This window comes from Rutilus rutilus (genome assembly GCF_951802725.1).
Source record: "Rutilus rutilus genome assembly, chromosome: 19".
In the NCBI taxonomy this organism is placed as follows: domain Eukaryota; kingdom Metazoa; phylum Chordata; class Actinopteri; order Cypriniformes; family Leuciscidae; genus Rutilus; species Rutilus rutilus.
Genome location: NC_140232.1, coordinates 21,261,418 through 21,331,399, shown reverse-complemented (window position 1 = coordinate 21,331,399; position 69,982 = coordinate 21,261,418). Strand labels below are relative to the sequence as shown.

The 69,982-nt window shown below is 37.6% G+C and overlaps 1 protein-coding gene across 1 annotated transcript; it reads left to right on the top strand.

Annotated features, from left to right (window-relative positions):
- The first annotated feature begins 37,078 nt into the window (after positions 1-37,078).
- sema3bl (sema domain, immunoglobulin domain (Ig), short basic domain, secreted, (semaphorin) 3bl) lies at positions 37,079-66,816 on the top strand. The gene is made up of 15 exons (XM_084388833.1): positions 37,079-37,313; positions 47,962-48,119; positions 52,676-52,738; positions 54,835-54,954; positions 56,657-56,747; positions 57,560-57,676; positions 58,238-58,386; positions 59,308-59,422; positions 59,530-59,599; positions 59,936-60,312; positions 60,435-60,526; positions 60,919-60,960; positions 62,180-62,405; positions 62,979-63,112; positions 64,069-66,816. The coding sequence occupies exons 1-15, from the start codon at positions 37,220-37,222 to the stop codon at positions 64,534-64,536; spliced, it is 2,316 nt and encodes a 771-aa protein (XP_084244959.1). The 5' UTR covers positions 37,079-37,219; the 3' UTR covers positions 64,537-66,816.
- The last annotated feature ends 3,166 nt before the right edge of the window (positions 66,817-69,982 follow it).

Genomic DNA, 69,982 nt, shown 5'->3' with positions numbered 1-69,982 from the left:
CTGTCACGTCACATTTACAAGCGCCAAACGTATTTTTGTCTGAATTTCGTAATAAAATTGACGGAATCTAAGAGCTGAGAATTAGTTTAATATTAAAAGTACCTCTTTGCTCCGTATTTTTTCTGTGCGTGAGAAAATGGATGTGTGGCGTGAGAGCATGTGAAAAGTGTCAATTGCGTGAGAGTTGGCAGCCCTGACTTTTTCACTTTAACTTCACTACATTTGAAAGACAAATATTGTACTTTTTACTCCACTAAATTTCTGTCAAGGTCCTTGAGTAGAAAGTAGTAACGTCAGTCAGGGGATGATTTTGGTTGCAGACGTTGGATTTTGGTTGGAAATGAAAGTCGGATTGATGTCAGAACCCGACGTTGGGTTGACGTCGTCCGACATTGGATTTTGGTTGGAAAAGAAAGTCGGGTTGACCCGACTGATGTTGGTTTCTGACATCAAACTGATTTTCACTTTCAACCACAATACAACATCTGTCCAACGTTGGAGATTAAAGTCAGTCTGACGTTGGATTCTGACATCAGCCTGATTTTCATTTTCAACATAGCGTTTGGTCTTCTAAATGCGAATTTTGTCATTGTTTTGGGGCACACAAATAGTTATAGATAACAGTAAGGCTAACATATTCATACTAAAAGCCAAAAAAGTTTAAATAGGGCACTATTTGAGGGAACAGCCATTTGGATGTCTGAAACAATTGTGAACGTTATTGCGTGCACTTATTCAACCTCACATTCAATCCCACTACTGGAACTGTGTTCTAGAAATAAGTTTGATATTTATATGAGGGTATAAGTGCGATTTCTGACACAACCAGTATCTGATTAACGTTAATATTATTACTAGTCTTCTTGACTAGATGTCATCCTTTCTTTTTTACTTTGTAGGATGTTACAACGGGGTCCCTGTCATCAGAGGTGGACAGTAACAAAGTACATTTACTTGAGTATACTGTACTTAAGTACACTTTTTGAGTACTTACCTAACCAGACAGTTGATGGACCCATTGACTTACATAGTATAGAAGAAAGAAAAAACTAGGGTCAATGGGGTACATCAACTGTTTGGACATTCTTCAAAATATCTTCTTTTGTGTCCAGCAGAAGAAAGAAATTCACATAGGTTTGAAACAACTTGAGGGTGAGTAAATGATGACAACATTTTCATTTAAGTGAACTCTTCCCTTATTTGCTAACACTTTATTTTGATGTTTCTCATCAGACATTCTACTGAAGTAACTTTGCATCTTATTCTACTAAGCCATAAACTAACCCTAACCTAATGAGATTTAGTTGACACGTAGTTGCAAATTAATGAGAGTTACTGACAAAGTTACTTATAGTTAGTAGAATGTCTAATGTGGACTATCGAAATAAAGTGTAACCTGAGGGGGTGTTTACACTGCATCAGTCTGTTTAATTCTAAGGTTCGGAGAGAGGTTGGAATATGGTTATGAAGTAAATTATGACTTCTTTAGATGCAAGAAACATGACTAACATTAAAATCCCCCCCCAAAAAAAATATGAAAAGTTGATGACCCCTTTAAGACATCACATTATGGTGTCAGCTATGATAAAACTATAAGAAAATACAAAGATCTGGATTTGGCTTGGTGCCTGTTTAGTAGGGTCTCATCTCTCTCGATCATGTCTCACTGCTGTCCCACAAAAACACTTTTCTCTCAGCAGTTCAGATACCCAAACAACGTCTAAACGAGAATGTCAGAGAGAAAGAGAAAGCGAGGGAGGATTAAAACATAATAGAACATAAAGATGGTTGATCATAAAAAGATGCATCCCTTCCTTCACTCTTTCAGAACAGCGTTCCCAGTAACACCCGTCAATTCACTTACCGCCCCGTCAAGCGACCCCTCGCTTTAATAAATCAGTAGGCAGAATGAACAACCACAGCAAAGACAAAACAATGTGTTCTCAATTAGCCGCCTCCTGAGGAGCAAGACGGAGGGAAGGAAAACGGTGATGGGTGAGAAAAGGGACGTCCTGAAAAGAGAGAGGCGGAACGAGGGGATGGAGACATGATGCTTTGCCCCAGATGGTTTATAGTTAATGGTTTAATTATCTGCTTTTGAAGCTTAACAAAGACCGTCTGGAACTAAATGCTCATCCCAGCTAGAGAAAGCGAGACGGGACATCTGACAAGCTGATCTCTCTCTCTCTGTCTCTCGCTGTGCAATTGTCTGCTTGGTTGATCAGTTAAAAACAGGAAGTGGGCCGGTGGCTATATTGTCTGTCACTCTCACCCGCTGTCTTGCCTTTTTCTCTTTCTCTTTCTCACTTTTCTTCTTTCAGCATAATCCACCATTCATCGCTCCATTCAACCCGAAATCCCACACTGCACGGTCATGGACACATAGACACACACTGCGTTCTCATTAAAACATGTGCTAGCACAAACCCAAGCTGCATGCTTGTGAATACATTCACACAAACCCATCATAGGAGACCCCAAAAGCCATTGAGATTATGGCCGGCCCCAAGTGCACACACTGCACACCTCCATGGGATTCAGCTTTGAAAGAGATGCCTCTGCGCTCACATCACCATTCGGTTTGTTTGGTGTGGGGCTCAAAGGGAGTGAAACTCTTTTGTGCGTGTGTGTTCTCTGTCTTTTGAATAAAAGCTGAGGGCAAACATTACTAAGGCATCTATTTGTGGTCTTTAACCTATAGCGGAGATTCACTAGGGGCTGTGGCATTAGAGAAAAGGCTTCGGAATTCATACTGATCTTTTAGTGATAGTTAAAAAAAAAAAAAATCTAATTTTAATGCTTTAAGACTTTAGGAAATGCTCATTTTTACTGGTTTGCCAACTGGCATTAAGAAGAGAAAAAGACACTCAATGCTGCTATCAAATCTCCTGAAGAGTGTGAAGCGATGAGTCGCACACTGGAGGATTTTTCTGTTTAAATTGCTTAAGTATAGACTTTTTTCCCACTAAGTCTATTTGAAGCACTTGGAAAACTGAAGTGTGAGACTCCTGGGTTTTTATTGAGCATTAAATTGAGTCATGATGTTTTGCCATTGTATTGCATTCTTTTTGTATTAAATAGAAAAAAGAAATTCAGCTTTGAAACGACTTGAGGTTGAGTAGATGATAGAAAGTTCATTTTGGGGTTTTGAGTTTGAAGGAATCTAAAGATTTACACATGCTCCGCATCAATCATTCTGTGCTGATAAAGTGTTAGTTTGAGCATGTATTAGTTGTGAAATCAGTTTCAGATATCACAGCATTTCTCAATCATTCCTTTGCGCGCACACATTCCAGTACATACCCATGTCATCCTCATAATTCATGCATCTCTGGTTTGTCTTCCTGTCAGCACAGAAAATGTGGGTGTGTGGTTCGGGTTAATTATGTGTGTGTGTGTAAAGAGACACTTGTTTCATGCTCTACTGTCACACAGAGAATGTGAGGGCTAGAAAGTCTTTAAAATCAGGCAGCAGTTCATGCATTGACTCGGGATGGGGGTCACGACCCTTGACCTTGGAGTTATCCAAGTTTTCGTCTCCTCCCCAGACACAAAATGCAGAGCACAAACCAGCCATATATACAGGGAACAACTCTGCAGAGCTTCTAACAGACAGTGTCACAGAATCTCAATTTTGCAAGCTCTCACATAAACTTTTCAAATATACAGCCTTGAGGTGAAACAACTGACGATAATGCTGGACTGGTAATGGAAAATAAAAGATAACATATTTGGAAATGTGTTTATGCGGGAGAGGAATTCATGGGTGAATGTACACGGTTCTCCATTTTATGCTTGTTAGTTTTAAAGCATTACTCTAGATTAACTTCGAATGTTGCTAATTAGCAGGGTTAGCGTAGCACCCGTTTTGCAGAAATATGAGTTATGTGCTTGTTTTTGTTAGGGTTTTCTCGATAAGCAGTGCATGACCACATCACAGACATGCCGCTTGGCAGCACTCCACAACTCTGCTGCTTCACAACCCATGCGTGCCCTCTGATCTACACGGCAATTTCTAGTGCTAGTCAAAGTCTCAGAGAGAAATAGAGCTCTACTTTTATTATTAACACACGAAAATGTGAATTATGTCATGAGTTACTCACCACTTTGTCACTCTAAACCTGTTTGACTTTCTTCCAGACTAAGCTGGTTGCGGTTTGAATCAATTCAGACGCCGTTTTAGCTGATTCATCAAAAAGATCCCATTCAATGGAATGATTTGCTTACCAATTGGATATTGCTGCTTCTATTTTCTGTGCCCCATAGAAGAAAGTAAATCATACAGGTTTGGAAGAACATGAGGGTTAGAAAATGATGACAGAAGATTCATTTTTAGGTGAACTATTCCTATTAGAACACTTTCTGTGACAGTTTACTGTCATGATACACTACGACACAGATGAAATACGGCCAGATGGAAGGTGTTAGGAAGATGGATGAAGCTGGATTGTATTGCTAGTTTCTAGTTGATGGCATTCCTTCTTGGTTAATATTGCTTTCTCTTACTTCTCTCGTTCAGACTCTTGAAACCACATCCCATGGCTCGCTGCATCACTCAGCACACCTTCCGTCTTTCCTTTCATCTCTCCATCTCTCATCTCCTTATTTCCCTCACCATTATTTTTGGATCTATTCTGTTTTTTCTTGACTTGTCCTTGCTCTCCCTCTCTCTGTTTCTGTTCAGGCGAGCTGTAGGGAGACGCCCAGTTCCTTCATGGAGGTCCGGCTGCCCGTGGCTCTCCTCAGGGTTACTGGGCTCATGAGTTTCTAATGTTGGAGGTCTTTTTTCTCAATGATGATTGCTTTGGGGCCACTGAGTGTTTCAGGGTCCACTGAGCTTTCTAGGGGCCCCCATTCTTGCATGAAGACACACACACACACACACACACACACACACACACACACACACACACACACACACACACACACACACACACACACACACACACACACACACACACACACACACACACACACACACACACACACACACACACACACACACACACACACACACAGTCTTCCTGACTGCTAAACACCTGTTTGTAATAGTTTGTGTTTTAATATTTACATCCAGTGAAGGGGTTTGGGCTTATTGTGGATTTAAAAGTTTGGATTTGGCCTGTTGTCTGTTTTATCCAATTTGTCTTTTTGTGTGTTGTCTTTTTGTCTCTCTCTTTTTCTCTCTCTGTGCGCCACACAAAAGTTGAGACCAGCTTTGTGCATTAGAGAGATTGTGTAAAGTCAATATCCGTTCATTCAATAGAGTTGCTTAGGAGAATGAGATTTGGCCTTTATTTGAAATTAGTCAGCTACAGAAAACACGTGAAAGTGTTTTGAATGCTGATAAAAGTTTCCATTTATTGGTTTTGTTTATAATGAACACATTCTTTCCCTCAGTCTTATCAAATAAGTTATTTCCTTGAAATGCAATCAGAGTGCCGGATCTGTTTGGCACTGGGTTGTTCTTTCTCTTTTGATGTTTTACAGAAGTTTTTCCCCCATTGTGTTTCATTGTGTTTAACTGAAGGTCAAACTTTTTCAAGAAACAGGTGAAATATACCCTAAAACAAACCTCTTCTTTCTATCACTAACACAATTGTTCTTCAGGTAACTGAGGGGCAAATTTACTAAATCGTTTTGTGAGTAGTATTGCATTGTAAAAACCTGCATACTATTCACTAATCACCTGCAATTCAGTGTAACCAGGCAATATGAATGCTTCACTGTATTTAAAATAAAATATTGCTGTTCTTTTCAGTGCAAATATGTACACTACCATTCAAAAAAGTGGCGTCAGTAAGATATTTTAACAATATAGTGAAATAATATTACAATTAAAAATAATTATCTATTTTTTAACCCTTTCATGCATGAATTATGATAACCTCAGTCCGGATTTTTCCCCTGTTTATGTTGCTCTTAGGGCATGAAAAACAAGATTTGTTTTGTTTTTTTTTGTACACATTTTTCAAATAGATTTCCAGATGTCCACTTGAGGATGCGTTTATGGTTTTAACTGAAAATATATTGTATTAAACATAATAACACAGCAATGTTGTGTGTATTTAACAAACTAATTAATAAAATGATATAAAATCATGTGAAAACTATAAAATATATACAAAAAATATAAACGCAAAATATTGCAAATGCAATTGAACTTCATAGAAGTTGAACTTTGCATATCTTTATCAGAACATGAGGACGTGATTCCATCAAAGATCTGTACAACCTGTCATGGTACAACTGTGGAAACCCAACTCAGATTATGTAGAAAACACTCACGCTCCCTCCAGTCTACCGGAGCGATCAGGTGTTTTAAATCTCATCTGAAATGAGCAATGTTGGGGGCATTACAAGTAACATGCATAATGTAATCAGATTACTTTTTGATATAAGGAGTAAAGTAACGCATTACAAGTAACATGCGTTAGGTAAACGGATAATTTTTTTGATGTTACGAGTAAAGTAATGCATTTCAAGTAACATGCATTATGTAATCAGATTACTTTTTGATGTTACGAGTAAAGAAACGCATTACAAGTAACATGCATTATGTAATCAGATTACTTTTTGATGTTACGAGTAAAGAAACGCATTACAAGTAACATGGATTATGTAATCAGATTACTTTTTGATGTTACGAGTAAAGAAACGCATTACAAGTAACATGGATTATGTAATCAGATTACTTTTTGATGTTACGAGTAAAGAAACGCATTACAAGTAACATGGATTATGTAATCAGATTACTTTTTGATGTAAGGAGTAAAGTAACGCATTAGGACACTAAGGTCCACTGTAGGTTGATGTGCAGTTATGCCATCAAAACCCATGCATATGCAAGAAAATATTTTGTGACATTATAAATGTCTTTAATGTCACTCTTGATCAATTTAATGGATTCCCAATTGCTTGATAAAAGTATTAATTTCTTTAAAAAATCATACTGACCTCAAACTTTTGAACAGTAATGTATATATCAGGCTTATTGTGAATTGCTGTCGAGCGTACTTTAGCGTACTTGTCCCAGTGGGGACCCTCCGCTCTGCACTCCACTGCTTTAGCTCATGCATGTATTATTGTTGTTGTTGATGTTTTTTAATTATTATTATTATTTTTTGCAGTTTCATGCATGAACATACTTGCTTTTATTCATAGATCTAATTTGAAATTTGGAAGGTTTTCTTGAAGTACTTCAAATGCAGAGATGAGCTCAAAATTTGTATTTCTTGTGTATACGTGTGTGTTTAAGGAGGGAGGCCCCTTCACTGGAAGCTGCAGGTCTGCAGAGGTCACCACACCTCAGTTAAAGGTGTCATCATCGGGACAACAGGGAGAACAGGGAATATGACGACAGCTTCACAGAGATGTAACAAGAAAGCTGTGATTGGTGGTTTGGGCTTACAGAGAGCAGGTCACAGGGTCAACCTGACTGGGTATTGAGCACACACTGTTTGAGAGGGAACCTGCTGTGGAAACAGTGAAGCGCTCAGGGAGTGAGAGCTAGTTCATTTAGACACTGAGCAGAAAAGAAGGAGAAAGGTTGAAAAGGAGAGGAGAAAGGGATGCTTGGGGTCACTCATATGTTTGCCATGTGTGAAGAAATACAGACGACAGTCCTCACGTGAAAGAAGTGTTGTTTTTGTGTGTTTTAAATCAATGTGAAATTAAAACTGAACCTATTTACTTTCTTAATACGCGCTCCAGTTGTTACTATTAAGGAGTCATCAGTGCATCAGTATTCTTTCATCAAAATGTAATAACTTTCCCCACCTCTGAAATGACTTTTCAACTGATGAAATGAAGCCCTCTTATTTTTCATCACCCCACCAAATACCAGTCATAAATACACCACTTTTCATGATCCAATCAATTCCCCATATATCAAGCCCCGCATTACATTGTTTAAATATGCTGTTTTACTCTGAATTACATCACATTGCAGAAGTAAAATGGGTTGCAAATAACATTTCGTGTCGACTTCAAGTGAGAGGCACGAGTTACATGTACATGTTTTACTTCTTTCAATTTAGTTACATTTATCAAATTTGTACTTCTTGGGCATGATGAGCTGGATAGATTAACTTATTGAAAACATATTCATCTTTAAAAAAAATTTTTTTTTGATTAATGACATTGTGTTAACATGCAATTTTACTTATTTGCATTGATATGCTTATCATCATTCATATATCATAATATAATAAAATAATATATTCGATTTTTTTTATTGTTATTAATATTATTATTACACATTTTGTGAAGTAAACGTGTTAAGACTTTAACAATGAAAAATTATGAGATTAATCACAATCATATGATTAATATAATAATATTTTTTTAATCTACTTACAGCCCTAATAGTAATATATATTTAATGGGAGCGTTGTACAGCTAAATATTGATTTTAAATTGCTTATGTTTATCATTTTCTTTATTTGTTGGTTGATTGCTGATGAAGTCAGCATTTATGTGCTTTATTGAGTATCACAAAAATGTTTTTCAGAAGAGATGAAAGAGAGAAAAAGAAAAAAAATTAGAGTGGGGCTTTATCACTGAAACTCTGTATATGTGTGTGTGAGCGATGTGAAGTGGTAGAGGGGTAAGGTATGATGGAATGTTCCCTAATGTGTTTATATGAAACTCTGCTCATTTTTCAGGTTGGTTTTTGTCGAGTGAGTGATGTGTGTGAATGAGATTGGAGACAGGATGGCTGTGGAATGCACCGCACTGTCATTGCAGGTGCCTCTCCCAGAATTCATTTCTGTTCTTTGTGTGATGTCATGATAACATCAGTCCTCCTGCCACCGTGACAATGGCGTGCTGTTAACCCCACCCCCAGACCCCAATAATTATCCCGGGCTAGATTGTGATTGGAGGGGTCAGACTAATGGGGCACCCCATGTAAGGAAACCAGAGAGATAAACTCATGCCAGACTGAATTACAACACTTGCATACACACACTCACTCTATAATTCACAGTTCAGACTCAGCAGGGCTCCAGCGCAGTCACACAGGACGAGTAATAATTACATGGAAATGAAACCTGTCATTTAACAATGTCATCTGTCCCTTTGCCCTCTTCCGCTCACTCTTTCATTCTCTTTGTTTCTCCATCATCAAGATGAAGTGAGCTGAAATCCAAGTCTTTCAAGTGCATGTGCCCACCATGTGTTCAGCATGTCCCAGAGTGTGTGTGACTGATTGACTGTGGTGAAAGCGAGCTGCCAAGCCAAACCAAACCGACATAAATCTACACTTAACCACAATGGCTCCAGCCATTACAAAAAGCTCTGTTTCAAAACCTAGTGTGCTGCCTACTTCTCACATAAACTGCTGCCTTCTGAGGCAGTGTCAACCTTCATGAAAGCTCTTAATTGACCAATTTAAAACACCTTACATAGGCCGTAACCACACTTACCACACAAATAGCATTTTTATTTGATTTTTATACTTAAATAGTCGTAACTGGACATTCCAGTGAAAACTACAGACTTTTCTGTGGTGGTGATGTTTGCAGGACTTCTCTAATCATTTAGTCCTCTTAAACTCCGCCCCTCACCTTCATCTGCCTTCACTTTTGAGACCGACTCTCACATCTTAACATCCAATCAGCAACCGATGCATCAACGTCCCCACCCCACATATTTACTTTTTTAATAATCTGTTTCACTTGCATGTGTCACAATGCGGAAAAAAAAAGATGTCGCTACTTCCGTTTTATTAACGCAACATTAATGTTAGCAGGTAGCTAAGCTAACAACAAGACATTGTAATAAGCAGAAAAATACGTAGCACACATATTAGGTACAATAAAATATTTGTAATTACACAGAACTCATTTTACACTTTTTTAACAAATGAAGCATATTTATAATTCTACTCATCATAAGCTTGCCTTCAATGTATTCTCTGTCCACTATGCAATCTAGGATTGCCTTCTTCAGGAGGGATTCATGTGATTTTGACTTAGAATTTGTCTGTGTGTACTATTTTGAATAAAAAATAGAAGCTTGCTTATTTATTTATATATTTATTTTTAAAGGGGCTGTGTAGAATTCGGAAACTCTTGTTATTAGCGACACCGGTGGCCGTTAAGTGAACTACAGACAGCAACTTATTACTCGTGCTTGTGCTGCTCGCATTTAAAGGGATACTCCACTTTTTTTGGAAATAGGCTCATTTTACAACTCCCCCAGAGTTAAACAGTTGAGTTTTACCGTTTTCGAATCCATTCAGCCGATCTCCGGGTCTGGGGGTCCCACTTTTAGCATAGCTTAGCATAATGAATTGAACCGGACAAGACCATTAGCATCTCTCTCAAAAAAATGAACAAAGAGTTTCGATATTTTTCCTATTTAAAACTTGACTCTTCAGTAGTTACATCGTGTACTAAGACCGACGGAAAATGAAAAGTTGCGATTTTCTAGGCTGATATGGCTAGGAACTATACACTCATTCCTGCGTAATAATCAAGAAACTTTGCTGCCGTACCATGGGTGCAGCAGGCGTAATGATATGACGCAGCGCATGCCGCCTGATAATAGGCTACTGAGCTGGGGACTATTATCAGGTGCTGCGTCATATCATTACGCCTGCTTCACCCATGGTACTGCAGCAAAGTTTATTACGCAGGAATGAGAGTATAGTTCCTAGCCATATCAGCCTAGAAAATCGCAACTTTTCATTTTCCGTCTGTCTTAGTACACGATGTAACTACTGAAGAGTCAAGTTTTAAATAGGAAAAATATCGAAACTCTTTGTTCATTTTTTTGAGAGAGATGCTAATGGTCTTGTCCGGTTCAATTCATTATGCTAAGCTATGCTAAAAGTGGGACCCCCAGACCCGGAGATCGGCTGAATGGATTCGAAAACGGTAAAACTCAACTGTTTAACTCTGGGGGAGTTGTAAAATGAGCCTATTTCCAAAAAAAGTGGAGCATCCCTTTAAGTGACTGAACATCATTCAAGGCCACACCACGCCACATTGCATGCTGGTGCGGCGCCGCCATCTTAAGAGGATCGTCCTCTGCTACTGATACTGAAATTAATACAGATACCTGCTTATCTTTTGTTTTGTTTTTGCCTTGAAATTAAATATTCACATTCTTCATGGTATCGTTTTGCAGGTAAGAGAAGCTATTTTATTGCATTTATAATTTTATGTTTTCACTGTAGTTTTGCAGTGTTCACAATGTATTCTATATTTATTTCAACACACAACAACCAAAATCTTATTCCTAGAAGCTTGTGAACAGTTTTGTAGTGGCTGTGTGCAAGTTATGCCAATTCACAAGCCAACCAACTGTGAGACACGTACTCTCAAAAGTAATGTTAATTATTAAACCAAACAAAACTCCCAAAAACACTCAGCAATGTGATTATTTTGAGTGATAGGCAGTGGGTTTTAATCAGTGACATTATTAATAGATTTTCTATCCGGCGTTGTCTTGTTACCTCAACCTGCTTCCTTTAGCGTTTTTACCATTTACATAGAAAAAGTGAAAAAGCTTTTTTCCTCTCAAAAAAAAAACGAAAAAAAAAACACAACAAAAATGACAGCGGTGAGAAAACAGCAGTCCAGAAAGCATCTTGATCGTAGTGATGTGGATATTTTTGGACCAGCTCTGTAATTCACCGGCATCATGTTCATGTTGACAGATGAGGTCATAAAAATTACATTGTTATGAGAGTTTGATTATAAACACATTGACAATATAGTACAGAATGACTCTTTCGGCATTATCCTGAGCATTGTATAAGCATTCATTTGATGTAATTGAACGGAAGAGATGCTTTCAGGAGTGAGCGTAAAGGTCACATCCTTTTGATTTTCCCGGCAAAAATGGCCAGAGTCCTTCACATAAAAATCAGTCTACAGGCTTTCATAGACAACCTAGGAAGTTTGGGAAGGTCTCACTTTTTTAAAGTTTATTACAAGCTTTTTACATATTGGCAATAAAAAAAGTGATTAATACATGACATTTTTTACTTATAGCCCCTTTAAAAAGGGATTTTCTTATCCTCAAAAGATACATGTGGTGCTGTTTCAGAATTGGGATCAAATGTGTCAGGGGTGCACCTATGATTCCTTGAAATGTTGCTTCCTTAGGCAGCTCACTAAGTTTTGGAATTGAGCAAAAAATGTGCTGAACTGTTGATGTGACTTTGTGAAGGGGGTTCGATTTCATTGGTATAAGTATGTGTTATTGCACCATAATTTGATATAGTGTTGTGGAATGTGTAGTGTGAAAGTGTGTGTGGGTGTTGACAGACATTTCACGCCACATAAGTTCTTAAGGAAGCAGTGAAATTACTTTCTTAGCACATTTTCTCGCTCTCTCGGTGTGCAATTATGCATGCATTATTTTATTATAATATAATGAAGGTCTTAAATTGCATATAATTACCCGTTCTTATCCTCCAAATACACTCATGGGTGCAGTCTGGCTCTGATTTTGTTTGGCTCTGTTAGATAGCCAGTGGTTTGATTGTGCGCTTTATGTCTTTGAGAACATGATACTGCATAGCTCTAAATTGAGCACATATACAATATCCTTCTGCTGACCTCGTATGTGTCAAATAAGAAACAATAAGTTTCCTGTTTTCCAAAACTGTTTCATATTTGGCTGAATGGATTTCTCTGACAGTCATTTTATAGTCTTGTCTAATTTGTTTATTTAAGAGAGAGAGAGAGAGAGAGAGAGAGAGAGAGAGAGATGAGCAAATAGAAAAAAAAATATTTGAGAACAAAAAGGACAGAAAGTACTGTGGCGGTATTTTGCAGTTGTTTTCAACTGGTTTTGCCACTCAACCCAATGGCATATGGTGTATTTATTGGACAAGATCAGCTAATACCATGGTACTGAATGCTGAATTGTACTGAATTGTTTGGTGCCAAGGTAACATTTCTATTTTTTAGTTTAGATTTTCTTCTAATATTTATATTTTATATTATTTCAGCTTCATTTCAGTTACTGAAAATCTATTTGACCTGCACTGCACTTGCTCCTTCCTTCCCCCTTTTTTTTTTACCAAACTAAATTTGCAGACTGAGCAGAAATGAATGTAGTATAGACGAGATTAAATTAAATGCTCATGAGGGAGTATAATGAATAAAGGAAGGTAATAAAGGAAGTTTTGGGAGTGATAAAGCAAAGGTTTGGAGGGCACACAGTGGGTGGAGACAATATACACAAAAGCGCCCTGTTTTCCCCCCTGCTGAAGCCCAGAGGGCAGCCCAGGGTCAGACTCTCTCCCTGGGGCATCTTCTACTCTAGCCCCAGGCTTCTGACAGGCCTGTGGGAGTTTTTGGGAGGTCCTGAGAGAGGCCAGACCCTTTACACCTCAGAGACCTTACTTCACCTGCTTCTCTCTCTCTCTCTCTCTCTCTCTCTCTCTCTCTCTCTCTTTCTCTCTCTCCCCTCTCACCTCACTTCTATTCTCTCTACATTCCCACATATTAAATGCAGTAATCATAGCTCTACAACCACAATTATTAGATGAATATGACATATGTTTTTTACATTCTGATAGAAATGTCCTGTGAAAAGAGAAGATATTTCCATATGGATCAAGCATGTTTCATCTGTATGTTTAGCAACTTAATGACGTCTGTTGGCTTCGATTTACATGGGTTGGAATGAGGTCGCTGTTTACAACACTGCTAAATCCATGTTGGCGAGTACATGGAAGTGTTTATGGTGTTGATTTTTTATTTATTTTTTCACCACAAATGTCTTTTTTACTTTCGTGTCTTGTCTATGTGTGTGTGCGTGCACAGGGGTGTGTGAATGTTTGGCCAAAGGGTTTTGATTAGAATCAGACATGTGTGAGTAAAGGTCAGCAGATGGGAAAGCAATAGGACACATACAAAGAGGCTAAGGGACCGGAATGGCGAATATATTTTCTTCTAATACAATCTTCAGGTGGAGAGGTTTGAGCGGACAGATTGTTGATGTTCAGTGTTAATCATAATTCTCATTGTTGTGTTTGTTCCGGTCTGATGTGATCTGGCTGTGTTTGGAGAGAGTTGTGCAGATGGAAGTCCTCACAGCGGCCTAAGTTTAAATCACATCATCAACTCTATAACCCAAACTACACCAACTCAATCAACTACAATCAGCAAAATGTCCTGTGATATAATTTCCATTCCAGTAAACATTCTTGCCCCTAATAAAAAATTTGGTGAAGTTTTGTAAGCGTACTTACCAAAGAGACAGTGTCAGTGAAGTGAAATATGAGGCATGTGATGTGTGCAGAAAACAAAGATAAATCAAGGTAAATATCACTTCACATCAATTTTTTTATTATGTGTATTAAGGACATCTAGAAATGGACTTAGAATTCAACAGTATTTCATAAAAAATGGTTTTATGTTCCAAAGAAGTTAAATTCTCCAAAGCTGAGGTTTCTAATTCCAGGTCTGGTTTAATCAGAGACTTTGAGGGAAAGACTTGGATATAGATCAAAAAGGAAAATGTGCATGTTATTCATCTAGCCATGAGATGAACTGTTCTTTTCCATCTTAAATAAAACTGAGGAGCAGAGGTACAGGCCCAGGGTGAGATGAGATGTTCCTCAAACACAAAAGAGACAGAATTATGAGGCTGTAAGATATTACGTGTTACAGTTCTTAAGTTTTTATGAACTATGGGGTTTCTGTGAAAGTGTGTGCAGCGCGTGTGTAAAGTGTAAGAATGTGTGTTCTGCGTTCTTTGAGATGTGATTGCTGAGGGGAGGATGGATGTGTGTGTATGTGTGTGAGATGGTTGTTTGTCGGCTTTGAGAAGGGAGTGCTGAGTGAGTGAGAGTGCTCGTTTGTCATTGAGATTTGTTTAATTACAGCCTGTCCTTCTCTCCCTCATCCCTCCATCCACAGTAATCTTCTCCTCCTCATTTTCCTGTGTAAATCCCTCCCTCCATGATGGAGGCTCCGTCTCTCCTTCAAGGGAGGGCAACATTCGGCTGACTGAAACACTGGAGAGACCAACAAATGAGTAGGAGTGTGTGTGTGCGTGTGTGTGTGCGTGAGAGAGAGAGAGAGAGAGAGAGAGAGAGAGAGAGAGATTCTTGAGCACATGCAGTGATTCCTGCAGGGTTTCATTTAGGGATTTGTGCATGTGTGCTTGTACATACTCATCCGGAACTTTACCATTAACCAAAACAGAAACACAATCGCAAAGAACACACACACGTAGACCTTTTCTCCATCTTCTACCTCATCTCTCTCTCTCTCTCTCTCTCTCCCATTCTGAGTGGTTATGTAAACACACCCATATGCCTGCCAAACGCTCCAGCAATTTAAGGAAACACAATCAATTTGAACACAGATTTGTATTTACATGAATCATACATACATTTTAGACATGCTTTTATTTTATTTTTTTAGCATTTTACAATAAAGTTTAATTGTAGCAGTAGTTTTTGCATTAGGTATTATGAGCTAAAAAATATTAGCAGATTTTGACCTTTTTTAATTAATGCTGATTTATAAATATACTAGCATTCATTGTTAATTAATGTTTGGGTATAAAGCAAATTAATTAATCAAGAGTAATGTTTCTTTCTTTTAATAACTTTTTACTTTTGAATGGTGGCGTATGTGGTAGCGAGTGTATTAATGTGAAATTTATTTTATTTTCAGTCAGGAGAGAAATCCCAAACCTGGACAAAACTCACAAGTAAGGCTGACAGAAATTGCAGTGAATTCTGAGCTTCGGTCTCTGAAGGGATGTCAAATCACAATGATCTGTGCTATAGTCTGAGGTTAACTCTCAATAGAATCCATGTCTACCATTCCTTACAGACCAGTCCTACTTCTCGCTCTTTTCTTTCTTTCTTCTCTCTGTATTTTCAGGCTATAGGCTGAATTATTCTGGCTGGTAATAAAGGATCAGTGTCTGTGGGGTGACACAGGGCAAGACATAAGCGTGAAGGATGTAGCAAGGTCCTGTGAGAAATTACAGTTTTTGATCCTCAGTCACTTTCATTTGTCCAATCTGTTTCCCTCTCTGAGTTTGTGTCTCTGAAGGGGTCTGTCTGTGTCTGTGATGTTTTTAATGTAAAGCTTATGAAACTCTGGATTGTCTTTTTTCGTGCTTTTGGTGTCTTTTCCTCTACTTTCCATCTGACATCTCTTTCAGTCATACCGCTAAATGTGTGTGTGTGTGTGTGTGTTTCCAGCATGGGTGTGGCCCTCTTCAGTTAAACAATACAAGTTTACGTGATCAGGAAATCTCCACTCTCCACCGCGGCAATTGGACAATACAAGCTTGACCTTTGACTTTTACAGGCAGTGGGCTGAAAGAGGAAGGAAATGTCAGATTAAATACAGGTTACATGTGACCTGCATTTAATCTGACAATTGTCCTAATACATATTTATAATGCAAACTGTCAAAATCATTTACTGTTATACAAGTGTTATGATTATTCAAACTGATGTTTGAGCTAAATCGATTTTGAAAGCAACATACAAAGAATAGGTTGCACTATTGTGGAAGAAATCATTATGTTATTTAATATTATATTACTAGTACAAATGTCAAAATTATTATTTAAAATGTTTTAAAACTTTGTAAAGTTATACTTTGTAAATAGCTTACTATAATGTTTACAATTATTTTAATATACGTTTCATTATTTAGACAGAATTTTCATTATTAGAACAGGATTTGAACCAGAATAACTTGCAAAAAACTGTAGCACTAGATTAACACTACTGTGTTTTTAAAAGTTTTTGTTTTTATTATTTTATTTTTGTTGGTCCCATCTTGTCCTTCCTAGAGCACAGGGAACTGTCATTGGTGCCCCTTAAGCAAAAGAAGACGCATGACGGTTATACAGTACGTGTGTTAACTATAGAGTTTAGATATTTATCTTTTATTCTAAGTGATGTACAGTGAGGAAAATAAGTATTTGAACACCCTGCTATTTTGCAAGTTCCCCCCACTTGGAAATCATGGAGGGGTCTGAAATTGTCATCGTAGGTGCATGTCCACTGTGAGAGACATAATCTAAAAAAAAAATCCAGAAATCACAATATATGATTTTTTAACTATTTATTTGTATGATACAGCTGCAAATAAGTATTTGAACACCTGTCTATCAGCTAGAATTCTGACCCTCAAAGACCTGTTAGTCTGCCTTTAAAATGTCCACCTCCACTCCATTTATTATCCTAAATTAGATGCACCTGTTTGAGGTCGTTAGCTGCATAAAGACACCTGTCCACCCCATACAATCAGTAAGAATCCAACTACTAACATGGCCAAGACCAAAGAGCTGTCCAAAGACACTAGAGACAAAATTGTACACCTCCACAAGGCTGGAAAGGGCTACGGGGAAATTGCCAAGCAGCTTGGTGAAAAAAGGTCCACTGTTGGAGCAATCATTAGAAAATGGAAGAAGCTAAACATGACTGTCAATCTCCCTCGGACTGGGGCTCCATGCAAGATCTCACCTCGTGGGGTCTCAATGATCCTAAGAAAGGTGAGAAATCAGCCCAGAACTACACGGGAGGACCTGGTCAATGACCTGAAAAGAGCTGGGACCACCGTTTCCAAGGTTACTGTTGGTAATACACTAAGACGTCATGGTTTGAAATCATGCATGGCACGGAAGGTTCCCCTGCTTAAACCAGCACGTCAAGGCCCGTCTTAAGTTTGCCAATGACCATTTGGATGATCCAGAGGAGTCATGGGAGAAAGTCATGTGGTCAGATGAGACCAAAATAGAACTTTTTGGTCATAATTCCACTAAACGTGTTTGGAGGAAGAAGAATGATGAGTACCATCCCAAGAACACCATCCCTACTGTGAAGCATGGGGGTGGTAGCATCATGCTTTGGGGGTGTTTTTCTGCACATGGGACAGGGCGACTGCACTGTATTAAGGAGAGGATGACCGGGGCCATGTATTGCGAGATTTTGGGGAACAACCTCCTTCCCTCAGTTAGAGCATTGAAGATGGGTCGAGGCTGGGTCTTCCAACATGACAATGACCCGAAGCACACAGCCAGGATAACCAAGGAGTGGCTCTGTAAGAAGCATATCAAGGTTCTGGCGTGGCCTAGCCAGTCTCCAGACCTAAACCCAATAGAGAATCTTTGGAGGGAGCTCAAACTCCGTGTTTCTCAGCGACAGCCCAGAAACCTGACTGATCTAGAGAAGATCTGTGTGCAGGAGTGGGCCAAAATCCCTCCTGCAGTGTGTGCAAACCTGGTGAAAAACTACAGGAAACGTTTGACCTCTGTAATTGCAAACAAAGGCTACTGTACCAAATATTAACATTGATTTTCTCAGGTGTTCAAATACTTATTTGCAGCTGTATCATACAAATAAATAGTTAAAAAATCATACATTGTGATTTCTGGATTTTTTTTTTTTAGATTATGTCTCTCACAGTGGACATGCACCTACGATGACAATTTCAGACCCCTCCATGATTTCTAAGTGGGAGAACTTGCAAAATAGCAGGGTGTTCAATACTACGTGTAACAAGAAAACGTCTCTCCATAAAAGCATTCCATTTTTGCCTCTTGATGTCAGTGCTGATTGGTTGATGCTGCTGTTTTGGAAACTAGATTGTCTTTGAATTTAAAGTAGTGAGGAGTACCTCACCTTCCCTCCATTCACCAACTTTCTCTCTCTCTTTCTCAATCACTCACTCACTCCACTGTGGGAATGAGGCTGTTATCGTGGTGGTGATTTGTGCTGATTATGGATGTGGAAACAGAGCGCGCTCAGTAGATTACCTCCCTTTGCAACAGCAGAAAATTAGTTCCAGAACAGCAGACATACCTGTGACTGTGTGTTTGTGGAATGCGTGAGGAACCACACACAAACACACAGTCCCTAGAATGAGGAGGGTGATGATTTGTGTCCGCACCAGTCATCCATCATATACTAATTCAGCCCTTACACATAAACACTTGCATACTCACAGCCTACACTGTATTTTATTAATCTGTGTTTTTGTCTTGTTGTCCAGTAAAAAGATCTATGCCAAAATTGCTGAAGATAATAATACATCTAAATTTCTTGTTCTTACCCCACTGCCATTTTTTTTTTTTTTTTTTTAGTGATGTTTATGCAATGAGGTTAAACTTTGACATTTGGGTAAGAAAATAACTTAATTCAAGATTTACAATATACAATATATGTACAATACGTCTGTACAATTTTGCTTCTAAAGTAATAACATTTTTAGAGGGGAAAAAAGTAAGAAATATTGTGTGTGTGTGGGGGGGAGTAAGAATTATTTATTCATTTTAGTGTACCACTCACATTCTATTTATGTTTGTGTTGCTGTTGTGCCTGCATGTAAAATTATTTATCTAACCCTATTTCTCTCACACATTTTTTCATGACAGTCAGAAGGAAACAAATTAATAATAATAATAATGAAAAACATAATCATGAATATAGAAGCAAAGCAGATGCAAGATGAAACCCATGTACAAACATTCCTGAAGAATTATGTTATTTTCACAAAACTAAGATCAAGCGAAGATGAATTAAGCTAGATAAGGTAAAATCCTTTTTGACAAAGCAAATCTTCTGTCAGCAGTAAATATCACTGAAAATATTAAGTCTCACTAGAAGAATAACAGAGCCATCAGACAGCCCAGAAAGGAAAACATATTATTGTACATCTGTTTAAGACTATAGATTATGATAGCAGCCTTCATAATGCACACAGGTCATATAAATTAAGCTAAGGTGAGTTTCTGTGGAGTTTAACGTGAACTTATCTCCTAACTCTGCCATTAAGTCAGGTTTTGCTTGGACTCTAGGGAAGTTTTGAAGGCGCGGTTCGAGGTGAATGATGTCCTGACGTTTGTGTGACTTTGTATGGGGTTTTGGAGCTGACAGATAGATTTGTCTTCACAAAGGAGTAAGCTGTTTAAACAGATGAAAGACAGGGCCGAGGCCTCATGCGTACTGACTAGTGTGTGTGTGTGTGTGTGTGTGTGTGTGTGTGTGTGTGTATACGTGTTTGTGTGAACGATAAAGCTTTAATATACACATAGCTGTATGTATGAAGAATGAACTTCATGAGGAGAAGTCAAAGTACACAAACTTGAAGATTAATACATTTTGTATGCGTGTGTGGCTCAGGTTTTCCCCCCTACGTTATGGAGACAAAAAGTCCCCCACAAAGATGGCAATATCCAAAATCCTTGTGGGGACATTTTTTGATCTCCATCAGGAAAACACGTTATAAATAAAACAGAATGATGTTTTTTGAAAATTTTAAAATGCAGAAAGTTTTTTGTGGTGGGTAGGTTTAGGGATAGGGGATAGAATATAGCCTACAGTTTGTAAAGTATAAAAATCATGCATGAATCATGTCCCCATAAAACATGAAAACCCAATGTGTGTGTGTGTATGTGTGTGTGTGTCAGTCTGTCTGTCTCCTTTACTCAGTATGAGTCTGGGATTTGCTGCATATGCAAGTTTAAAGGTCACTGGCTGCAAGGTGAACGCCAATGATGCTATGCCAACCTCCTGATGCTTACTGGTCAGCTGCCAGATGATTGCCGGAATGCTGCTGGGTCATCTCCACATAGTGTTTGTGATTGCTGGGCCAGTGCCACGTAAAAGAACATTTTGATCAATGGCCGCTGTTGGGAATACCAAATTTTGACTGGGTCCATGCCAACGAGCCAAAGTGTGAGTGAATGTGGATGGTCCATATGTGTTGTACATAGCGAGATAAACTGCTTTTTATTAAACTCACCGTATAGAATATGGAAGTAAAATAATGCCAAATGTTTTTGAAACAAAAAAGCCTGTTGAATTGCACTACTTGAAAACAATAGGCATAGCATTTCATTTTTATGGGCTGAAATTCAACATGGTTGAATATTTAAGCTGTGAATATTTCAATTCAAAACATTTTTAAACACATATATTAAAAATGAAATAATCCATATTCACCTTTCATATTTCACTTCCAAAATATTCAAACTGTTTAAAAATATTTGAATATAATATTCAACAGGCAATTTTCAGTCCATTTTATTTCGCTTTGCAAATTAGCTTCCACAAATTCAGTGGTTCAAATTCTACAGTAAATTCAACATTGACATCCAGGAACTGCAGGAAAAGCAGTAGATTACCGAGCATACTCTCCATCTGCTGTTAGTCGTCCTCACCAGCAGGTGGTGCAAAAGCATGTGTTTTTGACAAAGACCAGAGCAACAGTAACCCCGGAATTCCCAGGGGGGAAGGAAGTCGACCGGAAGTTGAAGTCGGCCGCGTGCCGCCATCTTGTAGCAGAACTTCACCTGCAGTTAGCATCCCATTGACTCCCATTCATTTTGGCGTAACTTTGACAGCGAATAACTTTACATCTGAGGCGTTTGAAGACTCTATTTGTCCATTATTTATTTCTAAAGAAACACGACAATGTATAAAATGCTCCATTACCTTGTAGCTTATGTTATGGCCCCGTAGAAGCAGTTTTTGTAAAAGTAGGCTAACGATTGCGTCATAGCCACGCGACTCTCTGTCGCACAGTAGAGAGATTACCGTATGGACAGGAGGAGAAGCTCGCAGGCAATCGGGGGGACGTGGAGGCAAAATGACAATATAATTAATCAGAATACCTAGCAAAAGTTGCTCCTGCTCCAAGCTCATGGACAGCTCCTACTCACACTCTCCGTCTCTGCAAGATTCGGAAGGGAATGATTCAGATTTCTCTTGGCACAGCTACTAGAAGACAGACGGGTTGCTCACGTGGTCCGTGTAACGCTTTGCTCGGTTTGAGTCTGCGCGTCAGGAAAGGAAGTGCTAAGAAATCGCTAAAAATGGGCTTCACTTGTCTCAATTGAGTTCCAATGGGGTCGCTGTGTCCATTTCTTTTACTGTCTATGGGAATTCCACCAACTGCGGAACGGCTGCGGCCATGACTGACAGCTGAAGTCAAGAGGACCCACGAGATCTCGCGAATTCACGTATGATCGCGTGATATAAGTGCTGAATTGCTGCAGAGCTCTCCGGCATCCGGCAAAAATAGAAGCTCTGTGTATCTGCTCCGGAGGGCTGCGGATCGCCGGAGTCGGAACGCAGCCGTGAAAATACACACATTGACTTTAATGGAAACCTATTGACTCCGCCGCCGTTCTGGAGCAGATCCGCAGCCGTTCTGCAGTTGGTGGAAATTAGGAGTTAGAGCAAGCCATTCATTCATAAAAACTCATTTGCAGAAATTGTGAGGATTATCTGGGTCAGTATATATGCGGAAAAGATTATAAAGACACAAAAGCTGTGTTTATGTTTCATTCAATAACTTCATTGTTATTTTCCCTGTGTAGCCTACATGTTATCAGCTTTCTCTACCATGAACGGTTTTAAAATTGGTTACCTCATCATACTCAAGGATTCCCCTTCTGTCGGGACAAAACGCTTAATGGACTAATGCAGTGATATAAAAGACCAAACTCGCACCTTATTGGGGGTGTAGGCTGTACTATATAGGCTACAGGCAAGCAGATGGACTCAGAATAGTGCAAAGTTTCATGCTGAGCGTTTCCCAGTGATATACTGGCATAAAATCAACACTTGATCAATTAATACTAACACTTTCTCTTCTATTCTATTCTCTCTCTCTCTCTCTCTCTCTATATATATATATATATATATATAAAGTATGCCTACATGTACTGCATTAGATTAAACTGGGAAGGGTCATAGCACTTGCACATTGTTGGCCTAAGTCGCTTTGGATAAAAGTGTCTGCTTAATGACTAAATATAGGCTAAATGTAAAATTGGCATTGGACATTCGCATATTTAGGGACCGTCTCTTAAGTTGCATACAACATTGGTATACACGTTTGTATCTTCAATAGCAAACTTCAATTTATTTCAATAAATATCCAAACCTAAAAGGTGCGCATTATGCCTGACATCTACATGAACACTTTACAGTTGGTTTTATGACTGAAAGCCGTTCTCTTCAAATGCTATTTAAGTTAGAAACGTGTATACCACTGTCATATGTAACTTTAAAGATGGTCCCTAAATGTGCGAATGTCCAATGTCAAGCCAACAAGTCCAATATGCCATTATATCACTGGGAAAGGATCAGCATTAAACTTTGCGTGTTAAGTTCACATTCTGAGTCCATGTTGAATTGTATTTTTAAACAGTTTGAATATTTTGGAAGTGAAATATGAAAGGTGAATATTGATTATTGAATTTTTAATGATGAAAATGAGTTGAATTGAATTATTCACAGCTTAAATATTCAACCATGCTGAATTTCAGCCCATAAAAATGCAAGCCCTAAAAATACAATGCATTAAAATGCAAGTATGGTTAATGCAATGCATATTTTTTTCAAGTAGCTAGTGCAATTCAACAGGCTTTTTTGTTTCAAAAACATTTGCCATTATTTTTCTTCCATACTATGGTACATTTTTTATAGTGCATTGGATTAATTTGTTCAGTCTTGGCGGCGGAGTAAAATGTTGTGAGTTTTGCATTTGAAAAATGTACAAACCATCTGCTTCAATATATCGCATAGGTTTTGTCTTTCTCATCCCTCTTTTTCACTTACCCTTTGTCCACAGGTAACACAATTCCTCTTGAAGAGGTTATGTGGTTTTAACCTTTGACCCCATGACCCTTGTTAGTGGGTCCTCGTTAAGTTGTGAAACGAATGGCTGTTTGTGGTTCTGTGGATTTCGGTGGTGATTGTAGTTCAGCAACTGAACCATTCAGAATGTTTTGCTTGTAGGCTTTAAAAGCAGTGCAAGTGTGTGTTGTGTGTATATTTTGTATATGTGTGGTTTTGGCTCTGGCTAATCTACTCATCTCTGGGGAGTCTGGACCCTGGACTGTGTTGAGAGTGTGGTGCATGTGTCCATTCTTGCCTATTATGAGTGTGTGTGCACAAATCAGAAGTGTGTAGTTAATTTGTTCATACTGTTGAGATTTGTATGTGGTCATATAGGTTTAGAAATGTTAATACATTTTAATAATACTTAATACCTTGCTGATTTTAAGAAGCCTGTGATTTTTGGATAGTAGCCATATACTAATGCATGTGTGAATGCATCTAACAGACGCAGTGTGTGTTCATGTGTCCGACTATAAAGTCCCTGCTGTGGCTGGTTTGAGAGGGTAATTGGTGGTAATTGGCAGTAAATGTCCAGGAAGCACAAAGACCATTTCAGCTTTAATCTATAAACAAAACTGCCAATACTTTAACTATGTGGGTCCAACGTATAAATTACCTCTTTGTGTTGGTGGATGACTGACTGTGTATATGACATAGTTATGTATGTGTGTATATGTGTGCATTCGCCTATGGGACCTATTGCCTTAAAGTCACACTGAGGGATTAGGACCAGGCGCCATATGGAAATAGGAAATTAGCCTGAGGCTGTGTGTGTGTGTGTCCAGAAGGCTTTGTAGAAAGCGCACTGGTATTTCCATTGAGACGTTAAGGCATAGCGCACAGATTCTTGACAGGAAACAGGCTTATAGTGGACCTGTGCACGTAGGTTAGGGAGTGACTGTGTATATTTATTTGGAAGAGAGAGGCATGGTGTCCTCATGTTATTTAAAACATTATGTGTTCATTTACTCACCCTCATGTCATTCCAAATCTGCATAGATTTCTTTCTTCTGTGGAACACAGAACAAAAGAACATATTTTTATTGTTTTTGGTTACATGCCTGAAATAAGGTCTGTGGTTAACACAAGCTCAACATATTTTCATGTTTTATTCTACGGCATAAAGGCGTTTGCCAACTAGTGGCTACATGGGACTAGAAGCTTTAAGGCACATTAGATGTCATCGTGATGAGCAGGAAAACTCACTAGTCTATCTTTTACAGCATTTTTGTGTTTATACTCATGCTCCTGCAAACTATTCCAACTGGTACATTTTAAATAAAGATTGCAAGAGTTTTTGGAAGGTTAGTGGTGATGATATTGAAGTCATGTGATTCGATTTTACTACAAAAGTCATTAATAATAATCATTGGTCACAGCTTATTTTCTGCAATTATCCAAAAGTCAATGAAGAATCTTGTTGGCCTTTTGTCGAGGTAACCAGGGTGATGCTCACTTTTGAGAGGCAACTTTTGTATAGTAATAATTTTTGTGTCCATACATTGTGGGTCAGCAGCCAATCAGAAAGAAAAACAAAGCATTAAATGTCATGTGAAGCAAGCGTTAGTGGTTATTAGTTTCTTGTTTTGCGGCCAAATTCCAGCCTGAATTGTATTGTTCTCTTTAAAAGTCAAACCCATACGACAATAATCAAAGTGAATAAAATATAAAAATAAATGAAAAAGGAATGGGACTCTTTTGGAGGAGGTGGTCTGGGGTTCTGGAAAATGGGTTTGGCAGATGGTATACAGTAGGTGGGGCAGAATGAAATTTGGATCATTATTAAGGGTCTTTTTGAGGAGGCTAGTGGAGTTATGAGAAGGTTTAGAGGTTCATTGGGGGCAAGTGGGCTCCTTTAGAGGAGGTTTGGGAGTCAAACACTTATCTAAAATAAATCCCTATGTTTTAAATAGGAGGAGGCTGAGAGAAAGGTATTTGTATAAAATAAAAGCTGGATTAAGGTGAGGTCTGGTCTTCATTGGGTTCAGACAGAGTGGCAGAGCCTGATAAAACCCTCTTGATTGTCTATAAGCTTTATAACACCCTCATTTCCTCACACATAGATGGACACACACAAACACCATCTCTTCATGATCTTCAAATGTTTATTTTGTGTGCTCAAATTAAAATAGCGCCAGCTTTGTTCAATGTCTTTGCTGTATACATCCATACACTGAGGCATATATCACCATTTTATGTGGCATTCCCATGAACACACCCACAAACACACAGATATTCTCTCGGCGGACATCTGCAATGGCTTTTAGTAGCAATATAAATCAATGTGATTCATTTGTTATGTTGCTGAACGTTGTGTGTGGGGCGATTAAGTCAGTAAATTAATTGGATTCACCCAAACACATATGAAATGCACATTCTGACATGCCACACACACACATTCATCTTGTGGTTTAATGTGTTTCAGTGTGTTTAAATATCTGTGGTTTATTGACTTGTTAAAGGGATAGTTCAATCCAAAATAAAAATTCTGTCATCATTTACAGAACGGTATGTCATTTCAAAACGGTATGCTTTTCTTTCTTCTGTGAAACACAATACAATATATTTTGAAGAATGTTGGTAGGAAATAGTTTTGGTGGCCATTGGCTTCCATTGTATGAACAAAAAATACATTTCCTAATATATATTTATATGTCCCACAAGAGAAAGTAAGTCATACTAGACAGGAGGGCGGGTGAATGATCACAATTTTCATTTTTGGGGGAACTATCCCTTTAATGACTTATTGTAAATTTTGTTACACAAAGCTATCGTATGACTTTAGAAGACTTTGAATAAAGTATGTACCACTTTTATTACTTTTTTATGGTGCGTTTCTGTCCATTTAGAAAGCTTTCATTGTAATTGCATGGAAAACAGTTTCCTTCTTTATTCTTTCCTTCTTTTGTGTTCTGTGGATGGATGTCATACGGTTAGAGGGTTGACATGAGAGAGCTATTCAGCTACTAAAACCTTTTCCACACAAACTTTAGCTGTGTTAACAGTTAAGACTGCAGAATTGCTGATGCTGATACAGACTCCAGAGGCCCCCAAAAGCCAAAACACAGTAACCGGATCAACCACAAAACAGAACTGAAATAAAGCCAGGGAAAGATGTAAGGAAATAGAGGGAGGAAACAGGCTAGGGAGGAGGTAAAACAAATCTTTTCATCCTTTCAGTCACTAATTTCTGTTCAAACTGAGGAGGTGGCTCTGGACTCTGTTCTGTGGATGGTTATAGCAGAGGACAGGGATAAAAGAAAAACAGAATGAAGGATGAAAAGAGGAAAAAAGTTCAAAGTGCTTGCTCTCACAGGTTTGGAAGTACACACACACACACACACACACACACACACACACACACACACACACACAGTAAGCGATCAGTAAGATTTTTAATGTTTTTGTCTTTTATGCTGACCAAGGCTGCATTTATTTGGTATTACATGTTTTTATTTTATTTTTTTTATATATTTTAATATTTCATTTATTCCTGTGATGGTTAAGGAAAGATTTCCAAGATGGTAAATCTATTTTTTTTTCAGCAGCCATTTATCACATGATGTGTCACATGATCCTTCAGAAATCATTCTAATGAATTATTTTCTGCTTAAAAAAAAAACATTTCTTATCAATGTTGAAACCAGTTGTGCTGCTGAATATTTTTGTTGAAACCGTGATACATTTTGAAAAATAGAAAATTCTAAAGAACAGCATTTATTTGAATTTCTTTTGTAACATTATACATGTCTTTGTCACTTTTGATCAAGTGAATGTGTCCTTGCTAAATAAAAGTATTAAAAGAGTCCTATTATGCTTATGCCTAATATTGCTGTTTGAGCATAAAAAAAAAATATCTGCAAGGTTACAAGGCTCAAAGTCCACTCCAAAGGGAGATATTTTATTTAACAGAATTCACTTTCCAAGAACTACAACGAACACATATGACAACAGCACGATTTTTCTGGATCTTATGATGTCATAATGTTACTCATTTAAATAATCCCCGCACACGGAATACGCAAAAAAGTTGACGAGGCCTGGTTAATATGCACTATAAGATTAAAAGTGTTGTCGCTGTTTTTTTTTTCACCCAGGAAAAAGTGTGTCCTAAGGCTGATATATTTAGGCTGACAATATATTTTAAACAATGTTCCTGAACACATTAACCTCAACGTTTGTCTGTGCACTGCACATTTTAAGGAGAACAGCAGACAGACTGAGTAACGTTAGGCTACAATGCAGGCTTCTTCAAGCACAAAAGCTTCTCCTGAAAGACACAGCCGTTCCCATTTTGTCGGACAATCTGTTGTTTATGGATCACAACTTGTAAGTATGTCTTAATATTTGTAGTGTTTTCTATTAACAGTTTTATAACTATGATAGCTAAACGAAGGGCAAAGCTTTTGCCTCGCTAGCCTGCTAAGTGCTAACTAACTTTACATGTTATAAGTACATGTTGTACCGTTTGTGGTTCACCGCCCCTTATGAAAATTATCCATGATTTTGTGATCGATTACTGTTTGTATTACCAGTTTTCCGACAAATATGATTAAATGGTGGATAACATCGTATCAAAAAAAAAAAAAAAAAAATACATAACGTTACCACTCTGAAACGTCGTGTGAAATCCGTGCTTGCAAAGTCCTTGCTTGAAATCCATTCAGCATGATCCCCTTTGTCCATTAACATTGTTAGAGTCTGAATCGGGCTTGAAATTGACACCATCGTTAATATTTACATCTGAGTAGAGCTAGCGGTTATGAAGGGGCGGGACATTTTCCGAAAATTTAATAATTAATAATCATGCATAAAAGACTATTATTATTTATTATTCAAAAATATTGACCAATCAGTATCATGTTGGCTTTTCCGCAGTTTCTTAGGAACAAGTATTTTATAATTTATTTGACAGAAAAAATCATTCAGTTAAGTATAATCACTAATCAGCATGTATCTTATTCTTTAATATATTCAGGATTTTCAGCTGTGCCTGTTTAGTGTGTGTGTGTCCGTGCTCTGAAGCTTTCAGGTAGCTTCTGGTGAGTAATTGGCCTGTTTTACCACTGTAAACATGAATGTCTGATATTCAGCTGTTTTCACATTAAAAACACATCTTCAAAACACATGTGCATTCACGGTCCAACAGACTAAACATGGCCATTGATTTGCACAAACTTAAATATTTATGCTAACCCATTTTTCTCAGAAATCTACATTCACACACCTGCAAACAGACCGGCACTCAAAGCCACACAATTATCTTTAAACATGCGCATTGTTGTGACAGTTATGATTTATGAGCACCAGGGTTTTCAGAGTAAACAAATAAATGCAGAATGTGCAGGAGGTCAAAAGCTAAGAGTCACAGTCAATGACAATGTCACTATGATCATCTGTGTCAGGGTCACGACCCTAACTTGCTTGACCAATCGCTGCGAACTTGCGAAGCATCACGCCCTTTCCAGACCGCAAGCTGAAGCGATGCCTAGTGAGTGCGTGTTAATAGAGCTTCGTTACTAAACATATTATACAAAAGAGTTTCATGTAATCACCTCAAATTTAGAGAAGATAAGAATTAAACCATAACAAACCCAAACCCACAAATACATTCCACATAGAAGCTCGAATATGAATATATTCAGACATTTGAGCCAGGATGCACAGTTCAGGGTGTAATTGTACTGTAGTTTTGGGTTTGAATCTGTTCATTAATCTTTCTACTGGCCAGGGAAGTTCTCAAGTTCTTGTGTAACCAGCCATACGCTATAAATTCACCCTATTCTGGAGACTTCCTCTGTTAATCTCTGTCATCATGTCCCACACTGGAAACACATGCACGCAATATATACAGTATACACACACACTATATATACGTCTGTAAGCAAGTTTGCAGTGAATTGTTAACAAATAAATGTGTGTGCATGTGCTTCCATGCATGTTTACTCATTGTCGTAGCTGTTATCGGTCTGTTATCAGAAATAGCTTGAAGTCAGGAAAGGGTGGGATGACAAGTACACTGCCATATCCTCAAAGAGAAAATAAGTCTGATGAGAAAAAGAGCAATGGAAGAGAGCAGAATGAGCGCCGTGTCAGAGGTCACAGTACAATCAAGACTTTCTATAATTGACCTCTTTCCTCTTCATAGTGTCAAAAGGTCAAGCCCCAGTAGGGATTTGGGGATACCTCACATTTCATCTGTCTAGCAGGTGGTTTACACACACTCTTTTTGATGAAACAACTTTTCGCTTTTCTAGCCTTTTCATTCTAGTCCTCTCTCTTCCTCTCTTCTGTTCAACATTCAGGCAAGTTAAAAGACAAGAGGGTATTTGAGATTTTGTTCATCATGTTTATCAGATTCACAAACACTTTGCATTAGTTTAACAACGTGTCTACTCCGGACGCAACCATTGACGCCTCATTGTGCTGCACCACAACAGCTAAATGCTAAAAGCTTTCTACACTGGACGCGATAAAGCGACAGTTGCAAATCCATTTGACCATATGAGAAGTCTCGCGAGTGCTTGGAGTACGTCATAAATAGAATAAGGCATCAGTTTACTGTCTGGAGTTTGTCGTGTCGCGTAACATCCAGTGTAGACAACATCACTTTAATGGGTTCTATTGTCTTTTGTCGCATCGAATCCCGCTGCTCCCGTCCGGTGTAGACACGGTGTTGCTGATTTAAATCTGCCATCTTTATATATGTATATATATGTTTGTATGTAGAAAATGTAGGCTAAGTGATGAAGAAAATTACATGCATACAGATGCATTACTGGTCTACACTACATACTAAAACATCCAGATAAGGCAAAGAAAGAATTGGAGGAGCTAAACCTATAGAAACGCACATGCACCATCTTAAATTTGTTCTCTCGGCCCACCAACGTACTGGCTGTCAGTCTAAATCATTGCCTGAATCCTTCTGTATATTTAGACGTGAGCTGCTGTGTTTGGACGTGGAATGACTGAGTACTCCTTGCAGACTTTAACTAAGAAATGTCCTAGACAATAAACTAAAAGTCTGTTAAAAGAGGTTCTAGTACTTCAGACAGTTTGCACTTGGCAAACAGTCATACTGTGTCCAAAGTTTCTCCCTATATAAAATACATTCTCTCTCTCTCTCTCTCTCTCTCCCTCTCCCTGCTCATTTCCAATCACCCGTTGCTATAACAGTAACCGCTCTGGAAGTGGTATGCTGACATCATGCACTAATGACGTCTGCATTTTTGCCATTTGATTGTCCTGATCAAAAGATCCCACAGCATTTTAAACGCTCCCAGAGTTTAGGGACCCCCCCGTCAGAAAAACATGGTTTACAAAAGACACTTTTTGAAACCACCTCCCCAATTCAACCCTTGAGTTAATTAAAATCCTCAAACCGCAACAATAGCGCCAAGTGGCAGATCAAGGGAGAGATGGAATGTGGCCTGCTATATATTCTGACCCTAAAGTCAAAATAATCAGAATAGAATTCTGCAAACAAAACATCCAAGCTCAAACACTTACGGGCAGACTGAATGAGTACATGAATTTGTGGTTACTGCAAGAAAGCAGGTAATTCCCTGTGAAAACGTTCCTTCTAACAAATTCTAACAATCTTTCTAATGTAAATATATTGAAACAATGTTTAATCTATAATTCTATGTGATAATGCTAGACTTTTAAACAATTTGGAACTGCATTTTACTTGAACAGTTTTATTTCCAGGTGCAGTGGGTCAGATCACCAGCAAAAGTAGAACAGTGACTGAAGTTTAAATAATATAAGCCATTTCTTTCTATGACAAGTGGCAACATTTTGCCCATAGAAGAAAATTAATCAGCTTAAAATGGTTTTGTAACATGTTAACTGGTTTATTAGCTTGATTGAGGTGTACCTGGTTCATCTTGGTGGCACAAGCTGCTATGTCCATCTGATCTATCATTAAGACCAGCTTAAAGGAAATGGCCATAAATGACCAGCATGGTCCTGCTAGAACCTGTGTAAAACCAGCTACTTGCCTATATGTAATTTAATGCTAATATCCAAGCTAACTATTTTATGGTTTATATCATAGCACTTAAAAGTATGGTGATTAATGATCATAATCTATCCAGACTTTTTAATTATTTTTCTTATCCCACATCTTTCTTATGCAGTTAAAGGGATAGTTCACCCAAAAATGAAACTTCTGTCATCATTTACTCACCCTCATATTGTTCCAAACCCATAAGACTTTGGTTAATTTTCAAAACACAAATTAAGATATTTTTAATGAAACCCGAGAGGTTTCTGTCCCTACATTGAAAGTCCAGGAAACCAAAAAAGGTCATGACATAAAGGCATAGTGGAGAGGGGCCAAGATGGCGTCTGTGTAAGTCTTGTTGTGAAACGTGTTGTGAAACGGTGAAACGTGTGCATGATTACATACAGACACCTATGGAGGAGTATAAAGTCGCTGTTACATCATTTCTACCTGATACTCCTACCAAGAGTCCACAGTTGAAGATGCGACGCTACACTACAGAGCCATCAAATGTTGTTCTCTTGGAAGCAATCGAGAAGCTAGGGAAAAAACAAGACGATTTTTTTGAGAAATTGACGGCAATTGAAAACTCTGTCTCATGTAACTCAAGCCGCATCGCTGATCTTGGAGTTAAAATGGACGCGATCTCCGACAAGGCCGACCTTACTGTTACTAACTCCAGTGTGGTGAAGGATGAAGTCACGTCCTTAAAGACCGAAAACAAGCAACTCTGGGAAAAGCTGGACGAATTGGAGGCATACAAAAGGCGGTAGAACCTTCGGATTGCCGATATCCCTGAAATGGAAGGTGAAAATGTAAAGAAAAAAGTCTGGCAGATGTTCTCCAATCGTCCATCGACGTAGCCCACAGGCATGGAAAGAAAGGACTCACTCAGCCTGTTTTTTGTTAGGGTTCAAGCTAGTCTAGAAATATTACTGTGAGGAGGTCTAGACAAGTATTGCACTCCCTTTTTTTCCGTAAAGAAAGTTCTAATTTTATTTACTAAACAGTTTCATTTGGTTAGCCTATATGTTCTTATTTGTTGTTTTATGTCAATTAAGTTGACTTGTTTTTCACTTAATGTTAGGGGAATCAGAGACTTAACCAAAGCAAAGCTTTATTTCTATTTTGTAAATCGAAATGCAGAGAAGTCTATTTTTTGCAAGAAATGCATTCAAACTTGAAAGACTAAACTTTTTGGTCCAATCAATGGGGGAGTAAAATTATCGTCATGGTTCCAATAATTCTGCTGGGGATATGATTGTATTTAATCAACAATTTAAAAACACTGTGCTTGAATCACATCGTTGAAATGAAGGCAGATGGTTAATTATCGTTATTCAGTTTGGGGAAAACATTGTTATTTTAGCTAATGTCTATGGCTTTAACAGATCCAATCTTAATAACTGTCTTTTTACAGATTTAACCTCAAAATAAATATCTTTAAAGATAAAATACCCATCTACATCACTAGTTTTGGGAGGGGACTTTAATGAGGCTCCTGATTTATGTTATGATAGATTTCCTCCCAGATATGGCACTACCACTTTTAAGAATATAATTAGTGATCTACAGTATATTCCAATCTCTCATTGGTAGACATCTACAGATTCTTACATAATGACATTTCCTCTTCCTTTACTTTGTTTAAATCTGACTTTATACGAAAATCACGTATTGATTTTTGGTTAATATCTGACAATCTGATTTCTTTTGTTAAATAATGTACTATTTCCACTGCACCATTAACTGACCATGCAGGTATCGAGTTAGAAATTTCTGACCTTACCTGTTGCTCCTTAAGGAAGCCATGGGTATTGGAAATTAAATACCTCTTTGCTACATAATTCTAATTATTGTTTGGGTATTAAAGACTTACATAATTGATTGTAAAAAAACAAACAAAACAAAAAACTAAGATTTCTCATACATTAAATTTGAATGTCGAAAATGTTCTATTAAATTTAGCAACGACCTTTCCAAATCAAATGGATTACAATATGAATCTTTATTAAAAGAAATGAACCATATTGCTTGTCTTGCCTCTCCAAATGAGGCAGAGAAAGAAAGTGTATACTTGTTAAGAGAGAAATTAGACACTTTTTATATGGAAAGGGCCAGGCGTTTGTTTGGTCCAGAGCCAAATGGCTAGAAGCTGGGGAAAAAACAAATGTTTTTAAAAAAACGAGGAGAACTTTCCTCGAAAAAAAAAAAAAGGAAAGAAAGATTTCTCTTTGATGACACTGTTGTATCAGATCAGATGACAAAAGAATTTCAAAATTTGTTTCAGACTTTTATCAAAATTACATACATAATCTTTTAACCCTGATTCAAGTGCTTTATTTTTTAGCAAAATACTACCCTTCACTCAATGTGTAAGTATAAATAACAAAAACCTTTGTGAAGAAATGTCATTGAATGAATTAGACAATATCATAAAAAAAACATCTTTTAACAAAAAAGCCCAGGACCTGATGGTTTGCCTCTTGAGTTTTACAGAGTTTTTTGGGAAGATATTAGAGTTTATTTTGAAGGTGTTTAATGAGTGTGCAACAAATGGAGAAATTACAGAATCTATGAAACGACGTTATTACACCACTTCCAAAACCTAATAAAGATGTGTTGCACTTGTATAACTGGCTCCCAGTTACGCTACTTAAAGGTTGTATCAGTGATTTCAGGCCCCCAAAAAATGTATCACATTCATCTAATCTTTCCTAAGAGACGCGTTTTTTTGACGGCATGCTTATGGGGCGGGCAGCTAGCGGATCGTTAGGAAAGATTAGATGAATGTGATAAAAAAATATTTGGGCCTGAAATCACTGATACAACCTTTAACTCGGATTACAAATTATTAGCGTCTCTGAATGCAAATAGGTTGAAACCATGTTTGGAGGAAATCATCTGTCACCCAGTCTTGATTTATGAAGGGAAGAAATATTTCAAATAACATCAGAATGGTGTTAGACCTTCTAGATTATTCATATCTGGTAAATGAGGAAGCTCTTATTTTATTTTTAGATTTTTATATGGCTTTTGATACCGTGGAGCACAATTTCATGTATCAAGCCCTTCGTCAGTTTGGTTTTGGCCCAACCTTTACAAATATGATCCACTTATTTTATAATAATATCTGAGTGTTTCTTTATCCGGCGGTACATCCTCTCATTTTATTATCCAAAGAGGCATTAGACAGGAATGCCCTATATTTCCCCATTTTTTTTTTTTTATTAGTAGCTGAAACTTTAAATCTTTACACTTTACATTGCTCTCAAATTAAAGGTATTGAGATAGGAGATTTCACTTTAACTATTAGTCAACTCGCTGACAACACTTGGTTATTTCTGAATAACAAAGATCAGGTCCCTGTTATTCTAGAGGCACTTGAATTGTTCTCTGATGCCTCAGGTCTATCATTGAACCAGTCTAAGAGTGAGATTATGGCTGTTCACCATCTGGATGATTCAAGTATATCTGGAATACAGGTTAAACAGGTAGTTAGATATTAGCAAATCAGCCTCAGAGAGAATTACAGACATTTTTTCACAAAGATTACAAAAAACTAGAAATATTTTTAACTGTTGGCTCCAAAGAAATGTATCTATTCAAGGTCGTGTATTGATTTCCAAGGCTGAAGGGATCTCCAGACTTGTATATCCTGCATTATCTCTTTATGTAGACTCTAAAATGTGTACAGCAATTGACAACATTTTATTTAAATTGATCTGGAGAGGCGAGACAGAGTAAAAGGAAAACCATAATTAGAAGTGTATCAGAAGGAGGATTAAATGCTTTAGATTTTGAAACTGGATCAAGCACTGATGTCTTTGTGAGAAGAATTTTCCATGGTTCTTTATTCCCAAGCTCATCTTTAATAAATGTGATGGTCTTAACTTTTTACTTGCTTGTGATTTAAAATGCACTAAACTCCCAATTAAGTTGTCTAATTTTCACAAACAAGCTATGGATGCGTGGAAACTGGTATACAAACACAATTTTACATATTTATAAATGTGTAATTCCTAAGAAAGTAAAAGAAAATCCCTTTAAAATAATAAATGGATATTATCCATAATGATTTTATCGTTTAAAGAAGGGGTTTCTCCATTATGCTGTTTTTGTAAAGAGGAAACAGAAACAATTGTACATTTATTTTTTAGTTGTAATTATACCAAATTATTTTGGTCCAAAGTTTCTCTGTTGATTTTTGAGATGTTTTACAAATTCATCACTGTAACTGTGATACTGTGAATTGTGATACTGGTTTACTGGAAATTGATAATATAACAAAATTTTTTGTTATTTTAGAAATATCATATACATGAAGCAAAATGTATGTTAACTGTAATAAATAAATAAAGGCATCGTAAAACATCCATATGAATCGAGTGACCCACATTTTGTGAAGAGATGCAATCACTTTATATGATAAACATATTTAATTTAGGCTTTGAACAATGATTGACACATACAGAGCACATCACATTAACATGGAAGGTCAAACATGCATTGTGTTATGCGCAAGAACCAGTGAGGTTTGTTCTGACAAATGCACATGTTTCCGTGTTTACCAAATTTGTTGCACTACATCAATCATTGTTTAGATGTAAATAAAATCCTAAATAAAATCTGTTCATCATTTAAAGTGATTGCATCTCTGCAGAAGACTTTGGTAAAAATGCTTGATTCATATGGATTAATTTTACAACACATTTTTAACCTTTTTGGATCTTTAGTTTTGGTTGCCTGGACTGAAGTGGTTGCAGTGGAGGGACCGAAAATCAGAGAATTTTCATTTTTGGGTGAACTATCCCCTTAAGCTTTAAACTTTTTTTTTTTTTTTAAGCTAGAATGATTTATGAATGGATATAATCTCTCTCCAGTGTAATCTACATAATTTTCCAAGTCAGTGTTTTGTGTTCCTCCCAGTGGCGTTCCTCTACAGATGTAATACTAAAGATATGTTGTCTTTATTTTTAAGGTGTAGCCTAATCTTTTGATGTTTGCCTAGTGAAGCTGCATGGGAAGCGCTCGGGCCGCCAGCTGTTGCTATGGTAACCTCATCACGCGACCGTGCTGTTCGCGAGAGTCAGAAGCGCTCTAACTAACTTTACTGAAACGTTGTTTGGAAACGCTTATTGAAGAATATACTTATGTAAAACTAAAAAAAAAATAATAATCTGAGAAGCATTATCTCGCACACTTGATACCACTAAGAGGAACTGAACTCGAGTGACAGGCGAGGACCAGGGGCTCGAGACGCTGAGAGGGCGGGGAGGGTGTTTCTCAGGACTGAACGAACGAAGTAGCTACTACACGAGAGAGAGAGAGAGAGAGAGAGACTTGCGCACTTGAACTGAGCTGTGTGGGGAAAATAGCGCACAGGGGCATATGCGAGCTGCTCGAGCTTTACCCTGAGACCTGGGATCTCACTACTCGGGTCCAGCTGTGGATGTCCAGCATCTTTTGTTGCTGGTTTTCGTTCAAGCTTTTATAAGGGGAAACAGCCTTGAGTCTTTACAGTTTGAGTAAAACCTAAAGAAAGGTACACTGAAAGTGATCCATTCAACATGGAATTACCGGTTCTGGTTTTAGTGGCGGTGATCCTGTCTTTCGGGACCAGCACTAAACTGAATGTGCCGCGTCTTCGCCTGTCATACAAAGGTAAATTACGCACATTACATTTATTTGAATGCGTTTAACTGTATATATATATACATTATTATATATTATTCATCTTTACAAACGGAACATAAAGCCAAAGATCTAATAAAAATGTAAAATGACCTGGTTAAGATTTACCCGGCTACTGAGGAGAGAACACGGTCCAGTGCTTTATAGCAAGATTAATGATTGCTTATTTTCACAGTTTGAGTGTTAAAGTTAATGTTGCCAATTGCCATCCCTCGGTTCATCGTGTGTGTGAATTAGTCTATAGGTTACAGGTGCGAGTGGTGACCGGTGATCAGAATCAGGAAAAAAGTGTTCGTTGCGAATATGCTCACAAACAGTTAAATTGTAACGAACGCTTCCATTACTCAAATAAGGCAACAGCTCCAGCACACAAATCATGGACGTGTACTGAGAATGCTCATAAGATAATGCAGAAAAGAACTAAGTAGTAGGCTTTGAATAAATATGAATTTAAATAGAGCATGGTTATATTGCACAGTGGAAAACTGGAAATAGTGTGTAACACTGTAAACTTTCAACAATGTTTAACATCGGTGTTTACATGAAAAAAAATAGTCACAAATAATGTCTTTATTTCCTACTTGGTTGTGTTTCGATTGTATTTTCATCATTAGTAGTTTCAAAGTGGTCTAAGAAAAAAGTGATTGTCACTTTGATTTTTATAAGGCGGTTTTTACAGTGATGAAGAGACCAGCACAGAACAATGTTTCCAGTAAGCTGTTTCCCCTGTCGCTTTTCGCATTTATATTGCTCTCTCCACGCATCCTGCTTTGCACATTGAGTATTTTTAAGCTTTGCGCACAGCCCCTCTGTGACCTTATCAGATTCAAATCTGAGCGCCCTGTTCAACTCGTTTACAGCGCCGTTTCCGTCTTGAGCTTCTCTAGAGATGTTGTGGCTGGTCTTTTTAAACTGTGGGAAAAAGCTGCGTCACTCAGGACTCCGGGCTACTGTTTCAGCTGTTATCCAAAGAGATCCCGGAGATCCTCTTGCCTCTATGCTCTCCTGGCGCGCGCTCACCTCCCCGCGGTCAGACTCTCAGCGGTGCGCGAGACAGTTTGAGCTCCTTCTTTTTTTTTTATCGCACTTTGCCTCTATATTACCGGATTTATAGAGTGCAAGGAGAATGTTGCAGTGGCCTGGGGGAGTTTGAGATGTTTTAACTCTTGTTAGATTAGACGCTGCAGCTTTACAATTATTAAAGGAATAGTTCATACAAAAATGAAAATTCTGTCATCAATTACTCACCTTGATTTCGTATGACTATTTCTTCCAAGGGACACAAATGAGGTGTTAAATTGCGGTGCGTTGTTCGGCAAATGTTCGCTTGCGAAATCCAGTAATTTCCATAGGAATCAATTCACTCGATCGTGAATTTCGCGTAAGGGCGAAAGAAATCAGAAAGTTGCTTGGTTTGAAAGCTATTCTGTGTTAGCTGTGAATCTTTTAAATCTTCATATTACATATAAGGGTCACCGTGATTTTGCCAAGACATGTTCCTGGATCAACATATTTAGTTGATCCTGGAATAACATTCCTGTCCCAAAATTTAGTCCTTACCCTATCCCTACCCCTAAACCTAACCCTATCCATAACTTTCCCCTAAATCAGAGGGAAATGATAGGTGAATAACACTGATGTTGAAGCCTCACCCTGGTTCTAAGCATAAACTTGACATAAACTGTAAACTTGTTCCTCAAATCTGATTGGTTGATTGGAAAGTTGTTCCAGGATCAACAAAGATGTCATTTCAATAGTGTTTTGGAATAATGTTTCATTAACCATATAAGATAATGAAAAAAATGTGTTAGGAGTTAACCATAGCAACAGACCAACAGTGTACTTCCGGACAGTGCAAACTAGCATAAATACTATTGGGTGTATTGTGATATATCACAGAAAAAGTCATTGTAAATTTCGATAAAGCTGCCTAAAACCTTATGTGTGTTCCTTGAAAGAATAAAGTCATGGGTTTGGAATGACATATGGATGAGCAAATGATAATTGAATTTTATTTTGGGATTAACTATGCCTTTAAGATAAACTTTGCTTAACCCTTATTTACCTGGAGGGTACGGAACAAGGTGGTGGCGTCAGGAAGTTGGTTTGCATTAAGTGTTTGTCAGTGCCTCAAAAGTTCCTTTCATTAATGATTATAAGCTGAGTGGGGTGTCCAGTTTCCCTCCAGCGGTGTGAGTGCGTGACTAGAGCGCATCTGTGCAGAGTTTAATGCGGTCATCTAATGCTCGCCCAGTCCCTGCGTGGAGCTCTGATTGCATGTAATCGGCCTGTGTTCTTCTCCATGGACGCGCTATTAACCTTGATAATGAACAGCCTAGAGATACGTTCAGTTGGACTATATGTTTAGATTTTCACCACTGACGGGTCTCAGAATGCCTGTTGATCATTCTGCCAAAATGACTAAAGCATGCACACACTCATCAAGCTGTCCAATCTGTATGGATTGGTCTGGAGGGAGCTTGTTATGAATGGGAAATGAGGGACGGCCTGTATATGCCAGCATTTGGGCATTAAGTGTGTGTGCGGATCTGTGGGGTCCTTTGGTGGGTCAGTTGTGTGTGCTGATTTAGGAGGAGACAGTTTTTCCAACCAAGCTCCCTCACTCACTTTCACACCCGCATGCATTCATATACGCACACTGGCACACTTTTCTCTTTTATGGTTGAACATACACAGAGACGCAGAGGTGGGCGGATCTGTGTTTGTTTTAGTTTACATGAATGAATTAATGAGTTTATTTTTTTAGCGTTGCCCAGATGTTTGTGGAGGGTTTTGCGAGGTCTGGCTAAAGAATCTGTCACTAAAAGAATGTTTGATGATTCTTTGGTTTCGTTCACATTCTCTCACTCCCTAAATATTCCCAGCTCCCTGGAACCGTTTGGTTGAGAGAGAAGGCCACAGAGTTGTATGTAAGATGGATGTTGTGAAACTCTCCCATGAGATTGGGGTTCTAGATTAGGAATTGCTCTAAATATTAAAGGTGCTTTGAGTGATGTTTGAACTGAAACTGGCAGACTAGCGACTGAATTAGACACGCTTCCTCTTACCAAAAGCCCAATTACAAAGATACAGTTGTGCCACTGCCATTGAGAATATTGTAATCAGAGACGAATCAGGAGAACAGCAGCTTGTAGCAAAATATCCATTCTGACACCACAAACTAACATCTGCTTATAACAGCTGAACATGGCATTTAGCTTGAACGGTCTGCATCTCAGATTCTCTCATATATGGGCTGCTCTATGAATCTGCACAATGATTGAGTGGCAGAAAGTGCTTTAAAGTCTTTTGGTTGGCAAAACAAAGTACCTGCATTCATTTTTTTCCTGCTTACAGATATCTCAGGGCCTAATTCAGTCAAATCTGTCAGGTAATGGGAATATTTTCTGCCATACCTGAAAAATTGATCTCACAGCACCTTTAATCCATGCGTGGTCAAGGGTAAACCTTTGAAGGGCATATGCCTTATCTTTCAGATAAAGATAAATACAATTTATAAAAAATATATTAGCATGCACAGTTTTTGTGTAGTTGATCTGCAATCTTCATGTGTAATTTAATATTTGAAACATTATAAATACACTTCTTTCAAAGCAAGCTCTCAACCCTAAGGTCAATTATAGTCACAAGTATAGCCTACATGCCAGACAAAGACGAGTTACAATTGCATTATCTAGGTCTGTAATGGTGCGATCAAGTTCGTATTTATGGGTGGGAAGTCATAATTACGACGTCAGGTGTAAGATTGCGATGTACAGCATTACATCAATTTAATTCTACTTCCACAAAATGATGAATAAAGAACGTGCATTAGGTGTTTATGAATTTATGAGGGTGCTGTAAACTGAATTTTATCGTAATTGTACAATACTGTCTTACTGTCATAATGTGTACATGCAACTACAAATTGTAAATTTTTTTTTTTTTACTAGTTTTATTGTAAATTTAAAAAAATAATTTAATACATTTCATACATCAACTATGTTTTCTCACTGACACGCCCTCAGAACAATCCAGAGTTTCCAACTTGTAATTTTAACAAGGTGGTGTTCATTTGCGTAAATACGAAAAAAAAAGAAAAGAAAACTTGTAAATACGATCTTTTCCAGTTCTGACTTCACACATCTTTAGATCGAAGTCATAAAACAATACAATTTCAGTCTGACTAAAGCAGTTTTAGATCTAACTCAAATGAAACTTTTAAAGTGCATGTAAATGAACTGATTCACAGATTGTGTGCAGGTCCAAGTGGAGTTCAGAGAAAATATGGTGTGTGAAGTAGGAAAAAATAGGTGGGCAAACCTGAAACCTATTGAGAAAATGAATATCTGTCTGAAGGTTTAGCGCAAATCCATGTAGAGTTCACACACATGCTTACACACTGGTACAGTATACACACACACGCACACACAGGAGACAATAATTCAGTGTTTGTGCTGTGTAAAATGGATGCAGGTGGAATTTTAATGAAAACACACATTCCCTCCATCCTTGTGAAGTCAGTCAAGAGTTTGCGGTGTAACGCGGCTGAACAATGCAGCATTGTGGCGGTTTCCTCCTGCATTGAGGGGAGTTCGCAGCTCACCGCAATTAGGTCACAAGCCCTGGACGTGATCACACGCACTGATAACGACCACAACAGCTGCTGGTCACTTAAACTATGATTTGATTTTTTTAACCCCTTAGCTGATGACTGTCCTGGGAGCCGTCACACGAACACATGCACACTTAATTGCAGCTGTAATGTTCTCAAGCACACTGCACAAACACAGCTGCCCTCTGTACACACTAAATGCACACACACTAACATATGGAAACATGGCTGCTAAAAGGGACCAGGGTTATAAAGGGCAAAGAAGAAAGGTGTCAGAGAAAGTAAAGAATAAATGGAGGTAAATAAAAGGAGGAATGGTGTGGACCGAATTAATTTCACCCACTGTCATATAGATTGTGTGAGAAAGAATCTTTCTTTTATTCTTTCTTGCTAAATATGTAAACAAGTCGTGGAGTCTGTGTGTGTAGCCATAAAAAGGTGTTTTGTCTAGCTGCTGGAGTCTCATTGTGTGCGTGTGTGTACAGAGGGGAAAGCAGTGACTCTCATGGCTGCTGTCCAGAGGGGTTTATCTAAACCTTCACGTTCTGAGTCTTGCTTTGGGGAGAGAGGGGATCAAGAGAGGCCAAGGAGCAGGAGAAGACAGAGGGACTTAAAGAATGAGATTGACAAAAGGAACGCTGAGAAAATAAGCTGGAAAAAGTGGGTTCGAGGGGGATTGAGGGGCTTTTATGAGTTTACCAGTAAGAGCTAGTGTAGCTGGATTTGCCCTGCAGTAACGTGAGTGTGTGTGACAAATGAAGACAGACAGGCAGAGACAGAGAGAGAGAATTAGAGGAAACAGCGCAGATACTATGATACTATAGAGAATTATGTATATGAACATGCATATGCTACCAGTCAAATGTTTGGACACATGTACTTATTCTTGTTTTTATAATAGTGAAGTCATCAAAACTATTAAATAACACAAACAGAAGTTTGGGGAATAAGATAAGACCTAATTTTGAAGAAAGCCCGCTATTATTTGTCTAGATTCCCGATCTGCACACTCCAACTTCGTGAGCTGTAGAATATATGCTGGGTAGTTTTAATCCCCCCTTCACTATATAGACTAACTCATCTATTTAAAAAAAATTAAAATAAAATGTATATTTATACTATAGTACACTATATATACAAAAGTTTGAGGTCAGTAAGATTCTTTTCTTCAAAAGTAATTAATTACTGACATGACATATGAAGGCCAAGTATGGTAACTCATACTCAGATTTAACCCATCCAAGTTAGTGCACACACATTAGGAGCAGTGAGTAGTGAATACACACACACACATACACACACACTGCAAACCGTGGACACACACAGCCCGGGGTGTGATTGCCTTACTCAAGGGCACCTCAGTCATTTCCTGCCAGTATTGAGATTGAACCTACGACCTTCGGGTTACCAGTCTGGCTCTCTAACCATTACTTCCCCCTAATACTTTTATTCATCAAGGATGCTTTAAATTAATCAAATTGGCATTAAAGACATTTATTATGTTATAAAAGATGATTTCAAATTAATGATGCTGTTAAACTTTCTATTCATCAAAGAATCCCAAAAAATGTATCATGGTTTCCACAAAAATATTTAACAGCACAACTGTCTTCAAAATGGATACTAATAAGAAATATTTATTGTGCACAAAATCAGTTCACAATAGTACAGTTTATATATATATATATATATATATATATATATATATATATATGTATATATATGTAGATATATATGTATATATGTGTGTGTGTGTATATATATATATATATATATATATATATATATATATATATAGTAAGATAAGATTTAACACATACAAAATCAGTTCACAATATCACTGTTTTTACTATATAGTAAAAACAGTGATATTGTGAACTGATTTTGTATGTTAAAAAACTTACCGTCCTCCAACTTTTGAACGGTAGTGTATATAGTGTAAAACAGAGTGGCATAAGTTTGTTTTGTGCATGATTATGAATTTACTCAGTGAATTTGAGATGTCTTAGATTGTTTAAGTCTTAACCTGCTGTGAAATGTTGACATACTCTATATTCAATTTGTTATCTGAGAAGGACAGTCTGTGGGAGAGAGAGAGAGAGAGAGAGAGAGAGAGAGCAGTTCGTAACATTGTGAATTCTGGGAAGACACCAAGAGATCTTCCTGTCGATGTTCAACTCTGTGAACGCTCTCCCCTGCTGCTCACTGCATCAGCCAGTAATCAATTAGTTCCACTACGCAACTGCTGACAGAATCAGCCCAAAGCCCCCCAAAGATCAACCTGATACTGATCTCTCACACACACACACACACACACACACACACACACACATGATAAAGTACATACACGTTATATATTAATGTATCTGTCTACACCAGAGCGGAGAACATGATTAACTTTCTATGCAGACATGTTTCCTCCTGAGGGTTATGTATTCATCTATTACATATTTATATATCCTTTCTCACTTTCTATATTTTTATCTTCCTCTTTCTCTGTGACTTAATCACATACAGACACACGACCCTTTAGACAAAAATGAGAATAAACGCAATCCTTAAGGCAAACGGCCCAGTCGGTTTTACCACAAGACTTCTCCCTCCTTCCATTTTCATTCACTTCATTACCAGTAAGCGAAAATCTAAAAGGGAGGCCAGATGCCAACAAGCATGTGTGTTATTAATGGTTTGTTTAAAAAGTTGGTGGTGTGCCACTGTGTAGAAAGCCCTCTGATGTAAGAAAAAGTTTAAGAGAAAAAGGAAAGGAATAAATTTTCTGTGCTGTATCTACAACATCTGTCACTGCAATTCCAACACACCCTGTAAACTCTGGTTTGCATTTATTTAGCATTTCTCTACTCTTCATCATCCTCTTTTCTCATTGATTATGCAAACACAGATGTGATTATAAGCTAAATGATTTTAAGATCATAGGGTTTGAAGAAAAAACATGCATCAGTTGAACAGGCCTGTATCTTTTTGAGGTGTGTCTGTGTGTTGTATGAAGCCTATAATATCTGGAGAAAGCATCCATTAGCATTCCCGTTCATCTTAATGGAGAAGAAAGATGATTTGTCAGCAGATGAAGTTATGACATCCTATAACTGGCCTGCTCTAACCAGGCTACGTCATGCCAGACAAACGTCTTGTTTGTAACGCCATGTGTTCTGACACCAACAGAACACTACATTTTTAGTTCTGTTCCAAAGTGTTACACATTTACTGGCATCCGTACAGCCTCTTACTGTCACACTGGGGGATGACCACCTCTGTGTGTGTGTGTGTGTGTGTGTGTGTGTGTGTGTGTGTGTGTGTGTGTGTGTGTGTGTGTGTGTGTGTGTGTGTGTGTGTGTGTGTGTGTGTGTGTGTGTGTGTGTGTGTGTTAGAGAGCGAGTTCTTGCCAACTCAAATCTCTGCATAGTGTCGTAATTTTGTCAAGTTTGATGCCATTAAATTGGTGATTGTGAACTGTTATTTTAACAAAAAAAGAGTATTTAGACATCTACAGGAGAGAGCCCAGACTACCTGTGTAATTTTCACCATACTCCCTGAGTGTGTACTGTGTAGTATATGTGTCTGTGAGACACACTTTCACTTAGGATGAGGTGGTCTATACAGCCTCTATACAAAATTTGGTAATGTTTCTCACCCTCTTCCATTCCGTTCTTCCGTAATCCAGACGAAACGCCATACTAATATAATTTGACAGGGGGACTGTCCTGATACCCACACGGTATTGTGGTCTTGACCACTTGAGAGCATGTGCACGTGGCAGGAAGTCAGTGCTCAAGACTGTCCCAGATGAATGCCAAAGCTCAGTGCCCTTAACACACACTAAATTCACACTCTCTTATGCTGCTTCAGAGCTTTTATTTGAGGCTAAGTATATCCCATCATTGATCATGTTCAGGAACTAACATGGAACGAAATGTCAAGTATTTTGTAAAATGATTGCAAAGTTCTGCTTTTTATCACTTAATTAGTGGAACCACAATTACAAAATTATGATGTCTGATATATGGACCTTTATTTATATTTATATATATATATATATATATATATATATATATATATTATAACGTTCAAACGTTCAAACAACTCGACTACTGACCTAATGCGTAAACATAATGAGAAGAGCGCTAGCCAGAAGGGATTTTACTTTGTCGGCTGAAGACCTAAGTTTGGTTTGAAGACAGACCTAAGCACGTGAAAGCACATAAAAATGTACTGAGCACAATGTTTTCTCATTTCTAACACACACTCACAGCGTTGGTCTAAGATATATTGAAAGAGAGAAATGGAAAATACAAAAAATTTCTTCAGATGTGTTTCTGTTACATTTAATTGTCTTCACATGTGTGTTTATGGGGAACACAGGGTTGATTCATGACTTATTGAGATCATCTGCCACCATTGTACTCTAGAGTAGAGCACTAAACCGCAGGTTACATCAGGGTCTCGCTGCAATTACTGTTCCTGTATGTACCCGCTGGATGAGACGCCTGTTAAATAACCAGTGATCTGTGACTCTGTATATAATGTGCTCTTTTGTACAGTAAAAGAGTATCTGGGTCAGTATTTCACTGTTTGGACTCGTGTTCTGGAAACCAAACCCTTAAAAGCTTTTATATCTCTTTGTGAAACTTGCACGCAAGATCACTCCAATAAAGAAAGAACAAAACTCTTTCTCCTTTGTTCAGCTTGTGAGTTTATTTGAGGTTTATATCAAAATACCTCACACAATGTCAAATCCCAGAACTGTGTGTTTATGCAACTGTGTTTGAATATATCTTTGCCAGTGATTGTTAAAATCTAAAAGTCTTTTGGTTAACTCCTTAAATGGCCGGGAGCAAGTTTTAATTGATTTATATAGAGGAGAGTTGTGGTGGTAGTTGTTGTATGTGTGTGTGTTTTTATAATTGTGGTTTAACATTTGGCTTTGTTGTTTGGCTTCTGTTTGTGCTCTTTTCAGCGGCGCCCCATTAGCGGCTTTAGACGCGTGCCACCCTCTCAACGAGGCCTCATTCCTTCTTCAGCTGCTCTTTCTCCACTCTTTTCTGTCCAACCTCACATTATATGAAGGGAATGTGGAGGGAGTGTAGAGCTGTACTTGGTTCAGCTATTCCCTACATTATGGGGACAAAATTTTAACTTATTTTTAGTTTAAATGACAAAACCACCCACTGGCGGCATTGGGGGGATATTCTCATCTGGGTTAATCTGTAGTAGTTATAATTAGCTTTTTATAAAAACAATAGAAGTCTATGGTATGTCCTCAATTAGGTACTACACACACACACACACACACACACACACACACACACACACACACACACACACACACACACACACACACACTTGCAATTTAGTAAATGTGGCAAATTCACGTGAACAACTTGAACATGATGTGAAATCTGCATGGGGAAATCTTTCATGAAATGTATAATTGTGGGGAATCCTATTAAAATGACTGGATTTAGCCCGTGACAATTTGATTATTTGCTTTTTTGTCAATACAACATTTTTGCATTTAATGTGGACAAATGACTTTGTAGAAAAATCAGCTAGTTACTCAGTGTTAAGGCATTGAGATGTTCAACACAAACCACAGTCTCTTCAAGAAAGCCACTTGCCAAGTTTGGTTAAATTTGCCTCCGCTACAAAAAGTAGTGACGTAAACTTGCAATCCGCAATATTTTGACTTGCAGCTTTGAACAAATAGTCACGGCAATAAAGCACAATTAAATTTAATAGACAACAAGAGAAACAGATAAAGAGGGATTTAGTTTTCAGAGAACTCCCATCATTCACAAGTGCTTCTCCTGCTGTTCTGGATTTAAGAAGATTGTCGTTTTTCTGCACTCCATCACCGTTCTCTCCTCATAAAGTCAGTCTACTTTGACCAGGAGAGACAGATTTATTGTCATTTTTCAGTTGAAATGTAGTGTTCACTGTCATGCCATTCATAATTCATATCTCCTTCTCTTTCTCCCTTTCACACAGATCTGTTGGCCACAAACCGTACCTCAGTTTTCAGTGGTTTCCATGGCGATCTGCACTTGTCGGCTGTGTTTTTGGATGAATATCACGACAGGCTTTTCCTGGGAGGGAAGGATGTTCTCTACTCACTGAGACTGGATCACACACATGATGCTAAAGAGGTAGTGGACACACTGTCGTTGCGATAAGGTTAAGATAATAAGCTGCCACAAAAAACACAAGTGTAAGAGCTCTGAAAAAGTGCAAGTGATGATGTAGCTGTATAAGGGTATGTTAGTGAGAGGTGTCATGTTATTCAGTCTGCTCTACTGGAGACTATTATCTACAGACAAAGATAAAATCAGGAGACGCTTACATGTGCTGACACATTTTACACATGATTAGTAAGGGGCGTGAAAAGGCCAGTTCTTGTTTGATGCATTGTTGCGTTTTAAAACTAGATCACGTGCAACAGAATGGAAAAAGCTGGAAAAAAATTTAAAATCTGAATTGTTTTAGCTTGACAAGGAGTTTCAAAAACAGAAACATGCATCCCACCATTGAGAGAGACACTCACAACAAGGTATATACATGCTTTGTAAAAAAAAAGAAGGTTTTTTTTATAAATATAATATTTATAATGTTTTATAATATTACAACTATTATAAAACCATCATTTTCAAAATGTCATTAAATTAATATAATAAAGCAACCTAATGGGGCTAAAATTCTGGCTAATCAAATTAGCAAGTTTGTAATTGATCAAGTAATGTTTGAGCATCAGGTTTTTACTGTAAAATGTATTAAGCTTTCAATTAAGCTTTCAAAAAAACTTGTTTGTGTAATAACACACTGAGGGATGCATGGCACAGTGATTAACTAGGAAGCTTAAAAATGGCACTTCATGACAAAAAGGCTGCCCACTTCAAGGGAAATTTTAGAGAGCTCAGGGCTTCTTTCACAGAAAGCAAGACAAATATGTTTAACTTTATCACAAATATCATCTTTTATCTCACTAATATCAAAATATACACATATGAAATTTTGTTTGGTGATACTATAATCCAATTGAATACACATTGAAAAAGAATTTCCTTTAGAACTCTTTTCTCATCCATCAGAATGTTTATTAAAAATCACACAAAAACAGCTGTCCACAAACACACATTAAAGTCATATAAACTGACCTCACTTGTTACAAAGACTTGTTTAGACCACAGTTAGACATATAAACACGTAAATGGTCTTGCTTGATTTTACAAGATCAATTTTTGGTCCCCTTTTTTGTGTTATTGTCACAGTTTTGTGGTAGAGTTTATAAAATAAAGTTGTGAGTTATGAGAACAGCCACAGTGTGTAAATAAGTATTGACCTAAATGGACTGTAAAAGCAGAAGTGCTTTTGGTGTCTCGAGGGTTTGGCAGGTTTTTTTTCACTATGCAATTATCTTTGTGTGTGTGGCTGAGGTTAATTAAAGCCTCTGTTCATGTGAATATGTTTTGACTCAAGTCACTGGAGCCTCAACAAATGGGGTAGTTTTCGTATGTAATCTCCAAAGACATTATCATTGTGTGTGGCCTTGTTAAATGACATGAACAGGAAGAGGAAGTGCATTGCCATGGTGACAGACACCAGGGAGTGGCTGCCACCTCTGAGGTTATGACCCCTTGACCTTTGACCCTGGGACCGGCTTGTTTTGCCTTGTTAGACCCTTACGCACTCTGTAAGGCCGCTGTGCCACCACTGGCCACTGAGTTTTCCCATTTAGTACATTCAATACTGAGAATTTAAATACATAAATTAACAAGGTATAGACAAAGTAATTGGCCTTTTTTAGCCAGAAAACAAAATGAGGATGTTTGGATGTGTGAATTTACGTGTAAGAGATTGTTTTGCAGATGCTATCAGTAAAGCTTCTCAGTGGAAGTGGAGAGTGCCACAGAAATCAAGCAATGATTCATGATATTGTTCTTTAAGCGGAAAAATTATTCAACCCTGATCAGACTTCCTTCTTCCCTCTTTGGCTTGTATTTACTGTAATACTGAATCACCTGCAGCCTTCATCATGGCTGATCTCAGTTCTTTTCGTATGTAAATCTTAGCTGCAGTGTTTCTCCCGTGGTTAATGGAGAACGGTAATCTTAAAACGGTGTATCCGGAGCAAATTAAGAGTGAATGAGTGAGCCAGGACCCTTTTCTTCACACCATGTTTATATAAACAGTGTATTATAGTATTGTGTTTTATGATTAATAATGACCTTTTAAGTCGATATGACTCAGTGACGGTAGGCTAACATAACTATTTTTAGTCCAGTTGCAAAGTGTCCTGAAGAATAAAGGTGATGACTAATTAAGGAAACAGGAAATACCTTTATGCACAGGAAGGATGCTGGGTAACATTGATTACAGGTTCCGGATTTAGACAATGTCAAAATGTGTAAGAGCTTGAAAGGATACATAACAACTAATGACTCACTAATGGTTTAATCATGTGAAGGCTGGAACAGATTCAAACTAGCTGGTTTGAGGAACAACATTTTTTGAATGATATCTACAATTTTACAAGCAGTAGAATGACTTTGTAACAGTGTGATGCAAAAAGGTTGATCAGTCAACAAGTCCAGACAGTATTTACATTTAATGCATTACATTGACAGACATATTCACAGTGGCTTAAATTGCATTCAAAGTGTACATCAGCTCCCTGGGAATTTAACCCATGACCTTGGCATTGCTAGCTATAGGTACATGCTACAGGATCACTATTTAACATTATTTTATTTGAATATGTTTCTGTCAGGACCACTCTCGTCAAATATGATTAACAATGAGCATACAGTTAGGAGTGGCGGTATGGTTCTGTTCTGGGCAGCCTAGCATGGATAAGAGCAGGGAGAGCAGCAATAACCCCCCTTAGGGTAACAGAACAGAACCAACATGAATGTATTGCTGATATCATTAATTCAAGATTTTAAAGTAAACATGATTCGAGAATTTAGTCTCATTTAGAATCCCATGATCATGATCAGAATGCCAAATCCTGACTGACGAGAGGAGGAGCTGGGGATGGAGGAGGGTAATTAGCTCCTGAGAAAAGTGATAGCTGCTGATAATACTGAAGGAGCTTATACAGTGCAATGCATAAGTGAATACACCCATGCTAAAGTTGACTAAAAAGAGGAATAAAAAATCATATTTTGGAAATTGAACTTAATGCCTTAATTTAAAAAATTAGGAAAAATCCAACCTTTAAGGACACCAATTTTCTTTGTGAATGAATAATGTATCGTAAATAAATAAATGTTCTTCCTTAAAATACATGGTGCATAAGTGAGTACACCCCTATGTTAAATTCCCATAGAGGCAGGCAGATTTTTATTTTTAAGTATTTTTTTTATTTATTTTTTTAGGATACTATGCATCTTGATAAAGTTCCCTTGGCCTTTGGAATTAAAATAGCCCCACATCATCACATAGCCTTCACCATACCTAGAGATTGGCATGGTTTTATTTCAGTTAGCCTAATAGCTAGTTTGATTTGCATTGAGAGATGATCTTATGGAAAGTACCCCATGCCAATCTCTAGGTATGGTGAAGGCTATGTGATGTTGGAAACATGAACTTAATGTGTGACTGACATATACTGTTATATGTTTGCTTCAATACCTCTTTTAAGGAATTTGATACTGTATATCTAATCGCACAAATTGCTATTTAAAATTATATTATGTTAAGTTTTGCTAAAGGAGACCATATAATGCAGTGAAGTTTGCAAATGTTTGCAGATCTGTATAAACAAACCCAAAAGTCTGTGTGAGGTCTGAACGTGGCAGTCATTATATGCCAGACTGTTCTTTGACACATGAGAAATTAATGTGTCAGGATGTGCAATCTCTGTATATATATTTGGATAGAGGATCCAGCAGATGAAATTGTTTATTTCTCAATCATTCCTATAGGTTTTCACACTCTCAGATTTATTGTTTTCATAACTCTATTTTTTGTTTTTGTCACACACCCACCCTCAGAGGCACAACTCACTTTACCCCACATACTGAGCAGAGTCAAATATAAAGTCATTTGTAGTTTGGTTTCCCAGAAGAGTGTAAACACTGGCTCTGTGAGACTTTCAAAACATTGCACTGTTTAATTGAGTGTACAGACACAGCAACATCAGCTCAACCAATGGCTCAAGACATTGTTTGACCAGTGGCAGTTTATTGGTGTTCAGAAGGTTTATTATTTTTGCAATTACATTTAAAGCTGCAAGTGGCTCGGAAGTTACTCACTTCAGCTTTAAAATCAGAATTACATTGCGATCAGAAATTGCGATCATCTTTTCTCCACTATTGTGATGAATATTCGAGTGGAACAGCTTCTTGAACAAAAAAAAAGAATGTAGGGCGGGACTTGATTTTGTCCATCTAGAATTGATTGAATCATTGGATCGCTGTTGTTTGCTAATTGCTGTGATCTCATATGAGTAAAATATTACAAGATATAAGAAAAAATGATGCACACAGATAAATTATTTATAGTAAACACTGCAACATTTGATTTTGATTTCATGGTGACTTTAACTGGTGTCTGATTTTGTAATTGTTTGGATCTTTAGAGGTTTAATTAGTCTTACTGTAACAAGTAAATGAGTCTGGGTGTGGGTGGGACAGCGCTGTGCTTATTGTGTGTTTAATTTATGAGATGATAAATTTCATCTGTTTTTCTTCTTTATCTCCAGATTCATTGGCCTTCATTGCCTGGGAACCGTGAGGACTGTATTCTCAAAGGGAAAGATCCCGAGGTGAGTGAATTACTGGTTCTGATTCGGAATTCACTAAGAACATCAACAAACTCATAAGTCGGGTCAGTGTGTCATAGTTTCCAAAGTGTATTTAGGAAAGCTGGCATACTTTAGATGTCAGGTAATTTAGTAAAAATCCTAAATCCATCAGATGACAGTAAAAATCATCAAATGTATGTTTGTTTTGGAATGTTTGGTCAGTGTGATTCTCAAACGTATGTCATGTGGTTCAATCTGGAGTTTCAAATGAAAACATCTGTCCATCCTCAGCTATACTGTGAGTGTACTGCAGTTGGCGTGATGACTGGAGAGTAGAAGCCAAACGCCCATAAATGAGATTTGATCCACTAACTTATTGTTGTCTTGCTTCCAACCAAGTGTGTGTGTGTGACTCATGAGTCTCTTAAACCTAATGACCAAAGAAGGCTGTCCCAATACACAGAATGTAGTTATTCTTTAATTTTTTAAACCCCTCTTTGCTTTCTCTTTCTATTTCTGTCTCTTCTTCTTTTTCTTCTTATTCAGCCTCTCCTTTTTTCTTTCAGCATCATGAATAGGTTAATTATGTTTAAAGTTAAAACTTTCCTGTCCTCTGTCCCCAATGGTGGAATGTCTTCAACACACACACACACACATAGGGATATACACTCTGCATCTGTTAGTGTTTAGCATGTTTCGCTCATAAAGTGGAAATGTGAGGTGCCTCCATGGTTACATGCTCTGGTGACTGTCCCGGCAGTGTTGTTTGATGTGACAGGTGAGTGTGATTTCACAGCGGTGTTTTAATGACTCTGTTCATTGTGTGAGTATGTGTAAGGAATATTTGTTTTTCATTTATGCTCTAGCTGGTGTTACAATGAACAAACACACAGATATGACCTGAGTTTTATTTAACACAGAACACAGCTCACACATCCCGAAAAATGGCTGGTGTCACTTTACATGAATATGGGACATTTTAGTTTCCTTTTTGTAGCATTAGAAGCACAAATCCTCTTTTATATGAGAACTATTAGATAAACTAATGTAAATAGATTAATAAATTAAATAAATAATAGATTGTTTTAAACCCAAACCTCAGAAGTCATGGCCTTCTTAACTGTATACAACAATTAAAATCATACAGCAATTTCTTAATTTTGACATAATCTGTTGAATTGATATTCAGTCTATTGCAATAAAAATATTTGAATTATTAACACAATTTAATGACCAAAATAATTTATTTATCTATTCATTTATTCATTTATTATTTATATGAATATGTACATTTAATTAAATATTTATTGCTTAAATAAAATTTCACAAATCAGTGTTTTATCACAAGTCAGGTTTGTCCCAAATATTGATAACAGGGCTACAAAAATTTTATATAAATTATAAATGTACTATTTATATTTATGTTTGAGTAAAATGAAAATATTCTCTAAATTACTGACTTTATTTATTTATTTATTTTTAAGCTTCAGGCTCTGTTTTATGCCCTGTTTATGCTAAGTGACTGGCACATTGCTGCTTTGGATCTCTCTTGCGCTCTCAGCCCTGCTGGTTAACATCTGGTCGCAGTTTGAGCATCTGCCTGCATCTTTTATGACCCTTGATCTTTCGTTCATTTATGCTCCACTGATTTTGACCCTTCACAGTCAATGAGGCTGCATACAGGTGGCCATAGTTAAGAGTGTGTACATGTTGATAGTGTGTGTTTGTATGTGTGTGTGATGTCTTCCTCTTTCTGAACCCTTCAGTAATTTTAACTTAAGAGCTTCATTCCCATGTTGAAAGCTCTGATTGGGCTTCAGTGAGTTTTAAGTATGGATCATTTTCTTGATATTTGTTCGCTCTTTTTCTCTGATCCATTCAAATTAGCTGATTCCTGTAACTCTCCATTTAAACACTCCAGTCAAACTCACACATACCAAAATCCTTTGATTTCCTATGAGCATGAACTGCATTTGATGAGTTTAACTTGGTTGTCCAATGTAAAATACATGTGTTGGTGTAAGTGATTGTGCTGTAATGATCAAAATTGTACGTTAATTTGCTACCAAAACCCCAAACATTTTAAAATCACCTCTATCTTTGTGTGTTTGGTACAGACGGAGTGTGCAAACTTTGTGCGTTTGCTGCAGCCATTTAACCGCACTCATCTGCTGGCCTGTGGAACTGGAGCTTTCCAACCCGTGTGTGCGTATGTGAACGTCGGACACCGTGGAGAGGTAACATATGAGCTAACACTCCCTCCCACTACTTCACACCTAGTTTGTTTGTGTATGCACATCAGGAGAATCTAATTTACTTATGTATCAGAGACCAAATTGTTTAAGGTCAGAGGTCACCCACCAACAGACTGACCCTAGAGGTCAAGACTAGATCGTGAGAGAAGATACAAAGCAAAAACACAGAGGATTCAGAGCAGAGGATAGAAAAGAGAGATATTGCTGGCATGTGTCATACAGATATGAATATTCTGGCATTGGACAGAATACAGAGTGAGCTGCTCTTACTTCCTTTGAGGTGTTTTATCTTATGTGTCACCTCAGGGCGTCAGAGATGTCTGACAAATAGACAATAGTACATTGTGTAACTGAACTGGCACAGTTCACCATAGGTTTAATCTGTTTTTGGCATCAACTGGACTCCCATACGTCTGACATCACTGACAGTAAAAACTACTCCCTTTCTATTATTACACATTAGATGAAAACTCGTTTACACTTTAATTCGATTGTCCACTTTAGACATTCTACTAACTATAAGTAACTTTGCAACTACATGTCAACTAACTCTCATTAGAGTAGAATAAGTTGATATGTACTTCCAGGGTTACTTATAGTCAGTAGAATGTCTGTTGAGGACCATTAAAATAAAATGTTATCAGATATTAAGCAGACAGTCTACTAATACTCTAATGACTGGTAGTTGACATGTAGTTGCAAAGTTACTTATAGTTAGTAGAATGTCTAAAGTGGACTATCGAAATAAAGTGTTACAAAATCTCATATGATACAGCCTAGAAACTCAAAGTCAGATGATACTATTTCATTTTGTAATCAGAGCAGTATTTATCTGCTTCAACAACAATTAAGAACTTAATTAGGGTGACTTGAAAAGACATGTTAATGATAAATATACAACCAATAAACTAGTTAAAACTTTAATGTGGATATTTTACTTCAGTATTTCACTAAAGAAGACACAGGGATTTATTCTTTGGAACTTGAATCAGGAATCAGTAAACCGTTTATTTGAACCGGTTCATATAAATGTAAACCCAAACTAACCATTTCCCTGTTCTACTTACAGTAAGAGAGAGAAAAAAAGATTGTATATGAAAGCACAATCATTGCCTCAGCTCTTTTGGCAGTAAAGCTACGTGTTTGATAGACCATGTCAAGAATAACTATGATGTAGTGTTGTGTTATGCTATTCTGGTACTTGTTTCAAAAAGTAGTTTGTTACTTGAAAAGTTATGCTATTATGAATTCAGCTGAAATACTGTCAATTCATCTGCTACTGATAAATGTGAAAAAAGTTACTCCCTAACATTGTTTTGTTACTCCCTAACATCAAAAAATGTTTCTTGAGCACCAAATCGGTGTATTATAATAATTTCTGATGATGCTGAAAATTCAGCTTTAACATCACAGGAACATTAGGTCCCAAGGTTTTGTTTATAATCAGTTCTTATACGATTAGCTGAAATCAAGAAGTAGTAACGATATTGAATATATCTTTGGAAATATTAAAAGGGCCTTGGGGTCTCTAATACCCCAAACAGAACATGATGATTAATAATACATTAAAGTATTGTAAAAATAAACAATATATTTTTTCACTAGCAAGAGAAATTCATGTGTCAGCTATAGTTTATCGTTGAGTTGTGAAATTGATGTGAATGTTCTGACTTCTTGTTGGCAGCATGTGTTCAGTTTGGACCGTACCACAGTTCAGAATGGGAGGGGGAAATGTCCTCATGACCCCAAACTACCCTTTGCAAGCACCTTCACAGGTACAGTGCCAATGTGTTAAGTTTCTGTGTAAAAGTTCATGCCATTACATGTTTGTGTTGTGTATTTGAGAATGTGTGTGTGTGTGTGTGTGTGTGTGTGTGTGTGTGTGTGTGTGTGTGTGTGTGTGTGTGTGTGTGTGTTTGGCTCATGTGTGTGTAGGGTGGAGATTTCTGCTTGTCAGTTTTCAGAGTTTATGGACCTTTGTAGATTGACTGCTCTGATGGGGGAAATTTGAGATGCTCTTCAGGCCAGGTTTAGTGTTACAGGGGTCTTCTGTGTTTGTGTTCGTGGGTGTGTTACAGTCTTCTGGGGCATGGACACATCTCCCAGTGCGTATAGTGTGTGCCTTTACAACAATGCACAATCTTGGCTTTCTTTGCTTGTCATTTTGCCAAATGCAATATGTTTTGCGACAGATTTTTAAGATTGCGTATTAGAGACCTTGGAGATCTTTCACACACTAACATGCACACATTTCTGTCAGATAATTCATGGGTAACAGAGTTGTTTTTTTAAAGTATGTGTTCATACAAACACATGCAAATTATAAACATGTAGTCAAGTTTAGTAAGTACAGTAGTAACTTCTAATCTCAGAAGTAACGTGTGTGACTTTGAACAGCTATTGACTGTATATCAGGCTGATTTATAGGTGTGTGAATGTGTTTTTTTATAGCTGATAACATGATTTTATGAAAATGTTAACAGTGAGGCTTCCTGCAGAATTATTTTTACTTTTCTTATTTCTCACATAAGATATTGAGAATTCAGCTGTCTGCAATGACCTCCAATGCTCTTTCACTCTCTCTCAGGTGGAGAGCTGTACACCGGTCTTACTGCGGATTTTTTGGGGAGAGACTCTGTGATTTTGAGAGGTTTAGGAACTCGCTCACCCATGAGAACAGAGACAGATCAGAGAATTCTACACGGTATAAAAATACTTGATATTGATTTTAATAAATATTCTTATTTCTTATGTATTTTATAGCTTTATTCTGGTGGAAATTATGGTGATGGAAATGACAATTTAACATTTTAGGAAGAAAATGTATGACAAATTTCATAGCACCATGTGTCATAAATATTTTCATACACATATTTTGAACAATTATTAAATCGAAAAGCTTGATTGGAAATGAAACACTATATTTATTAGTGGAAACCTTGTTGTGGAAATCAGTTTTGATATTGTTTATGAAAAAAAAAATTGAAATTAAGATTCAATTAAAAAAAAATTAGATTTTTTTTTTTTTACATTCCAAAGAGTAAATATTGCAGTAGTTATTTCAGTCTTTATATATTCATAATCATTTTTATTATTTTATTATGTATTTTCATATTTTAAATCTTGGGACTTTAAGTGCTCATCATTGATGAAACACCCAATTATTCTTAAAATGATTTCTTATTGATTTGTAAAATCTACATACTACAAACAATTAGATCAGTATAAGCATTATAATAGTGTATGTGTGTGTGTGTGTATGCAGAGCCCAGGTTTGTTGCGGCCCACCTCATCCCTGACAGTGCAGACAGAGATGACGATAAACTTTATTTTTTCTTCACTGAAAGAGCAACAGAGACCACAGAGCGAGACGATGAAGGAGCCATACACACACGCATTGGACGATTGTGTGCGGTGAGGCAAACCACAACAAACACCATATACATACATCCAGGCACAAGTAGACCAGTATACTGGAATGCAATGCTCTTGCCTTGTTGTCAACCCCATACACACAGCTGTTGGATGGTTTGCATGCCTCTGAATCACACACACACTCACCGATTACCCCAGAATCCGTACACACACATACACACCGCTAACACACAAGGGTCTGTAGAGTAAGGGGAGCAGTACAAATCCCTCTCTGTCATTCAGAGGTCAGTGTTCAAAGAGCCGGGTTCATTCGCACATTACTGTCACTTTGACTGCTATTCATTGTTCAGCTCAAGCACATTCCCAAATCACACACACACACTTAAACTGCAGAGAGGGTGATTATTTCCGCATATACAGATTACACAGATTTCAGATCCTTTACACCACCCAGCTGTTTTGCTTTTTTGGGATCCGTAACAATCCTTCCCTTACAGTGCCTTAATCTCCATAACTGGGTGCTGCTGTGAGATATTTTGTGATACTGAACTGTTCTTGTTCCCACGGGAACAGTTACAACTGAATGTTTATGTATAAACAGTGTTCAAATTACAGGGGTTAGTGGTGTGTGACCCCTTTAATTAAACCAGTTCACCCAAAAAAGTCAAATGAGAACTGTCACAAACTCAATTTAGTAAGTGATTGTGGGGGGAAAGCATTGTATGGATGCACTGTGGCACCTTTCGTATACTAGTATATTATTATGTAGTATGCTATGATTTGGGATGCACTAATTCTAATCTAGCATACTACTTAGGATGGATTGTATACAAATTGAGACGCAGAGACAGTTTGTTTTACCAAGAGGTCATTGTGTGTGTGGTCTGGGGCTAATTTGAGTCCGTAATCTGTTCAGAAGTGAATTCAACGCCTCATGATTTATTGTTTATGCGATTTCAGAGTGATGTGGGTGGGCAGAGGGTTTTGGTGAATAAGTGGAGTACATTTATTAAAGCCCGACTGGTGTGTTCTGTTCCTGGACCTCACGGCATCCAAACACACTTTCACCAGCTGGGTGAGACGATAAACAGACACTCCCTCAGCTCTTTTATATACAATATTATATAAACTTGAAATCATTTTGATCTCTTACGCCTCTTGTGTGATGTGTTTGTCATGCAGAGGATGTGTTTCTGTTAAGGACCAAAGATGAAACCAATCCAGAGATCTACGCAATATTCAGCACAATCAGGTCTGACTCAAATCCAGACTGAGAAAACATCTGTTTATTTCATTCAGTTTTCATCTTTGTATAATTTTTTAATGCATATTAAATTACACTTCTATGTCTTTTATTATATATATATATATATATATACAGTATATATACACATACATATTATGCCTTTTCCTCATTTTAATCCAATTTTATTATCTTTAATTTAGCTGTTTAGCTCTATTTTTTTATGCCATTGTAAAGAATTTAAATCGTCATTGTGTGTGAAATGTACTATATAAATAAACTTCATCATTTTTAAGAGCATCAATCAGGTATTTGTGAGTTTAACAGAACATTTTCTCTCTCCAGTAATGTGTTTCAGGGCTATGCAGTGTGTGTCTATAGTATGGCTGATATCCGTGAGGCGTTTAATGGGCCATTTGCTCATAAAGAAGGACCGGACTATCAGTGGGGACCTTATGAAGGACGAGTCCCTTATCCACGACCAGGAGTTTGCCCCAGTAAAATCACAGCCCAGCCTGGCCGTGCCTTCCGTAGCACACTGGAGTTTCCGGATGTCGTTTTGCAATTTGCTCGAACGCACCCACTAATGTGGCGCCCCATTTACCCCTCACATCGACAACCACTGCTGCTCCGGACCGGCGCCCCCTACAGGCTCACACACATCACTGTAGATCGCACACAGGCCGAGGACGGATACTATGATGTCATGTTCATCGGCACTGGTAAGGAGCGTGACTTCATTTTTTTTCATCACTTTACTTTTTTTCATCACTTTACTTCATTTTTAAGTGTATTTGTAACCGTGGTTGAATGGTTGAATAACTGTGACCTTTGACCTCTTCAGATATTGGGACAGTGCTAAAGGTTATCGTACTAGGAAATGGTAACTCTCTCACCAGTGAGGAAATCACACTGGAGGAAATGCAGGTGTTCAAGGTCCGTGAGCTCAAAAGTGTGGGACGTTTTCTATTTGAATATATTTTAAAATTCCTGTGATATCAAAGCAAAATTTTCAGCATAATTAGTTTAGTCTTCAGTGTCACATGATCCTTCAGAAATCATTCTAATATGCGGATTTGCTGCTCAAGAAACATTTCTTATTATTATCAATGCTGAATTCTTTGATGAATTGAAAGTTCAAAAGCATTTTTTTTATATTTAAATATTTTGTAATAATTGAAATGTCTTTACTGTCACTTTTGACCAATTTAATGCATCCTTACCAAATAAAGTATTAATTTCTTTAAAAAGTCTGACCCCAAATTTTTGAACAATAGAGTATATCTGAGTACCTTTATATCTGTTTCTCATTATATTTATCTCTGCAGGTACCCACTCCCATAACCTCCATGGATATATCTGTGAAAAGGGTAAGTTCATGCATCATGTACACTCACTGTACTGTTCCAGTAAATTAACGTAAGCGTAGTAACCTAAGCAGCACCATAAATTAATTTTCCACAAAATTCCCAAAGAGGCTTTTACTTTGTGCAGAGACTCCACTTTGTGTGTATATGCTTTTTGGCTCCAAAGCATTAAACATTCATGCAAAACAACCAGTTGTTATTCATCATGAAGCGGGTGCTTTATATCCAAACAGTTCACTTATTTCATGGACAGTACTGGAGCCACAGGAGTTAAAGAGAGTTCACCCAAAAATGAAAATTGTGTCATCATTTATTTACCGTCAAATCATTCCAAACTTTTTTTTTTTTTTACTTTCGTGGTATTCAAAAAAAAAGATTCACACTTAAACACATACAAACTAAAGTGACTCCAGGTTTCATGTCAAAAATGTCAAATGGTGTTGTTTCTTGTGTTGAATATTTGCCTTGAATTTTTATTAAATAATGACTTAAAGGTGCACTATGTAACTTTTGGCCCTCTAGCGGTTAAAAAACAAAACTGCATGCATTTTGTGGAAGAACATTGTTTTGGTTCTTCTTCAGCTCTCGCTTTTACAACCCCATTTCCAGAAATGCTGGGACATTTTGAAAAATGCAATAAAATCAAAAATCTGTGATTTGTTCATTCTTTTAACCTTTATTTAACTGACAAAAGTACAAAGAAATGATTTCTAATGTTTTCTCTAACCAAGAAAATGTTATTGTTTGTTTACCACCTTTCCTTTTAATTACACTGTTAAATCGTTTGGGAATTGAGGATACTAACTGTTTATACTAAAGATAATACTAACTTTTGCAAGTGGAATTTTTGCCAAATCTCGCCTGATACAAAGATGTCTTGAAACAGCTTTTCTCCTTTTCATGATGGGCCATACATTTTCAATAGGAGACAGATCTGGACTGCAAGCAGGCCAGTCAAGCACATCCACTCTATGGTGTCGAATTAACTGCAGGCAATGCATCAACTGGCATTACGTTGCCTTGTACCTGTACTTGTGTAATGACAATAAAGTTGAATCTAATCTAATCTAATCTAATTACATATTTTCACTGTGAAACAAACTTCTTTTGTTTCACAGTGGAAAGAAAGTAAATGATGACCGAATTTGTTATTTGGTTGAGCTATCCCTATTTTGCTCAAGGGAGCAACTAAAATTGTTAATTTTCTCTCTCTCTCTTACAGCAAACTTTGTTCGTGGGTTCACAGACGGGTGTTGTCCAGGTTCCTCTGCACCGCTGCAGTTTGTACGGTAAAGCCTGTGCCGAGTGCTGCCTGGCTCGAGATCCATACTGTGCCTGGGACGGACACACCTGCACGCGCTACCTGCCGAACACAAAACGGCGTTACCGGAGACAGGACATCAAACATGCAAACCCAGCACTGCAGTGCATGGACCAAAACCTCAGTGGTAAGAAAGAAGGAGAGAGGTGACAGCCTCCTTAACTGAGTGCAGCCATGCAGCATGAATGTCAATGCACCAGTGGCCTCCTCTGACAACTTAAATTTCATTTACATGTCAAAGAGCTCACTGATGTGAAAGTCTAAGAGAAGAGCAATTCCTCCGGAGATTTGAAGTCAAATTGTTTAATCATTTGAATTAGAAACTTCAACACACCTTTGAGCTTGTTCTAATAGGAAGATTAATAGGGTTTGAAGGGCAATCTCACTCCACTGAGACAAACTCTCTGTGAAAGACAGGAACTGATAGAGTGAGAGATGAACAGACAGATCACTCTCCATCTCTCATCACAGAGGAGAGAGAGTATGAGAGGAGAGAGAGTATGAGAGGAAAGAACAAAAGAGGTGTGAGTGAAGAGCGCTTGAGTGTTTGCATGCCAAAGGTGAGGATGTTGGTGATGAAAAGGGATTATATGTATGTGCACTCTTATCCAAACACACATGCAGTGGAAAATCCCTGACTGGCCTTACTCTGAACCGTGTTGTGTGCCTGTGTTAAAGTGTCATGTGATCTTCTTTGTAGTGGAGGATCTGGATCTGACTGAAGAACGGGTCATTTATGGCACTGAGAACAACAGCACCTTCCTGGAGTGCATCCCTCGATCGCCACAGGCCACTGTCACATGGCACATTCAGAGAGATGACCACTTAGAAGAGGTGAGAGACATACAAAAGGATTAGAAGATATCTACAAGGACATCAAAAAAGCATTCGGACACTTAAAAATGTCGAAATATCATTGCATTAGTTAAGGGTTTTTAAACTATTTGATGCCAGGGTTCTCTTTGTGAAAGACATACTGTTCGTGGCTCCAAGTCTCTGCTCCGTTTCAAATGAATCTCAACAGCCTTTTATGAGCACTATTAATTTATAGAACACCTCTAAGGTAAGTTTTGACTGAAAATTTTTACATCAGTTTTTTTTTATTCCACTTACATGCCAAATGCGCATATCCGATTCATATCAGATTTATTTTCACATATTGAATGAGGCCTGAAACCGATCTGAGAATATCAGAATCCATGTGCTTTTTTCCTGCTTGCATGATCCGATCTGTGCCACATGGGAGGAAAAAAATCGGAATTGGGTCACTTAAACCATTTTATGTAAATGTGGCCATTATACTAATGTATAAACCTAAATAGATCAGTTTAAAAAAAATTGTGATTCCAAAAATTAAACTAAAGGCGGTAATGGTGAGGAGAAACAAGTACAAACTATTCTAGAAAGTACTATGTTACAAAGAAGTAAAGATGAACAACAAAATATACATTTTCAAAATTCTCAAACATTTTACAAAAGCTCACAAAGTATTTCACGTTTAAATTATTAACCAATAAATATACAGTTTCAAATGAATACATTTGGACACATTCTGTATGTGAACATGCCCATAGTTATGAATAGTTGTGTTTTCACTTTTAAGACACTTTCAAATATCTACTGAAAATAACCTTGAAACTAATTGGTGAGCAGTCATTGGGAAATCCCATTTTGTTTCTCTAATGCAATGAAATGTATTCATTTTATTTATTCATTCATTTACTGTTTTTGAGAAATAAATCATGTGATTTGTACATTTCCAATAATTTCTTTTTTTCCTCTCTGTTCAGGTGGAATTAGATGAACGTATCATTAAGACAGATGATGGTTTGTTGTTCCGGCGTGTGTTACGTCAGGACGAAGGCATCTACGTGTGTCGATCTCGGGAACACGGATTTTCGCGAACACTCTCACGCTTCTGGTTGGACGTCTTACACGCCGACGCCCTTTCGGACCTCCTGTCACGTGACAGTAAATATAAAGTGTGGTCACCGTGCCCCGCCAGCACAGCCCCTGCCAACCGTGGCCCAGCCAGGGCGTGGTTCAAAGACGTCTTGCAGCTGATTGGTCCTTCAAATTTGCCGCAGGTGGAGCAGTACTGCGAACGCGTTTGGTGTAATGAGAAGCTGAGACGCAAACACAAAAGCATGATGGACAAATATCGGCAAGCGCAGGACTCCGCGCGGAAATCCCGAATCCAAAAGAGCACGGGAGAATCCCGAATCCGCTCTCCACGGGACCTCAACTCACTAGAGTAAAATACAGACCCACGTGAAGCAAAATGAACTTCCAATGGAAAAGTGGACTGGATTTTTAGATGCCCTTATACACACACATAAACACTTGCTTTTGGTGATGTAAAATAATGTAGGTTTTATGTCGAGCAGTCCAAGCTCTCTCCATGTTAATTAGGACATTCTTGAGCGCCCTCTCCAAATATTCGTGTGACCAGGACAGCCGGCCCTCATCACTTCACAGTAGACCGTGGCTGATGTTATATATCTCACTTAAGAACTTAGCAGCTGCAAAACCTTTTTACTGGAACAAATGAGGGTAGAACAGGATGGGACTAGTAGACTGGAGCGCTGCCACTGCTAAAACAGGTGCCAAAAAACATATATCCATTTAAGATTCGTCTGGCTGTGATACAACTGGGCATAATGCTTAGAGACTTTTCCTCAACTGAGAGCTATGGCAGTGCTCAACAAAACTCAGCTTGCCAGTACATTAAGCTGTAAAGAATTAAAAGTTTGGACTAATTAGACTTTTTTCTGGTAACTAAATCATAGGTTGACGACCGTTGAGACTTCAACAGAACTGATTTTGTTCTTAATCAGCTTGAAACACCACATCGCGATCATGAGCTACAGAGCTTTGTACAGGGTCAGTTTCCTTTTCATTCTTTGCAATGTAAAGTTTTGGTAACACTTTATAGTAAGGTCTAATTCTTAAGTTAATGCATTAGCTAGTATGAAATATCAATGAACAGTAATTTTACAGCATTGTGTGGTTTTTTGTAATATATATATATATTGACCTATTTGACATTGTATAAATGAACATTCATTTATTATGAATGAACATGAATTAATGGTATATTTATAAATGAACATTAACCTAGATTCATAAATGCTGTAAATACTGTTTGTTGTTAGTTCATGATACTTAATGCATTTAGTGTTATTACACAGCTCACTGGAATACTCGACTCTAATTGGTCAATTCAGTGGTCTGATTTTTCTTAATATCTGTTGTTATGCATGGCAATGCTGTAACTGAAACTGATGATATGTATCACACCACAGACTCGCTCCTTCTGTTTCTCAAGTTGTGCCCAACTAGACACTGTGTACTTATAACTATGTATTACTCTACACACTACTCAAGGTGTGTCCCAATTCACAGCTCTAATTGTGTTGTCTGGATGAGAAAATAATTGGATAAAATTCATACACAAGACGGTTGAGTACATAGTGCATAGTGTAAACGCATAGTGTATAGTACGCATTTTGTCACACGACTATAGAAACGCGGCTGGTGTTATCTTGCGTGCGAGTTATCAGTTGTATTGAAAATGACCTCTGAGAACTTTACTATTAATATTACGTCTTTTTTCTATGCCGATTTTGTACAGTATGTTGTCGTGGACTTTTTTTTTATTTTAGCCGCAGTTAAAGATGCTATTCTGATAAGACTATAATTTAAACTCAATATGTCATGTGCACATATTTATTAGGTGAATAACCATGTATTTTAACGACCACCTAACTGTACATTTTTCATGAATTGAACCTTATTCTAAAGTATTACAATGTTTTAATCATATATAATTTAATTGATGCAATACTAGACAGCTGATTTGATGTTTTACCATTCATTGATGACAAAAGCTCTTCAGCGACTAAAGTAACCTTGATGCGAACATCTGTGTCCTTTCTCGCTGTTCACATTCTCGTTTACTTTGTACATCTATACGAAAAACTCCTGCTTCACTTGAACCATTTATTTATTTATAGTTAGAAAGGTCTGGGGGGAAAGTGAATGCTTTCTCTAAAACATTGCTGTCTGCTGTTTGGCTTGCAAACTTTCTCCAATGTTTTTTTAGAACTTCAGGAGAAAAATCATCAAACCGCTGGAACAAATCAAGCTCACTTAATATAATTGTATCTGTTCATTGCCCTGACAGGACTGACTGCATAGACTAGTTGCACTGAAACTGCTTTTTGTGAATGGGTACAGCAGAACTGCTCTGATCCTTCATTTGTCATCAGCTTTTTAATGTAAATACAACATTAAAACAATAATCTGACTGGAGTGCTGTACTTTTAAAAACATGAACAGCATCTTTTTCACTCTTTTTAAACATTGATTGTACTGATTTTAGTTCATTTTCTCTGTATATAAAACACAGCACAAATGCAGTGTTTTAACCAGTGTGTCTGATATATTTATGTGTTATTTAAAAGTGATTCTTGCATGCAGAAAACTCCGACCTCTGTTTGGTTCAGTGATACATAAATAAAAACATTTCACAGAGAGTTTTATGGGTTTGTGCTTCACACCGGGTCAGCTCAGAGCGACCCCCCTCTTAGCGGGACCCAGGGGTTGGGTGTGACCCTTCGTCATTACAGATGTTCCTTTTACGATCTCCATCGTGTGCTGGTTTATCATGCTGAAAAGGTCTTTTTCTCCCGAGATTGTCTTTGTCAGTGCTCAATTTAAAAATGACTCCATTCAAGTGAGGTCATATGTTGGTGTCATTAGTCATTAAGAGGCTCGACATTAAGAACAAGCGGCTGTGCTGGGATATATTGCCGCTGGAGAACAGACCACAGTAAAAGAGCTATAAAAATCAGTGAAGACGTTCATAAACCAGACCCAGCCAGAACCCGAAACACCAGCTAAACGAGGCCCAAATGTGCGTTTATATGTGATGTAGTTAGCAGGTTGATGCGGTTACATTGTATAACTGTCAAACTGTGCCATGGTTTCGCTCTCAGTGTTAAAAAGTTAATTGCAAAGTCATGAATCTCTGTTTTTATTTCTACTTGTTTTTAGAACCCAGACCTGAAGAGTAAACTTTATCACATAACTCGCCTCACCTTTGGTGCAAGAGAATTACTCAGACCTTTCAAGGGGGCCTCAAGATGACTTTAAACTATTTTAAATGAACTAAAACAACAAGTGTGATTTTGGAAAAGTCATGCCAATTAATACACATTTAAAAAGCTATGTTTGGGCATTTTTATAAAAACATTTTTCGTGTACACGACAACAGTGTTTTTATGGGGGCTTGAAAATATAAACTTTTGAAAACGGGTTTCATAGTGCAAGTTTTTAAAAACGATACCGTTACCGTCTCCACATAAACTACAAAAATGCGCATTTATGAAAACACTGACGTCACACGCATGCTTATTACGTGTTTAGTCTATAGGTGCGTGTTTTTTTCTTTACAAAGTGACACCGCCAAGCGCCAACTACTGGCCTGTTAGCATAATACATCGTTTTTAGTAGTTTTCGCAGATCCGTGTGAACGGGATAGTTTTGACAACATATCTGTTTTTAGCACATCATTGTCTTGTAAACGTAGGCTACTCTTAGTTTACGTTTGTTTGTTTTTTACCATCACTTTCGGCTTTATTTTGAGTGGATTCACTAGTGTATGGGTGCATGGAAATCATTTCACTTTGGCAGTAGCATAAAGTGAAAGCATAAAATGTATTTCTTTCATGTGTTTGAAACAGTTTAGATACAATAACCTTTCAGGGTTCTTTCAACTTTGGGAGGGAAGGGAGTCAAACATTACCTCTTTATGCCTCTTTCAAAGTTAAATAGCATTGTGGATGTAACAGATCAAAAAGTGCATGAATGTGAGAAAGGCACTGAACTGCATCTAGTGTCTACAGTATGTAAACGGATACTGTGCATTTCCTATCATTTAATTCTTTGCCAAAATCTTGTGTTTTATTTGTCTTTGTGTGAAAGTTCACAGAAAGAATCAGAGTTTGATCTTAAACCATAGTAGCATAACTATTTGGCTATTGTTCATATTCGGGGTTAGTAACTTGCTCAAGGCCCTAAACCTAAGTAGGCTATTTGTACCAAACTTTGGCACATATCTTGCACTGTTTGTGCTACAGACAATAATGATACCTTAAATCGAAGTTGCAGATTTTACAAAGCAGCAGAAGACAACTTGGTTGCTTACTGGAAGAAACAAGGCCACTAAAAAAACCTACAGTATACACTTTAGAAACATACTGTAGGCCTACTTGGGAATGTTGTAGGACTAACTCCAACTCTGTAGCAGGTTTTGCGAGCAAGCACCACTCAAAACTCATTTTTTATAAAATGTATTTTCTTTTTCTTTTTTTACTACAAAAACCTTTTAATTTTGTCACCTCTTCCCAAGTCTGCCTGACTGTACCCTGTTCCACCACAACCTCACATTTATCTGAAGTGCTCTAACTCAAGCTTAGCAAACACAAACACTTAGTCATTAAGTGAAGGCTGTGGAAGTGTGTGTAAGTAATTGCTCTAAACAGTAAAATATAGCAGCTGCAGGAACTGTCATCATTGACGCACACGTACCTTGTGTATTGACCCACTTCCTGTTTAGAAACATGAATAAACACCCTCATGGTCCAATCGGACATACCTGTTTACAATGGATTTTTACTGAGCAGCACAGCTGTATAGAAATATCCAGTCACCTTACAGAAAGATGCACACTGCCAAAGAATGGAAACACCATTGCTCACTCACAATCATTGCTTCATTACAGGTAGTTTAGCACAGGTTAAGGGCCACATATTCATTCTTTCTCTCTTTTTCTGTCCGGTTTCCCACATCCCTTGTAATTAGATCCACAAATAATATTTTCTAAAGCATTATTAACTCTTAATTAACTGATTTTCTTTGTTTGGGCAGGTTGTGTTTTTCTATGCCACTTGTACAAACTCATCTTTCTCCGCTCATCTTGTATCTTCTCTTCCGATGTCATGTTTGTTTTTTCAGCCTCTGACACTCTCTCGCTCTGTCTGATCTGACGTATGTGAGACAGAGCGAAAGACAGAAAGAAAATATGAGTGCAAGAATCTATAGCTAGTGAGACAGCCTGTCGACACTGAGGCCATGCTTTCTTAAATCAACACCTCTAATGAGAGCCTGAGAGGTTAAGGAGTATAATGAAGGGTTAATTAGGCCTAATTAGCATCATTAATCATTACAGCTGTCACAGACATTACTACCAAATTAGCAGACAGAACGGAAAATGTGTGGCAAGTTGTTGCGTTTTATGTTGTGCATGTTTTGCCTATTTTTTTGCAATTAAAAAAAATGAAAGAATTTTTTTTGTCATCTTATTGCTGTTTCAAATAATCATTTTATAGAGTTTCATAAAATATTTATGTTTCGTATTTTTTGTACAGAAACTGAATTTAAAAATGTTAAAGTGTGACAACTAGCGTGAAACACAGCGTGCACAGCAGCGCACTCGAGTGGTGAGATTGCGCTAATGCACACACAAAGTTTTGTCGAAATTTTCATTCTTTCTCTTACCTCACACTCGCTCTATCAAAAATAAAACAGAGTTATTTTGAATTAACTGTATGTTTTATTGTGTTAATCGTTTACAGTCTGATGCAACAATCCACAGAGAAAATACCCAGGGAGTAATACAGTGTTCATGTCAACTTTGGC

Excerpts from the sequence above, each read along its gene's own strand:
- sema3bl (XM_084388833.1), top strand. The coding sequence starts at position 37,220 with ATGGAATTACCGGTTCTGGTTTTAGTGGCGGTGATCCTGTCTTTCGGG. Across the intron at positions 54,955-56,656 it reads ACGTCGGACACCGTGGAGAG|CATGTGTTCAGTTTGGACCG; the intron begins GTAACATATGAG and ends TCTTGTTGGCAG. Across the intron at positions 60,313-60,434 it reads TGTCATGTTCATCGGCACTG|ATATTGGGACAGTGCTAAAG; the intron begins GTAAGGAGCGTG and ends TGACCTCTTCAG.